This window comes from Haliotis asinina, chromosome 3 (assembly GCF_037392515.1).
Source record: "Haliotis asinina isolate JCU_RB_2024 chromosome 3, JCU_Hal_asi_v2, whole genome shotgun sequence".
NCBI classification, from domain to species: Eukaryota; Metazoa; Mollusca; class Gastropoda; order Lepetellida; family Haliotidae; genus Haliotis; species Haliotis asinina.
In genome coordinates this window covers 714,162-777,715 of record NC_090282.1, presented here as the reverse complement: position 1 = coordinate 777,715, position 63,554 = coordinate 714,162, and the positions used below count along the sequence as shown (strand labels likewise).

General features: G+C 41.3%; 1 protein-coding gene across 1 annotated transcript; it reads left to right on the top strand.

Moving 5' to 3' along the window:
- The first annotated feature begins 7,026 nt into the window (after nucleotides 1-7,026).
- LOC137279142 (lectin ADEL-like) lies at nucleotides 7,027-25,978 on the top strand. Its single transcript, XM_067811618.1, has 3 exons — nucleotides 7,027-7,081; nucleotides 7,439-7,678; nucleotides 25,720-25,978. Exons 1-3 carry the CDS (start codon nucleotides 7,027-7,029, stop codon nucleotides 25,950-25,952), a joined length of 528 nt encoding a protein of 175 aa, XP_067667719.1. The 3' UTR covers nucleotides 25,953-25,978.
- The last annotated feature ends 37,576 nt before the right edge of the window (nucleotides 25,979-63,554 follow it).

Genomic DNA, 63,554 nt, shown 5'->3' with positions numbered 1-63,554 from the left:
GAAACAATAATGACACGACGACGTAATGAATGAACATAAGAATATTATGACATCTTAGTCATATCAGGGCATCGTCAGTCAACCAAGCTAACATCGGTCGGCGAATCAGGGTGGAACAACTCAACGTGACGCGTCCCGGTATCGGAAAAGTTTTAAGTTCAAACGTTTGAATTACTACCTGCGAACTGAAAGAGACAGTTTGAAAAGTGAGAATTGGAAATGAAGCCCGATGATATGAAGTTAGTGGAACTGAGATTGTAGTATTTGCGCAAGTAGAAAGAGGGTGTGATGTGACTGGGATTGCGATGCCATGAACTGATGTTCCAACGTGCGCATGCTCTTGTCGAGGCGTTGGAACGGTATTAACGTTCACTGATAATTTTGAGTTGTTTGTTTATGTTAACCACAATTTATCACTTCAATGTTGACCCAAAGTTCATTAAGGTACCCGAGTACAAGGGAATTCCCTCCCTGTGTAAGGGTATTCCCCGACATTCCTCAGGTCCGAAAGTAGTCCGGTGCGGTGGGCGTGGCTTATTTTTTTCAGATTCATTGGGAAATGAACTCAAAAGAAATGTTCCCAGTTAACCAATCAGATTGCCAGAATTTTAATGAACACAATAAAAATTTAATTATTTATCCATGAACTGTGTACGTTTCAATGACGAGCACTAAGAAAGTTTTCACTTCGATAATTCAGCACCATGTCTCAGTGGTCCTGTCATGTTTCACTGTTCATGACTCATTCGTGGTCATGGCAAGTGAAGCCTGTTGATGCCAGGCTGTTTTGTTGTGAAGAGGAAATCTTGTTGATCAGTCCAGACCAAATCGGAAGAATCAACGCAGAACACATCTGAACAAAGAGTGCTGATGTCATCACACAGCTCACAGTCGTTAAAGGGGCACTGATGCGGAGCAATTTCCGTGGACTGGTGTAAACTTTTGTTATTGTTTTTCTCCACTGAGTACCCGGATGATATCCCAGAATTCGTGACTGGTTCGTGACCTCTGCTGCGCAGTCCGTGTGTGCAATTGATGGTTTAATTATAGACAGATCAACTGAGGTGAAGGCATTTGTACTTCATTACAAATGTATTATGAAAACAAATGAAACACTTTGAAGGTTAATCATCTGCCAATAGTAGAAATGGTAAAAAACTATTAGGACGGAAAAATACCAAAGCCAATATACGTCTCTATATTTTGTCTCATAACCCTAATTAGTTTATTGTCATATTTGTATGCTTTTGAACATTAATAAAAGAACACACGGTCTGCTTACACTCATAGTAAATTTCTAACATAACAGCAACATTTATACATTGTATAGATTGCCAATGTGGATCCTATTTCACACGCATACGCGATCTAGTGTGTGTTTTCTGTCATATCGATTCTGCTGAATGCTACGTAAGAAAATTTTCAGATTTCTTTATCAAAGGCAAAGTCATCGTTTATTGTTTACGAATTCAAATAAATCAACTGTGTGTTTTTATTATCATAAATAATAAACCATTGTAGCTACCATAGCTACCAAAATTTACGTATGCTATTTGCTATCACAGCACAACCAACACTCAAAATTACCTAAATATAAAGCTTTGCAATCTTCCGGAGTGAAACAAATGGCTTGCTACGTGCCTGTAGACATCAAATTTTCATGTAACATGATTAAATATCGAGGTTAAAAACACAGAAATAGGATCAAATTGAGTAACTATACCATCCAAGCATCCGAAAAAAACTACACTGCTGGGATATTTTGCTACGATCAGACAAGGAATACCATGGATATTTTTAAATAATGGCATATGATGGGCATCCGGCCTCCTGACTCTTATGGATGAAGAAACTCTGCTAATATTGACAGGAGCCCAGTTCCTTTGTCCGTCACGGTCGAAGGAGCGGGCGCTGACCAATTTGCAGTTTGGTCCCGTAATTAGACCGTTGGCGAGAAACATTATTCGCTCCGCATCTGTGCCCCTTTAAGGACGGCTTCCGATTGGCTGGTTCATTTGCTGATACGCTGAGGGCTCATTGTGTGTGCAGAAAGATGATCTGTTGGATGAGCATTTTAGAAGTATGGCGAGTCAAAAGTAAGATTCTTTATGGATAACAACTTCATTTATTGTACTTGATGCGTCGTTTCAGTTTGGATTCATATACCGTTGTCAAACAAAGTCATTTATACTAGAAGAAGTTGTTATCCATAAAGAATGTATGTTGAGATGTTGGGTTTTGTAAATTCATGTTCTCTGAATTTGCGTTCGATCCAATAAAAAATCATCTCAGTAGAGATGGTGAATTACTGCTTGGCTGGAGACTGTCATTCGTCCAAGTACAAAGCAGGAATTGAAACTGACAAGAGTTTGCAGTAGTTTCTATCCGATCCAGTCATCCGAGAAAAATGGATGATTGTCTGTTTGCAACCCACAGACATAAAAACATGTCATGTGTACATTTCATTGACGAATTCTATTACGATGTTATGCAAAATGGCAAACATGGTGTGCAGTTGTTTCCAGATATGGTAGAACTGTTTAGGCTTCTATTTGCAGACGATGTTATCTTGATATCCGAAACAATTACTGGTTTGCAAAATCTACTAAATATTCTTGAAAGTAATTTTGCAAACTGGAAACTATCTGTTAACTTTTATTAAAGTTATCTGACAAAACTAACATAGTCATATTTAGCAGGGGTGCCGCTGTAGCATGCAAGGAGAAATGTTATTTCCACGGAAAACCTGTTTCTGTTGTCAATCAATATAAATATCTGGGAATAATCTTTTCGAATACGATGAATTTAAAATGTTGTGTCCATGACTTGGCTCAACGTGCAAAGAAAGCTACGATTTCAATTTTATCTATCTCCCAGGAATGTGGAATGTTTACTCCAAATATATTTTCCGAACTGTTTGATGCCCAGGTACAACCCTTTTTATTATTTGGATCGGAAGTGTAGGGATTTCATCGCTACGATTACTCTTATGGCTTGCAAAACAAATTATGTGTTGGACCCGTCACTCCAAAGTGTATGGTTTACGGTGAATGCGGGAGACACCCTATATTAATTCACAAATACTATGCTTTAAATACTGGTTTAAAATTCCGATAATGCTTGAAAGTCGTCTACCAAAAATATCGTATAATATGATGGTTCATCTTGATAATGTGCATAAATCATCTTAGGCATCACGTATAAGAAATCTTCTGTTTTCTCGTGAGTTTGGTCTGGTATGGATGAGCCAGGGTGTAGGGGATGTCTTTATGTTTTTAAAAGAATTTCGTGATCGAGCAGTAAATATGTTTTATCAGGAATGGTATTTCACTCTAGAGAGTAGTTCTCGTTATGAACATTTAAAACTCTAATACAACCTGAATTGCATTTATCTAAACTAACTTTTAACTGTAATAGAAACATATTTGCCAAACACAGAACAGACTTGTTGGACTTAATGGTAAATAGAGGTAGAAAACTGTCCATCCCAAAATCTGAAAGAATTTGTCCTTTATGCAATTCTTCAGTTGAAAATGAAGTACAATTTACCATTGACTGTCCGTTTTATGAAGATTTACGTTACAACTATATCCCAGAATATTATCTATGGAAACCATCACTGACAGTCTTTACTGGTATATTAACAACTGATAATGAATCCACCCCTCGTAACCTAGCTCTCTGTGTCAAGTACGCATTTATTTATAAAGAGCACATACAATAAGCCATGTCCTAATGTATATCCCTAAAACATGTATCACAACGCTGTATGCAACTCTCTTGTATAAGGGCAGGTGGACTAAATTACAATAAACGATTGTCTGTCTGTCTGTCTGTCTGTCTGTCTACATGTGTATGCATGTTTGTGGCAGAGACAGGACTGAGGTGCACGAGTCATAAATCAGTTTATTTTGTTTATGGCGTATAGCCGGATAACGAAATGCTATATTTATGGCTTATAAGCCCATAGGTGTTAATTTCAAATTGCATGTGGTCAGTGACTGAAGCTGTGTATTGCATATTGTTTTAAAGGACCACTAAACTCAATTTTTTGGTACTCTTTGTTGGTACACTGCATATGAAAGACTTTTGGTTAGTCATAAACGAAACACCATTTATATTTGTAAAAAAAACCAAACTTTGTGGTTAATTAATACCAAGCGCTTAAAAGTTGCTAAAAATCCGTCTGCTTCTGTCTCGCCCGCAAACGAAACCGTAGACAGGTTACGTAACCCTGTAGGAAACACTTTGAAGGTTAATCATCTGCCAGTGGTAGAAATGGTAAAAAACTATTAGGACGGAAAAATACCGAAGCCAATGTACGTCTCTATATTTTGTCTCATAACCCTAATTAGTTTATTGTCATATTTGTATGATTCTGAAAATTAATAAAAGAACACACGATTTGCTTATACTCATAGTAAATTTCTAACATAACAGCAACATTTATACATTGTATAGATTGCCAATGTGGATCCTATTTCACACGCATACGCGATCTAGTGTGTGTTTTCTGTCATACAGATTCTGCTGAATGCTACAACAAATAAATTAAAACAAAATGCAAATAATGAATGTAAAACAGACTAATTTTATAGCAACAGTGTCAGGCTACTACCTTGTTCAGGAATGTATCCATCAATATCCACGTAAAAGAAATCGTATTCCATTCATCTGCAACTGGTAAATAATCCTGCTCTGTGTCGCGTGTCTTACAACTGTCTCATATGCGAAAAAGTAACACATTCTTTCGTTGGTGAAAACCTGATAAACCTCTCATTGGTCTCCCAAGATAGCACACCTGGCAACTAATTGTATGATGTCCACTATTCTAAGTAATTTAGTTAACCAATATTGAGCAATCAATCAATCAATCAACGCAAGGGTGGTTAATTCTTTGAAGGGAGGATGTTGTTTTTGCACTCACACTTTACGACAGGGTGTAGTCATCTACACACACTGCCTTTTGACAAATCCGCTAGAAGAAAAAAAGTAATTAATCAATCAGTGTGTTATCGGTTAATCCTTTGATCGATGTTTGTTTTTGTAACTCAGGTGATAAACCCTCTTGCATCACTTACATGCACATATTACATAACATACAATACATTTGCCATTACAGACCTTAATTTATAATGTTGAGTATTTACTCCAGACAGGAGAAATGCCAAATGGGAACCTTTGTTGAGTAACCGAAGTGGTGTTACTACTAATTATACCTGTTATAAATTCATGAATTGACCATCAAGAGAATGATGACAAATAACACGTGTAGGTTTACACCATCAAACGCGAGTTACAGCAAGGAAGATGTAATCTCTGTGTCGCATGCAGCCTGAAAACACTTATGGGCCGAAACTGTTTTGAGGATACCAACGGAATTTCGTTACATAAGGAATACACACAGGCATTTGCTGTGTACTTTGGTAAATAAGTGAAATAAGGGTTTTTTTTACGTCAGAAAATTTTCAGATTTCTCTACCAAAGCCAAGGTCATCGTTTTTTTGTTTACGAATTCAAATAAATCAACTCTGTGTTTTATTATCATAAATAATAAACCATTGTAGCTACCATAGCTACCAAAATTTACGTATGCTATTTGCTATCACAGCTCAACCAACACTCAAAACTACCTAAATATAAAGCTTTGCAATCTTCCGTACTGAAACAAATGGCTTGCTACGTGCCTGTAGACATCATATTTTCATGTAACATGATTAAATATCGAGGTTAAAAACACAGAAATAGGATCAAATTGGATCAGTAAGTATACCATCCAAGCATCCGAAAAGAACTACACTGCTGGGATATATGGTTACGATCAGACAAGAAATACCATGGATATTTTTAAACAAATGGCATGTGATGGGCATCCGGCCTCCTGACTGTTTAAGTGAAGAAATTTTGCTAATATGGACAGGAGCCCAGTTCCTTTGTCCGTCGAAGGAGTGGGCTCTGACCAATTTGCGGTCTGCTTTCGTAATTAGACCGTTGGCGAGAAGCATTATTCGCTCCGCATCAGTGCCCCTTTAACACTAGCGGTTCATCATAGCTCCACTATCTATATACTCACTGAGCTGTTCATCATAGCTCCACTGTCTACACTCACTGAGCTGTTCATCATAGCTCCACTATCTACTCTCACTGAGCTGTTCATCATAGCTTCACTATCTACACTCACTGAGCTGTTCATCATAGCTCCACTATCTACACTCACTGAGCTGTTCATCATAGCTCCACTATCTACACTCTCTGAACTGTTTCGGGATGACCGTAGGTATAAGCATCACCCACTGTGAAACACTATTTGGACTTCCCTGTGAAAGCGAGCGACACTCATTTTGAGTACATTTAGGCCGTCTGTCACCGTTGATGTACACGTGTCAACCTCCAGTGCACATAGACCTATATATTTGAGAGTTCTCTTTTTTAAACCAACTCAACCGATACCAAGTATGTATATATACAAATACAGATAGTTCACACATTTTGATTATAAAGACCTTACACGTCTATTCCAAATGCATTCGGTCTTGACCGGGAAAAGCCTAATACTCGTGACACGTATTTATAGTAAAATCTGAGTGACTGTAGAAAGAGAATATCAACTTGCGACAGACGAAACTACAATTTTGGCATGCAGGACACGTATAATTAACATTGGCATAAACAATGGGGGGATCTTAAAGCATCAGTGTGGCGGTAAGATGTTAATTTTGAAGAGCATTGAACAGAATATATGCAATGTATTGTATTAAAATTGAAAGAAGAAATCACATACAGATCTGTTTTCGGAAGGGTCAGCACAATTAGCGATAGTCACATATTGTCCTACCTGCACACATAAAGATGAGTGATGGGCGGCCAGATTGATTTCCGTTTGTAACACACGGACAATGCTCGCGAAATTACTGCATTTGTGACACTAAAGACGACAATAAGAAGGGATGCTAAACATTAAGTGTGGCTCGTCACCATCTGCGGCAGACAACGCTGTGACACAGTCGACAACGACATTCAACGACCATGAAGCTGTTGGCGGTACTGCTGATGTTGCTGCAGAGGAAACTCGTCGTTGCAGGCATGTTACTGCAGATAGCAGATCTCTTGCAAATGCACATTGTGTCTTTTTTGTTACCAGTACTAACGTTTTTCGAATAGCTTCTTGTATTCCGAAACGGTGAAATCCGGCGGCATCAGAGATTTATATAGCAAGCGCTTAATGTAGATCAATATGTTTTGAGTTTGCTTTGACGACTCGAAATATCAACCATGCATATCTTGATCCATACTTTTCAAGAAGTATTAAACTCCGTGCCTTTAAAGTAGTGTCATTGGTATAAGTGTTATTATTATTATTATTAGAGTCAATCTTATCATAAACAGATTCTTACAGCGATAATTATATTCAGTGTTATCTCTCCACGTCCCCAAACAGGTGAACATCTCTACAAGCAGGATCACATGACGTGTTATCACAGAGTCGTGCAGAGTTTTAATAGCGTCTATCATAAGGAAATGATTCCATATGCTGAGAGGGTTTTGAGTATGCAGGTCGCCGAAAACGGCCACTACTCTGCCACGCCCTGCATCCTCGACCACACTTACGGCTTCTATCGCAACTTCGTGTGGGTGAGCCATGGCTGTCAGGCTAACTTCCTTGTGTGCTACGTTAGAGGTGAGTCACAATGCCATCACAGACACATAGACATTAGAATTTAAGAGTCCAGATGCTGAGGGTGCAGATTCCTCCTCGCACGTTGTTGCCTGTCCTCGGTTACTGCCACTGAGGCGAAAATGAGTTTAGTCCCCAAATGGTAGCAGACAATGAAATTAACTACATATATTGTTCTCAGCACAGTTTAGTAGCTTCGGGCGTGGATGTTCAAGACAGAGGATACACTTTCACCGCCAGACTCTGTTCTTACAACATGCCCTCCTGTAGTTGTTTTGATGTCCTTCCTGCTGTAGTTGTTTTGATGTCCTTCCTGCTGTAGTTGTTTTGATGTCTTTCCTCCTGTAGTTGTTTTGATGTCCTTCCTGCTGTAGTTGTTCCTGGTGTAGGTGTTCTCATGTCCATCCTGGTATAGTTGTTTACATGTCCTTCCTCACATAATTGTTCTAATGCCCTTCCTGGTGTAGTTGTTCTCATGTCCTTCCTGCAGTACGTGTTCTCATGTCCTTCATGGTGTAGTCGTTCCCAATGCCTTCCTGGTGTACTTGTTTACATCCCCTTCCTGGTGTAGTTGTTCACATGTCCTTCCTGCTATAGTTATTCACATGTCCTTCATGCTATAGTTATTCACATGTCCTTCCTGCTATAGTTACTCACAAGTCGTTCCTGCTGTAGTTGTTCCTGGTGTAGGTGTTCTCATGTCCATCCTGGTATAGTTGTTTTCATGTCCTTCCTCATATAGTTATTCTAATGCCCTATAGTTATTCACAAGTCGTTCCTGCTATAGTTATTCACATGTCCTTCATGCTATAGTTATTTACAAGTCGTCCCTGCTATAGTTATTCATAAGTCCTTTCTGCTATAGTTATTCACAAGTCGTTCCTGCTGTAGGTATTCACATGTCCTTCATGCTATAGTTATTCACAAGTCGTGCCTGCTATAGTTATTCACAAGTCGTTCCTGCTGTAGTTATTCACATGACCTCCATGCTATAGTTATTCACATGTCCTTCATGCTGTAGTTATTCACATGTCCTTCATGCTGTAGTTATTCACATGTCCTTCATGCTATACTTATTTACAAGTTGTTTCTCCTGTACTTATTCATAAGTCCTTTCTGCTGTAGCTATTCACAAGTCATTTCTCCTACAGTTATTCACATGTCCTTCATGCTATAGTTATTCACAAGTCGTTTCTGCTATAGTTATTCACAAGTCGTTCCTGCTATAGTTATTCACAAGTCGTTCCTGTTGTAGTTATTCACATGTCCTTCATGCTATAATGATTCACATGTCCTTCATGCTATAGTTATTCACAAGTCGTGCCTGCTATAGTTATTCACAAGTCCTTCATGCTATAGTTATTCACAAGTCGTGCCTGCTATAGTTATTCACAAATCGTTCCTGCTATAGTTATTCACATGTCCTTCATGCTATAGTTATTCACAAGTCCTTCATGCTACAGTTATTCACAAGTCGTGCCTGCTATAGTTATTCACAAGTCGTTCCTGCTGCAGTTATTCACATGTCCTTCATGCTATACTTATTTACAAGTTGTTTCTCCTGTACTTATTCATAAGTCCGTTCTGCTATAGCTATTCACAAGTCATTTCTCCTACAGTTATTCACATCTCCTTCATGTTATAGTTATTCACACGTCGTTTCTGCTACAGTTATTCACAATTCGTGCCTGCTATAGTTATTCACAAGTCGTTCCTGTTCTAGTTATTCACATGTCCTTCATGCTATAATGATTCACATGTCCTTCATGCTATAGTTATTCACACGTCCTTCATGCTATAGGTATTCACATGTCGTTTCTCCTGTAGTTATTCACATGTCCTTCCTCCTATAGTTGTTCCTGGTGTAGGTGTCCTCATGTCCATCCTGGTATAGTTGTTTTCATGTCCTTCCTCATATAGTTGTTCTAATGCCCTATAGTTTTTCACAAGTCGTCCCTGCTATACTTAATCACATGTCCTTCATGCTATAGTTATTTACATGTCGTTAATGCTGTAGTTATTCACAAGTCGTTCCTCCTATACTTATTCACAAGTCGTGCCTGTTATAGTTATTCACAAGTCCTTCATGCTATAGTTATTCACAAGTCGTTTCTGCTATAGTTATTCACATGTCCTTCATGCTATAGTTATTCACAAGTCGTTAATGCTGTAGTTGTTCACAAGTCCTTCATGCTATAGTAGTTCACAAGTCGTTTCTCCTATAGTTATTCATAAGACCTTCATGTTATAGTTATTCACAAGTCGTGCCTGCTATAGTTATTCACAAGTCGTTCCTCCTGTAGTTATTCACATGTCATCCATGCTATAGTTATTTACAAGTTGTTTCTGCTATAGTTATTCATAAGTCCTTTCTGCTATAGCTATTCACAAGTCGTTCCTGCTATAGTTATTGACATGTCCTTCATGCTATAGTTATTTACAAGTCGTTAATGCTGTAGTTATTCACAAGTCTTTCCTGCTATACTTATTCACAAGTCGTTCCTGCTATAGTTATTCACATGTCCTTCATGCTATAGTTATTCACAAGTCCTTAATGCTGTAGTTATTCACGTGTCCTCCATGCCATAGTTATTCACAAGTCGTTCCTCTTATAGTTATTCACAAGTCTTTCATGCTATAGTTATTCACACGTCCTTCATGCTATAGTTATTCACATGTCGTTTCTGCTGTAGTTATTCACAAGTCGTTCCTGCTGTAGTTGTTCCTGGTGTAGGTGTTCTCATGTCCATCCTCGTATAGTTGTTTTCATGTCCTTCCTCATATAGTTGTTCTAATGCCCTATAGTTATTCACAAGTCGTTCCTGCTATAGTTATTCACATGTCCTTCATGCTTTAGTTATTTACAAGTCGTTAATGCTGTAGTTATTCACAAGTCGTTCCTGCTATACTTATTCACAAGTCGTGCCTGCTATAGTTATTCACAAGTCGTTCCTGCTGCAGTTATTCACATGTCCTTCATGCTATAGTTATTCACATGTCCTTCATGCTGTAGTTATTCACATGTCCTTCATGCTATAGTTATTCACATGTCCTTCATCCTATAGTTATTCACATGTCCTCCATGCTATAGTTATTTACAAGTTCTTTCTCCTATAGTTATTCACAAGTCGTTCCTACTGTAGTTATTCACATGTCCTTCATGCTATAGTTATTCACATGTCCTTCATGCTATAGTTATTCACATGTCCTTCATCCTATAGTTATTCACAAGTCGTTTCTCCTGTAGTTATTCGCATGTTCTTCATGCTATAGTTATTCACAAGTCGTTGATGCTGTAGTTATTCACAAGTCGTTTCTCCTGTAGTTATTCGCATGTCCTTCATGTTATAGTTATTCACAAGTCCTTCATGCTATAGTTATTCAGAAGTCGTTGATGCTGTAGTTATTCACATGTCCTTCATCCTATAGTTATTCACAAGTCCTTCATGCTATAGTTATTCACAAGTCGTTTCTGCTATAGTTATTCACAAGTCGTTCCTGCAATAGTTATTCACATGTCCTTCATGCTATAGTTATTGACAAGTCATTTCTGCTATAGTTATTCATAAGTCGTTTCTGCTATAGTTATTCACAAGTTGTTCCTGCAGTAGGTATTCACATGTCCTTCATGCTATAGTTATTCACAAGTCGTGCCTGCTATAGTTATTCACAAGTCTTTCATGCTATAGTTATTCACACGTCCTTCATGCTATAGTTATTCACATGTCGTTTCTGCTGTAGTTATTCACAAGTCGTTCCTGCTGTAGTTGTTCCTGGTGTAGGTGTTCTCATGTCCATCCTCGTATAGTTGTTTTCATGTCCTTCCTCATATAGTTGTTCTAATGCCCTATAGTTATTCACAAGTCGTTCCTGCTATAGTTATTCACATGTCCTTCATGCTTTAGTTATTTACAAGTCGTTAATGCTGTAGTTATTCACAAGTCGTTCCTGCTATACTTATTCACAAGTCGTGCCTGCTATAGTTATTCACAAGTCGTTCCTGCTGCAGTTATTCACATGTCCTTCATGCTATAGTTATTCACATGTCCTTCATGCTGTAGTTATTCACATGTCCATCATGCTATAGTTATTCACATGTCCTTCATGCTATAGTTATTCACATGTCCTTCTTCCTATACTTTTTCACAAGTCGTTTCTGCTGTAGTTATTCGCATGTTCTTCATGCTATAGTTATTCACAAGTCGTTGCTGCTGTAGTTGTTCACAAGTCGTTTCTGCTCCAGTTATTCACATGTCCTTCATGCTATAGTTATTCACAAGTCGTTTCTCCTGTAGTTATTCGCATGTTCTTCATGCTATAGTTATTCACAAGTCGTTAATGCTGTAGTTATTCACGAGTCCTTCATGCTATAGTTATTCACAAGTCGTTAATGCTGTAATTATTCACATATCCTTCATGCTATAGTTATTCACAAGTCATTCCTCCTATAGTTATTCACAAGTCCTTCATGCTATAGTTATTTACAAGTCGTTTCTGCTATAGTTGTTCACAAGTCGTTTCTGCTATAGTTATTCACAAGTCGTTCCTGCAATAGTTGTTCACATGTCCTTCATGCTATAGTTTTTCACAAGTCATTTCTACTATAGTTATTCACAAGTCGTTCCTGCAGTAGGTATTCACATGTCCTTCATGCTATAGTTATTCACAAGCCGTGCCTGCTATAGTTGTTCACAAGTCTTTCATGCTATAGCTATTCACATGTCCTTCATGCTATTGTTATTCACAAGTCGATCCTGCTATAGTTATTCACAAGTTCTTCATTCTATAGTAATTCACAAGTCGTTTCTCCTATAGTTATTCACAAGTCGTTCCTGCAATAGTTATTCACATGTCCTTCATGCTATAGTTATTCGCAAGTCGTTTCTCCTATAGTTATTCATAAGACCTTCATGTTATAGTTATTCACAAGTCGTGCCTGCTATAGTTTTTCACAAGTTGTAGTTATTCACATGTCCTCCATGCTATAGTTATTTACAAGTTCTTTCTCCTATAGTTATTCACAAGTTCTTTCTCCTATAGTTATTCACAAGTCGTTCCTACTGTAGTTTTTCACATGTCCTTCATGCTATAGTTATTCACATGTCCTTCATGCTATAGTTATTCACATGTCCTTCATGCTATAGTTATTCACATGTCCTTCATCATATAGTTATTCACAAGTCGTTTCTCCTGTAGTTATTCGCATGTTCTTCATGCTATAGTTATTCACAAGTCGTTAATGCTGTAGTTATTCACAAGTCGTTTCTGCTACAGTTATTCACATGTCCTTCATGCTATAGTTATTCACAAGTCGTTTCTGCTATAGTTATTCACAAGTCCTTCATGCTATAGTTATTCACAAGTCGTTTCTGCTATAGTTATTCACAAGTCGTTTCTCCTGTAGTTATTCGCATGTTCTTCATGCTATAGTTATTCACAAGTCGTTAATGCTGTAGTTATTCACAAGTCGTTTCTGCTACAGTTATTCACATGTCCTTCATGCTATAGTTATTCAGAAGTCGTTTCTGCTATAGTTATTCACAAGTCCTTCATGCTATAGTTATTCAGAAGTCGTTAATGCTGTAGTTATTCACATGTCCTTCATCCTATAGTTATTCACAAGTCCTTCATGCTATAGTTATTCACAAGTCGTTTCTGCTATAGCTATTCACAAGTCGTTCCTGCAATAGTTATTCACATGTCCTTCATGCTATAGTTATTGACAAGTCATTTCTGCTATAGTTATTCACAAGTTGTTCCTGCAGTAGGTATTCACATGTCCTTTATGCTATAGTTATTCACAAGTCGTTTCTGCTATAGTTATTCACAAGTCGTTCCTGCTATAGTTATTCACAAGTCGTTCCTGTTGTAGTTATTCACATGTCCTTCATGCTATAATGATTCACATGTCCTTCATGCTATAGTTATTCACAAGTCGTGCCTGCTATAGTTATTCACAAGTCCTTCATGCTATAGTTATTCACAAGTCGTGCCTGCTATAGTTATTCACAAATCGTTCCTGCTATAGTTATTCACATGTCCTTCATGCTATAGTTATTCACAAGTCCTTCATGCTACAGTTATTCACAAGTCGTGCCTGCTATAGTTATTCACAAGTCGTTCCTGCTGCAGTTATTCACATGTCCTTCATGCTATACTTATTTACAAGTTGTTTCTCCTGTACTTATTCATAAGTCCGTTCTGCTATAGCTATTCACAAGTCATTTCTCCTACAGTTATTCACATCTCCTTCATGTTATAGTTATTCACACGTCGTTTCTGCTACAGTTATTCACAATTCGTGCCTGCTATAGTTATTCACAAGTCGTTCCTGTTCTAGTTATTCACATGTCCTTCATGCTATAATGATTCACATGTCCTTCATGCTATAGTTATTCACACGTCCTTCATGCTATAGGTATTCACATGTCGTTTCTCCTGTAGTTATTCACATGTCCTTCCTCCTATAGTTGTTCCTGGTGTAGGTGTCCTCATGTCCATCCTGGTATAGTTGTTTTCATGTCCTTCCTCATATAGTTGTTCTAATGCCCTATAGTTTTTCACAAGTCGTCCCTGCTATACTTAATCACATGTCCTTCATGCTATAGTTATTTACATGTCGTTAATGCTGTAGTTATTCACAAGTCGTTCCTCCTATACTTATTCACAAGTCGTGCCTGTTATAGTTATTCACAAGTCCTTCATGCTATAGTTATTCACAAGTCGTTTCTGCTATAGTTATTCACATGTCCTTCATGCTATAGTTATTCACAAGTCGTTAATGCTGTAGTTGTTCACAAGTCCTTCATGCTATAGTAGTTCACAAGTCGTTTCTCCTATAGTTATTCATAAGACCTTCATGTTATAGTTATTCACAAGTCGTGCCTGCTATAGTTATTCACAAGTCGTTCCTCCTGTAGTTATTCACATGTCATCCATGCTATAGTTATTTACAAGTTGTTTCTGCTATAGTTATTCATAAGTCCTTTCTGCTATAGCTATTCACAAGTCGTTCCTGCTATAGTTATTGACATGTCCTTCATGCTATAGTTATTTACAAGTCGTTAATGCTGTAGTTATTCACAAGTCTTTCCTGCTATACTTATTCACAAGTCGTTCCTGCTATAGTTATTCACATGTCCTTCATGCTATAGTTATTCACAAGTCCTTAATGCTGTAGTTATTCACGTGTCCTCCATGCCATAGTTATTCACAAGTCGTTCCTCTTATAGTTATTCACAAGTCTTTCATGCTATAGTTATTCACACGTCCTTCATGCTATAGTTATTCACATGTCGTTTCTGCTGTAGTTATTCACAAGTCGTTCCTGCTGTAGTTGTTCCTGGTGTAGGTGTTCTCATGTCCATCCTCGTATAGTTGTTTTCATGTCCTTCCTCATATAGTTGTTCTAATGCCCTATAGTTATTCACAAGTCGTTCCTGCTATAGTTATTCACATGTCCTTCATGCTTTAGTTATTTACAAGTCGTTAATGCTGTAGTTATTCACAAGTCGTTCCTGCTATACTTATTCACAAGTCGTGCCTGCTATAGTTATTCACAAGTCGTTCCTGCTGCAGTTATTCACATGTCCTTCATGCTATAGTTATTCACATGTCCTTCATGCTGTAGTTATTCACATGTCCTTCATGCTATAGTTATTCACATGTCCTTCATCCTATAGTTATTCACATGTCCTCCATGCTATAGTTATTTACAAGTTCTTTCTCCTATAGTTATTCACAAGTCGTTCCTACTGTAGTTATTCACATGTCCTTCATGCTATAGTTATTCACATGTCCTTCATGCTATAGTTATTCACATGTCCTTCATCCTATAGTTATTCACAAGTCGTTTCTCCTGTAGTTATTCGCATGTTCTTCATGCTATAGTTATTCACAAGTCGTTGATGCTGTAGTTATTCACAAGTCGTTTCTCCTGTAGTTATTCGCATGTCCTTCATGCTATAGTTATTCACAAGTCCTTCATGCTATAGTTATTCAGAAGTCGTTGATGCTGTAGTTATTCACATGTCCTTCATCCTATAGTTATTCACAAGTCCTTCATGCTATAGTTATTCACAAGTCGTTTCTGCTATAGTTATTCACAAGTCGTTCCTGCAATAGTTATTCACATGTCCTTCATGCTATAGTTATTGACAAGTCATTTCTGCTATAGTTATTCATAAGTCGTTTCTGCTATAGTTATTCACAAGTTGTTCCTGCAGTAGGTATTCACATGTCCTTCATGCTATAGTTATTCACAAGTCGTGCCTGCTATAGTTATTCACAAGTCTTTCATGCTATAGTTATTCACACGTCCTTCATGCTATAGTTATTCACATGTCGTTTCTGCTGTAGTTATTCACAAGTCGTTCCTGCTGTAGTTGTTCCTGGTGTAGGTGTTCTCATGTCCATCCTCGTATAGTTGTTTTCATGTCCTTCCTCATATAGTTGTTCTAATGCCCTATAGTTATTCACAAGTCGTTCCTGCTATAGTTATTCACATGTCCTTCATGCTTTAGTTATTTACAAGTCGTTAATGCTGTAGTTATTCACAAGTCGTTCCTGCTATACTTATTCACAAGTCGTGCCTGCTATAGTTATTCACAAGTCGTTCCTGCTGCAGTTATTCACATGTCCTTCATGCTATAGTTATTCACATGTCCTTCATGCTGTAGTTATTCACATGTCCATCATGCTATAGTTATTCACATGTCCTTCATGCTATAGTTATTCACATGTCCTTCTTCCTATACTTTTTCACAAGTCGTTTCTGCTGTAGTTATTCGCATGTTCTTCATGCTATAGTTATTCACAAGTCGTTGCTGCTGTAGTTGTTCACAAGTCGTTTCTGCTCCAGTTATTCACATGTCCTTCATGCTATAGTTATTCACAAGTCGTTTCTCCTGTAGTTATTCGCATGTTCTTCATGCTATAGTTATTCACAAGTCGTTAATGCTGTAGTTATTCACGAGTCCTTCATGCTATAGTTATTCACAAGTCGTTAATGCTGTAATTATTCACATATCCTTCATGCTATAGTTATTCACAAGTCATTCCTCCTATAGTTATTCACAAGTCCTTCATGCTATAGTTATTTACAAGTCGTTTCTGCTATAGTTGTTCACAAGTCGTTTCTGCTATAGTTATTCACAAGTCGTTCCTGCAATAGTTATTCACATGTCCTTCATGCTATAGTTTTTCACAAGTCATTTCTACTATAGTTATTCACAAGTCGTTCCTGCAGTAGGTATTCACATGTCCTTCATGCTATAGTTATTCACAAGCCGTGCCTGCTATAGTTGTTCACAAGTCTTTCATGCTATAGCTATTCACATGTCCTTCATGCTATTGTTATTCACAAGTCGATCCTGCTATAGTTATTCACAAGTTCTTCATTCTATAGTAATTCACAAGTCGTTTCTCCTATAGTTATTCACAAGTCGTTCCTGCAATAGTTATTCACATGTCCTTCATGCTATAGTTATTCGCAAGTCGTTTCTCCTATAGTTATTCATAAGACCTTCATGTTATAGTTATTCACAAGTCGTGCCTGCTATAGTTTTTCACAAGTTGTAGTTATTCACATGTCCTCCATGCTATAGTTATTTACAAGTTCTTTCTCCTATAGTTATTCACAAGTTCTTTCTCCTATAGTTATTCACAAGTCGTTCCTACTGTAGTTTTTCACATGTCCTTCATGCTATAGTTATTCACATGTCCTTCATGCTATAGTTATTCACATGTCCTTCATGCTATAGTTATTCACATGTCCTTCATCATATAGTTATTCACAAGTCGTTTCTCCTGTAGTTATTCGCATGTTCTTCATGCTATAGTTATTCACAAGTCGTTAATGCTGTAGTTATTCACAAGTCGTTTCTGCTACAGTTATTCACATGTCCTTCATGCTATAGTTATTCACAAGTCGTTTCTGCTATAGTTATTCACAAGTCCTTCATGCTATAGTTATTCACAAGTCGTTTCTGCTATAGTTATTCACAAGTCGTTTCTCCTGTAGTTATTCGCATGTTCTTCATGCTATAGTTATTCACAAGTCGTTAATGCTGTAGTTATTCACAAGTCGTTTCTGCTACAGTTATTCACATGTCCTTCATGCTATAGTTATTCAGAAGTCGTTTCTGCTATAGTTATTCACAAGTCCTTCATGCTATAGTTATTCAGAAGTCGTTAATGCTGTAGTTATTCACATGTCCTTCATCCTATAGTTATTCACAAGTCCTTCATGCTATAGTTATTCACAAGTCGTTTCTGCTATAGCTATTCACAAGTCGTTCCTGCAATAGTTATTCACATGTCCTTCATGCTATAGTTATTGACAAGTCATTTCTGCTATAGTTATTCACAAGTTGTTCCTGCAGTAGGTATTCACATGTCCTTTATGCTATAGTTATTCACAAGTCGTGCCTGCTATAGTTATTCACAAGTCTTTCATGCTATAGTTGTTCACATGTCCTTCATGCTATAGTTAGTCACAAGTCGATCCTGCTATAGTTATTCACAAGTTCTTCATGCTATAGTAATTCACAAGTCGTTTCTCCTATAGTTATTCACAAGTCGTTCCTGTTATAGTTATTCACATGTCCTTCATGCTATAGTTATTCAGAAATCGTTTCTGCTATAGTTATTCATAAGACCTTCATGTTATAGTTTTTCACAAGTCGTGCCTGCTATAGTTATTCACAAGTCATTCCTGCTGTAGTTATTCACATGTCCTCCATGCTATAGTTATTTACAATTTGTTTCTGCTATAGTTATTCATAAGTCCTTTCTGCTATAGTTATTCACAAGTCATTTCTGCTACAGATATGCACATGTCCTTTCTGCTATAGTTATTTACAAGTCGTTCCTGCTATAGTTGTTCCTGGTGTAGGTGTTCTCATGTCCATTCTGGTATAGTTGTTTTCATGTCCTTCCTCATATAGTTGTTCTAATGCCCTAAAGTTAATCACAAGTCGTTCCTGCTATAGTTATTGACATGTCCTTCATGCTATAGTTGTTTACAAGTCGTTAATGCTGTAGTTTTTCACAAGTGTTTCCTGCTATACTTATTCACAAGTCGTTCCTGCTATAGTTATTCACATGTCCTTCATGCTATAGTTATTGACAAGTCATTTCTGCTATAGTTATTCATAAGTCGTTTCTGCTATAGTTATTCACAAGTTGTTCCTGCAGTAGGTATTCACATGTCCTTCATGCTATAGCTATTCACAAGTCGTGCCTGCTATAGTTATTCACAAGTCTTTCATGCTATAGTTATTCACACGTCCTTCATGCTATAGTTATTCACATGTCGTTTCTGCTGTAGTTATTCACAAGTCGTTCCTGCTGTAGTTGTTCCTGGTGTAGGTGTTCTCATGTCCATCCTCGTATAATTGTTTTCATGTCCTTCCTCATATAGTTGTTCTAATGCCCTATAGTTTTTCACAAGTCGTTCCTGCTGTGGTTGTTCCTGGTGTAGGTGTTCTCATGTCCATCCTCGTATAGTTGTTTTCATGTCCTTCCTCATATAGTTGTTCTAATGCCCTATAGTTTTTCACAAGTCGTTCCTGCTATAGTTATTCACATGTCCTTCATGCTATAGTTATTTACAAGTCGTTAATGCTGTAGTTATTCAGAAGTCGTTCCTGCTATAGTTATTCACAAGTCGTGCCTGCTATAGTTATTCACATGTCCTTCATGCTTTAGTTATTCACATGTCCTTCATGCTATAGTTATTCACATGTCATTCATGCTATAGTTATTCACATGTCCTTCATGCTTTAGTTATTCACATGTCCTTCATGCTATAGTTATTCACATGTCCTTCATGTTATAGTTATTCACATGTCCTTCATCCTATAGTTATTCGCATGTTCTTCATCCTATAGTTGTTCACAAGTCGTTTCTCCTGTAGTTATTCGCATGTTCTTCATGCTATAGTTATTCACAAGTCGTTTCTGCTATAGTTATTCACAAGTCCTTCATGCTATAGTTATTCACAAGTCGTGCCTGCTATAGTTATTCACATGTCCTTCATGCTTTAGTTATTCACATGTCCTTCATGCTATAGTTATTCACATGTCCTTCATGTTATAGTTATTCACATGTCCTTCATGCTATTGTTATTCGCATGTTCTTCATGCTATAGTTATTCACAAGTCGTTTCTGCTATAGTTATTCACAAGTCCTTCATGCTATAGTTATTCACAAGTCGTTAATGCTGTAGTTATTCACATGTCCTTCATGCTATAGTTGTTCACAAGTCATTCCTGCTATAGTTGTTCACAAATCCTTCATGCTATAGTTATTCACAAGTCGTTTCTGCTGTTGTTATTCGCAAGTCGTTCCTGCAATAGTTATTCACATGTCCTTCATGCTATATTTATTGACAAGTCGTGCCTGCTATAGTTATTCATAAGTCATTTCTGCTATAGTTATTCACAAGTCCTTCATGGTATAGTTATTCACATGTCCTTCATCCTATAGTTATTCGCATGTTCTTCATCCTATAGTTGTTCACAAGTCGTTTCTCCTGTAGTTATTCGCATGTTCTTCATGCTATAGTTATTCACAAGTCGTTTCTGCTATAGTTATTCACAAGTCCTTCATGCTATAGTTATTCACAAGTCGTGCCTGCTATAGTTATTCACATGTCCTTCATGCTTTAGTTATTCACATGTCCTTCATGCTATAGTTATTCACATGTCCTTCATGTTATAGTTATTCACATGTCCTTCATGCTATAGTTATTCACATGTTCTTCATGCTATAGTTGTTCACAAGTCGTTTCTGCTATAGTTATTCACAAGTCCTTCATGCTATAGTTATTCACAAGTCGTTAATGCTGTAGTTATTCACATGTCCTTCATGCTATAGTTGTTCACAAGTCATTCCTGCTATAGTTGTTCACAAATCCTTCATGCTATAGTTATTCACAAGTCGTTTCTGCTGTTGTTATTCGCAAGTCGTTCCTGCAATAGTTATTCACATGTCCTTCATGCTATATTTATTGACAAGTCGTGCCTGCTATAGTTATTCACAAGTCCTTCATGGTATAGTTATTCACATGTCCTTCATGCTATAGTTATTCACAAGTCGTTCCTGCTTTAGTTATTCACACATCGTTCCTGCTATAGTTACTAAAAAGTCCTTCATGCTATTGTTATTCACAAGTCTTTAGTACTGTAGTTATTCACATGTCCTTGATGGTATTGTTATTCACAAGTCGATCCTGCTATAGCTATTCACAAGTCTTTCATGCTATAGTAATTCACAAGTCGTTTCTCCTATAGTTATTCACAAGTCGTTCCTGCAATTGTTATTCACATGTCCTTCATTCTATAGTTATTTACAAGTCGTTTCTGCTATAGTTATTCATAAGACCTTCATGTTATAGTTATTCACAAGTCGTTTCTGCAATAGTTATTCACAAGTCGTTCCTCCTGTACGTATTCACATGTCCTTCATGCTATAGTTATTCACAAGTCGTTAATGCTATATTTATTCACAAGTCGTTCCTGCTATAGTTATTCACAAGTCTTTCATGCTATAGTTATTCACAAGTCGTTTCTACTATAGTTATTCACAAGTCGTTCCTGCAATAGTTATTCACATGTCCTTCATTCTATAGTTATTTACAAGTCGTTTCTGCTATAGTTATTCATAAGACCTTCATGTTATAGTTATTCACAAGTCGTTTCTCCAATAGTTATTCACAAGTCGTTCCTCCTGTACGTATTCACATATCCTTCATGCTATAGTTATTCACAAGTCGTTAATGCTATAGTTATTCACAAGTCGTTCCTCCTGTAGTTATTCACATGTCCTTCATGCTATAGTTATTCACAACTTGTGCCTGCTATAGTTGTTCACAAGTCGTTCCTGCTGTAGTTATTCACATATCCTTCATGCTATAGTTATTTACAAGTCGTTTCTGCTATAGGTATTCATAAGTCGTTTCTGCTATAGTTATTCACAAGTCGTTCCTGCTGTACGTATTCACATGTCCTTCAGGCTATAGTTATTCACAAGTCGTTAATGCTGTAGTTATTCACATCTCCTTCATGCTATAGTTATTCACAAGTCGTTCCTGCTATACTTATTCACAAGTCCTTCATGCTATAGTTGTTCATAAGTCGTTTCTGCTATAGTTATTCAGAAGTCGTTCCTGCAATAGTTATTCACATGTCCTTCATGCTATAGTTATTCAAAAGTCGTGCCTGCTATAGTTATTCACATGTCGTTCCTACTGTAGTTATTCACATGTCCTTCATGCTATAGTTATTCACAAGTCGTGCCTGCTGTAGTTACTAACATTTTGTTCCTGCTGTAGTTATTCACATGTCCTTCATGCTATAGTTTTTCACGTGTCCTTCATGCTAAAGTTATTCACAAGTCGTTTCTGCTGTAGTTACTCACATTTTGTTCCTGCTGTAGTTATTCACATGTCCCTCATGCTATAGTTATTCACAAGTCGTGCCTGCTCTAGTTATTCACAAGTCGTTCCTGCTATAGTTATTCACGTGTCCTTCATGCTATAGTTATTCACAAGTCGTTTCTCCTGTAGTTATTCACATGTTCTTCATGCTATAGTTATTCACAAGTCGTTAATGCTGTAGTTATTCACAAGACGTTTCTGCTATAGTTGTTGATAAGTCCTTTCTGCTATAGCTATTCACAAGTCGTTTCTGCTACAGTTATTCACATGTCCTTCATGCTATAGTTATTCACAAGTCGTGCCTGCTATAGTTATTCACATGTCCTTCATGCTATAGTTCTTCACAAGTCGTTCCTGCTATAGTTATTCACAAGTCGTTCCTGCTGTAGTTATTCACATGTCCTTCATGCTATAGTTATTCACATGTCCTTCATCCTATAGTTTTTCACAAGTCGTGCCTGCTATAGTTATTCACAAGTCGTTCCTGCTGTAGTTATTCACATATCCTTCATGCTATAGTTATTTACAAGTCGTTTCTGCTATAGGTATTCATAAGTCGTTTCTGCTATAGTTATTCACAAGTCGTTCCTCCTGTAGGTATTCACATGTCCTTCATGCTATAGTTATTCACAAGTCGTTAATGCTGTAGTTATTCACAAGTCGTTAATGCTGTAGTTATTCACATCTCCTTCATGCTATAGTTATTCACAAGTCGTTCCTGCTATAGTTATTCACAAGTCCTTCATGCTATAGTTATTCACAAGTCGTTTCTCCTATAGTTATTCACAAGTCGTTCCTGCAATAGTTATTCACATGTCCTTCATGCTATAGTTATTCACAAGTCGTGCCTGCTGTAGTTACTCACATTTTGTTCCTGCTGTAGTTATTCACGTGTCCTTCATGCTATAGTTATTCACAAGTCGTTTCTGCTGTAGTTACTCACATTTTGTTCCTGCTGTAGTTATTCACATGTCCTTCATGCTATAGTTATTCACATGTCCCTCATGCTATAGTTATTCACATGTCCTTTATACTATAGTTATTCACATGTCCTTCATCCTATAGTTATTCACAAGTCGTTCCTGCTATAGTTATTCACAAGTCGTTCCTGCTATAGTTTTTTACGTGTCCTTCATGCTATAGTTATTCACAAGTCGTTTCTCCTGTAGTTATTCACATGTTCTTCATGCTATAGTTTTTCACAAATCGTTAATGCTGTAGTTATTCACAAGACGTTTCTGCTATAGTTATTGATAAGTCCTTTCTGCTATAGCTATTCACAAGTCGTTTCTGCTACAGTTATTCACATGTCCTTCATGCTATAGTTATTCACAAGTCGTGCCTGCTATAGTTATTCATAAGTCGTGCCTGCTATAGTTATTCACAAGTCATTCCTGCTGCAGTTGTTCACATGTCCTTCATGCTATAGTTATTCACAAGTCGTCCCTGCTATAGTTATTCACAAGTCGTTCCTGCTGTAGTTATTCACATGTCCTTCATGCTATAGTTATTGACATGTCCTTCATGCTATAGTTATTCACAAGTCGTTTTTGCTGTTGTTATTCACAAGTCGTTCCTGCTATAGTTATTTACAAGTCGTTTCAGCTATAGTTTTTCACATATCCTTGATGCTATAGTTATTCTCAAGTCGTTTCTGCTATAGTTATTCACCAGTCGTTTCTGCTGTATTTATTCACAAGTCGTTCCTGCTGTAGTTATTCACATGCCCTTCATGCTATAGTTATTCACAAGTCCTTCATGCTATAGTTATTCACAAGTCCTTCATGCTATAGTTATTCACAAGTCGTTCCTGCAATAGTTATTTACATGTCCTTGATGCTATAGTTATTCACAAGTCGTTTCTGCTATAGTTATTCACCAGTCGTTTCTGCTGTATTTATTCACAAGTCGTTCCTGCTGTAGTTATTCACATGTCCTTCATGCTATAGTTATTCAGAAGTCTTTCATGCTATAGTTATTCACAAGTCGTTTCTGCTATAGTTATTCACAAGTCGTTCCTGCAATAGTTATTCACATGTCCTTTATGTGATGCTTCTTTAAGGTCATGGAATTTTGTCATTTAAGGGTTTGTTATGGGCTTTCCTTTAGTCAGTTTTCTAACCTATCGGGTAAATCATGTGATTTTTTATAATAAGTGAACCAGTGACGAGAATTCCTGTCGTCATTACATCATCCCACAAAGGTCTTTAGTCAGTTTAGGGTAACATTGATACCACAACTGGTAGTTCCCAGGAGAAGATGCATTCCACACAAAAGCGCACAAACCAAAACCCACAAACCATCTCGTGACATCTTCTTTGAGAGGCAAGTTGTAATGCTGAATTAAACCAAGTTCTATGAATAGTCAACTTCTTCATTGCAATGGGTGCGACGTTTCGGCGTACATGTTCTAACACCGTTATCAAGGAAGTGATGCACTTGATGTGAAACATAGAGAATATGTACATTGCTGCTTACTGAGTATATACAATTAACAAGGTTGGTGTACATTGGGTGTAAGAAAGTAATTTAAGCACAGAAGGCCGATTTACGGTGTGATTGATAGTGACTAGAGAAGAGTTTACAATAGATGAGTTTGATGTGCAATGAGACGATAATGAGTAAGCAGGTTGAAGTACACATTTGTGACTACAAAGCACAAAGGCAAACGTGGAAACCAGGCGAACAAAGAGGATGGGGGTGGTATGGGTGGATTGCCGCGGTGGTCTTTGATCAGGTGGTGATCAGGTGGATCACAAGGGATCTGGTGGATAGCTCCCGAGGGGTCATGTTTTGCTGTTGGCGGTGGTTTGCCTGTGGCTTGGAGGAGGTTCTGGATGGACTTGCCTTTCAGGAACAGGACGTCTATGCCAACTTGGTCCTGAAGGAGTCGTCTTATGTGGTGGCTCACTGCTGGGACATACGAAATTACGAGGGGTGACGATTGACGTCGGGGTGGTTTATGTCTTGGGTTGAGGGTGGATCTGATGGCATTATTGATTACCTTCTGGGGGTATCGGTTATAATCGACAAAGATATGGCGGAGATGGTTTAGCTCAATATTTAGAGCTTCTGTTGTCGAGCACATGTTCTTGACTCTTCGGGTACCTTTATCTCGTGACATATCAGGTATTTGTAACGAAACAGTGATCGAAGCTGCGCCACGGCATGGTAGCTCCCCTGTATTCTGGGACCCCGAGGTGGACTTTTTCCAATAGGCCAAATGATAACGGAACAACAAGCAATGTTTTGTAACCTTAAGGGAAATTATAAACTTCTTAACAGCAGGAATTCTTGAATGTCGGTTCGATATCACCTGCATGAAATCATAAGCGACTAAAAGCTTATGTGTCCCTGATGTCCATCCTGTTCATGGGAGCCGCATTACTGTGTCCATCTTACTCATTGTGTCTCACTGAGGCGTTCCCTTATGTCTTTCCTACTCGATGTATGTGGCAGCTCAAGTGCTCGTCGAATGTAGGTGCATACATTATAACTAAGGTCGATCTCGATCAATCGGTCTCTAGTACACAGCGCTAAGCCCGGGGTGTACAGCGCCAAATCGTACCTGAAGAATTTCGAGAATGTGCGTGTGTTGTTTCAGGCCGGAACATCCTTATGGTGTGCAAGAGTGAGGGAGAACACCACTTGTGTCGCACGCACCGAACCATCGTCTACATGGAGTTTGTCAAGGCGCTCTATGGATCAACTACTTGTATCGAGAGAGAAACATTCGGCTTCAATGGAGAAGACATATGGGTGTCAAAAGGGTGTAAAGCAGCGTTCAGAATCACGACGCCCATCGGCGACAACGCTCCACCGTTTCCTTACCTGTAAAGAACCAGGCACACATCGTTTACGTACATATCTACGACGTCAGCGCTTTGTAACGAAGGCAGTGGTACATGCTGATAACATTAAACTCGACAGAGAAAAGAAATCAGCAAAACGTATTGTTGTTTATCGAAATGGGTTATTGCTATAGGTTCGTTCGTCAAGTTACACGGGGTTTCCTAAAATAGTAACAATGTGGTCGTCGCCCCGATATACCTGAAGCATTGTAAAACAAGGCAACAGGGGCTGTAATCTGTCCTGACTTGTGTCAATCTTTATGAACCCAAAACGTGAACATATGTTTGGTTGTTTGTGTTTGATGCAGTTTGGACACGATGACATGTATGAACCTTGTCAACCAACCTGATTCCGTTAGTCGCTAATTTTCCACTTGCCTTGATACTTATAACCTAATCATGAGGATGTAATCACGAATGAATAAATCGGCATGGTATTTCATGTTAATGTATACTGGCCTATTCATCGAGAAGTGATAAATAGCAAAGAGAGAACTTTAGTTTATTGTCATTGCGAAAATTACATCATTTCATTCTCGTATCGTGTCAAATTGTAATAGCTACATTTTGAAAAGACATGAGATGAAATCAAAGTTTATCTGCAATTAGGAACCATAAGCAGTAATTTTCTATTAGCCCACGGACAAGTAAGATACCATTAATTAATGGCCCGAAATAAAAATTGGTAGTTCCCAGGAGAAGATGCATTCCACACCAAAGCGCACAAACCAAAAACCACAAACCATCTCGTGACATCTTCTTTGAGAGGTAAGTTTTAATGATGAATTAAACCAAGTTCTATGAATAGTCAACTTCTTCATTGCAATGGGTGCGACGTTTCGGCGTACATGTTCTCACACTGTAATCAAGCAAGTGGATTCAACTGGATTTTCTAACCCGTGGGCCTCTCACACGGGGACATTGCAGGGGTCTCAATGTGTTGTCCTCACATGTATCCTTCACTATGGAATTGCTTATGGGTTCAGCACGTAACGGCCAATGAAGTTACACTGCAGACATAATGGGCATTCCCTCATCAAACCTCACAATAAAATACTAATACCAACAAATTTACTCAGTGCGTTATAAGCAATAACAACCCAACCCAACGTAAAGATGCTATAAAACAACACTCGGGCCCCATTTGGCCATAGGGGGACTTCATTCATCGAGACAGAAAGGCCAGAAAACTACACTGCATGCACCAACAACAACAAAGAATGGTGCTCCAGAGTTCACTGGACACTAACGGACTACAAACACTCCTCCTAAACCCAATAAATGGCACCCAAAACCTTAGGTATATTTTATAATCCTACTTCACCAACTTGAAAATACTAATGGAAAAGCAAACCATAAAATCATAGTGACGAAGTCAGTTGTGGAGACAGGGACAGGGGTGAAGATGGGCCAGGTGTGGAGACTGGGTCAGGTCTAAGAGAGGGTCAGGTGTGACAGAGCTTCAGGTGTGATGAGGCTAGGTGTGGAGACAGGGTCAGGTGTAGTGAGGGGTCAGGGTGGTGATGTGGTCATGGGCGGAGACAGGGCCAGGTGTAAGAGGTGGTCAGATGTGGTGATTGGGTCAGGTGTGACATAGGGTCAGGTGTATAAATGAGATCAGGTGTGGAGACAGGGTCATGTGTAGTGATGAGTTCAGGGGTGGCGATGAGGTCAGGTGTGGCATAGGGTCAGGTGTAGAGATGAGATCATGTGTGGAGACAGGGCCAGGTGTAGAGATGAGATCATGTGTGGAGACAGGGTCAGATGTAGAGATGAAATCAGGTGGGGAGACAGAGCCAGGTGTAGTGATGAGTTCAGGGGTGGCGATGAGGTAAGGGTGGTGATGGGGTCATGGACGGAGACAGGGCCAGGTGTAAGAGAGGGTCAGATGTGGCGATGAGGTCAGGTGGAGTCAACAGAACCGGTTTTGGATTGCCAGCATCAAACGAGAGTCTTGGCGACCACCGCTGGGTTAAATCTCACCAAGGTGGTGTCAGATAAGTTTTGTCCGGTGTCATGCCAACCCTGTCGACATATACACGGCTATCCCATCTCCATGTCATCATCTGCTCATTATGTCAACGATCCAGAGGTCCAGATGGACAAATCGATGACACAGCTGAAGCGATCATAACGTTGTGTTGGTCGTAACAGGACGTGCACAAGTCAACAGTAATGTCCGTCCGTGAAGATAGAGGAGCTGTCACTAAACCAATATATCTGCAGCATCAGCAATAGCTAGTATCTTTGGAATGGTAGGAATCACCTGATAATTGTCTTATGTAGTGATCTATAAAGTTAAGCGCCTTTCATTACATGATTATCATCAATGAATTAACGAGATCTCCCTGAGAGCAGGTAGACGGGTTCCTGGTGTTGGCTGGGTATGGTGGGTGCTTTCCCTCTGATGCTGGTAGATGGTTCTCTAAATGATCATGTTATATCGTCTTTTTTTTCATTTTTGCAAGTTGTATTTTATTTGTATTTGGGACTGTACTCTAAGTTATGGTGATAATGCTCTTAACGCAGTTTACAGGGGAGACTTACAGCTTTCATTACTGGGTAGACCGTGATCGAAATCCCTGGTGTTGATTCATTGACAATGTTCAGATTCCAACCAGGATTCGCGGACACTCTTGTTCATTTTCAAAAGTGGAATTAGATTTGTTACCCTAAATCAGGAGTCATGTTCGCCACAATTTGATACTGAACACCAGTGATCGGCTGGCTACACAGATGTGTCGCAGTCATCACAACGGTTACTTTTAACGTTACATTTGAGATTAAGTTATCACAGTAAATGACATAAGCCAGTACTTGTCACATTAAGGACCATGAGGCAGCGCTCAAAGTCACCCAGTTGGCACCACGGTTCTTACTGAAATGGTAGTCTAGTTCACCTACTTTGTGTACCCTTCTGACAAATGTCAATACACGCTCGGCCGAAATGCTGAACGCTATGAATACACGTTATCACTTAGAAAGTTGCAATCCCGGAAGAGACTGAATCCAACCAGGCAAGTGGAATTTGTGCTTTACCGAGAAAGTGTAACCCCAAATATAACATATGTCACACATTTGACCACTTTTTACATTAAGTATTCCGTACGAATGACATTCAAAGTTGCTGGATGTGATTCTGATCACTGAACAGGGCCGTTGGAGTACGAACACAATGTAGTGACGTCTCCACTGATGTACAAGTACACAAAAATGGATGCTAACAAAACGGCATCGCATGTAAACTGTAAATGTGTACATGGTATTTTATCAGAGTCATGTGGACCAATCAAAACTCGACATTCTCACATGAGGCTAGATAATCACAACTGGCCTCAACAACGTCATTTCTGTTGATCTTCAAATGTTTGCTGATCTTCAAATGCTTACTGTCAGACCGTGGCGTGTTGGCGGACCGTGTCCAGCGGTAATAATTGGAAGTGATTCAATGGCAGTTCCGAATCGAAATATTGACGTGCTCTCACGGAATCGCGTGAACATGTCTCACCCTCTTCACCTTCTTCCACTAATTTACCGAAGATGGTGACAAATCCCATATGAAAGACAGTGTATGTTTATTTAAATACATCGGTTGCACTAGGAAAACTTGTAGGAAATCTAATAGAATGGTTTTCAGTTAGCACCACACGACCAGTAGTATAGGTAATGGGGGTTCTGGACCACTTTCAAGAAATGTCTCTCCATTTACTAAATAAGACGTTGGTTGGGCCCCTTAGCTCTTGCTACTATTACCCCTACTACAAAAAAGTTGGCGGTAATTACTGTGCCTTGGTAGGAGGTAACACTGTGCCGTACGGTACGATCAATAATTCTTCTCTTACAAACCCCCTACCCGGCCCATCCCTCAAGTAGTACAAGTTAGGTTCGTCGGCTTTCATATCCACTTTATCTATGTTGTAAGTTTTGACTGACCATATAGGATCGGTGGCTCGCTTACGGCTATCGCCCTCGTGTTCCCCCGGCTGGTATAGATACCTCACTAGATACCTCTCCTTCCCACGCAATGGAGCGGCCGACTCTGCAACTATTGATTTTAGTTTGATAGCGTCTGCCGGTTTCTTACCGGTGAGACGGGTGACTTCATGGTTGATTGCCGACACCACCTTGGGTAACCTTGTGACCCATTCAGTCGATCGTTTTCCAGGGGTGGTCATCTCCCTAGCATATTGATAGCCGAACAAGCGCTCAGCCAAAGTCCTATTAAATCTCTCAACTATGGCTTGGCTGCGATGGGCTCCGGCCGTGCCACGCCTGACCTTTGTATCGTGTTTGGCTAGCAGTTGTGACACGGCACCCATGAACTCCCGTCCGGGGTCAACTTGCAGCTCTGTTGGCCACGTCAGTGGGCTGCGTTTGTATATGCGTTCGAATCCTCTGGCTACCTGGGCCGAATCTTTCGTGGTCAAGGGTTCGGCTTCCTTGTAACGACTGGCTACGTCCACTACGGTTAAGGCATACTTGTACCTCTTGTCGTGGGGTAGGAACAGTAGGTCTGCCTGGTGAATGCTATTAGGTATGTTAATACCGAACCTCCTTCTAGGCACGTAGCGTGGTGCCGGCAAATAGATCTGCCACAGGGCTTGTTTTTCAAGCCACGCTTTGGCTTCCTCCGGGGGTACTCGCGCTAGTTTAGCTAGCTTATCTACTGCGTTAGCTCCTTTCCAGTACCCACGCGGGCTGTAGTAAATAGCCTCAAATTTTTTCATGTCCATACGCGTATGTGTTTATTCCATCAATAGCTATCCAACGTTTCGTGTCCATAGGCGACAGGGACGTCTTGTTTATAGTCAGTCCGTATATCTTATGCCCATCACTTCTAAGTGTGTTCATTTTATGCCTAAAGGTACGGGTCTTGAACAGGGCTTCCTTGAATCTGGCGTGTTTGATGTGTTGTTTCACCACATACTTCTTAACCCCCTTAGCCTTCCGGATCTCACTATTGTCGGCTTTCAGTATGGAGTACATCTTAGGTCTCAAACCTATGTACTCGGCTATGGGCGTGCCAGCACACTCGTCTTACCTAGGACCTTTTTATTTATAGTACTGTGTATGGCATGGGTCTTAGGGTAATCGCTGGTGTCGTATAAATCGAGGTGTTTTTTCATGTCCTCGTACACGTCCTCGGTTCGAATCTCCATCAGCAGGGAATCCGTGTCAGTGTACAGCACTTCACACCTGTCGCCGTACTGTTTCTTGAGCTCGTTGTAGTAAAAGTCGTACATCAGGTGTTTGGATAAATCGAGGATGCTCATCCCCACGTAAACAGGCCGGTTGAATTTTATGTGGCTTTTCTTCATGTGTATGGCAACCAGGTTGTCTGTAAATATTTTATTACGGTTGAATGCCGGACTGGCTATCAATTTCCTGAGCTTGTCTTCCTCACTAGATCTAACCAGCTTCACGGTTACGCGTTTCCTCAGGTTTTCCATAGTCTTACCAAACACCGAGTTATTCATGAGCTTGTAGAGATTTTTCTCAAAATCACTGGTGGCTTTTTTTCGTAGGTCTGTGTTCATTCTGATGTAGGGCTCCATCCATGGGCTCTGGTCGAACATGAGCACCCTGTGTATTTTGGTCAGCCTCATACCCAACGACAGGTACAGCTGTAGGTTGCGATAGTGAACGATGTACTTGGTCTTATTCATTAAGTTAGGCACGAGTTTTTCAACGTCTGTCACACGCCCACCTGACAAGTTATGTTGGTACTCAGACATCCAGTCTGTGTTAACCCTCATACGTTCGGGTGCAAGGGGATAGCTGTTGTGCGATGTGTGTAATTCCTTGGGATACTCTAAGTCAACTTCGAGGATATACCCTTTGTTCGAATCTGGTGCGACCCCCATAACATCAACGTGGGGTACCCATTCGAATCCCCCTGTAGGTAGATACTGGCTCATGGCCCAGCCGTACAGGTTATTTGCGTCGAGGTATAGAATGTGATTGGTTGGTTTGTTAGGATCGTAACCTTTCACGTATTGATTATTTGCTTTAGCGTATCGTTTGGATGCCATGGAAATCCCACCTCGCAAGCCTTTCTCAATGAATAGGTGCATGTCGTAATCTGTGAGCAATTCCAAATTAACTCCGGTCTTTTTAAGCAAGGCGTCCCACGACAGACCTGGGCTGGTGTAATACCATGCGGGGTCGAGTTTATACTGCTTTAAACATGTCTGCCGAAACGTTTCAAACACGTCGGCTAACAGCAGTACATCTGTCCTCAAGTACAGGTCGTGATAATCACCCAGGTTCTTACAACCCAGTTTATTCCATACGTTAGTCGCGTGCGAGTAATCATCTCGTGAGACGGACGCCTCATTCAGCTTGCTATAAAAGCAGTCAATAGGGGGTAGTCTGGTCTCGGTGAACTTGGCCCAACTATCCATGTACTCATAGGGGTACACACCCTTCCTCATAAGCAGGGGTCTAGTCTCGGCGTCTGTGTATCGATCGGTGATAGGGAAGGTATTGTTAGCCTTGACCAGACTGTCGAGTGATGATAGGAGGAACTGAAACGAGTCAATGAACCTAAGTCCGTTTAAGCTGAAGGAGATGTATCTCTCCATGTTGTTGGGGATGCACGTTATATTACCATCGATTTTCGCGATGGCCTGCATGATCAAGTGTGAGTCGTACCCTCTCAAGTTGTGAAAGACAACGGGGATGTTTATTGTCCTAGGGTTGATTTTAAGCTTGAGGTTGCACGCGCTGTGAGCGGCGCCTCTATACGTACCAGTTATGTGGCAGTGATCTCTCACCGAATCACCGTTAAGTGGTGAGTCGCACACGTGACAGTTAGTGCTACTAGCGTGAGCTAGCCTGTCGACTCGGGTCATACGCATGGGAGCGATTCTATACAATGCATTCCTAATAATTTTTTCTTCCTCCTGCAAACACTTTAGAAACCTTTCAGCCGCGTCAGGGCCTCTATACACTACCGGAGCTTTCGTTTCCCCGTCACAACGGACGACAATGTATCCAAACGAACAGGCTTTATGCTCTTGTGTCTTGTGGGTGAAGCTACCACTGGGGGAATCCCCACCCACAACTAAGGCTTCGAAGTCGGCGTATATAATATAAGGTACAGACATTTGGTTCTTGTGGTTACTGAATTTTAGGATATTTTCACCTTCCTTAGGCATGTCGACTCGTATGGCCGTCTGCCCCACACCTTGACAATCATCCCGGTGGGATTCTAATAAATCAGCTCGGGTGAAGCCATGTAGACATCGTTCACAGAAGTGGGTCTTTTCTCTGTGTGCCGATTGGTCATACAACAGCCTGCTAAAGTGTTTTATCCATGTGTAGTGATACTTGTCACCTCGCTGGATCATGAATATATTGATAACTTGGCGATCCTTCACCGGGCTGACCCTGTGTACTATTGTTGTGTTACCTTCGTGCCCAAAGACATTTATAGCCAGATTATTCTGTTTTTCTACTTTAGTGATCTGGGATATGGGGGTGGGTTCATCTATACCATCCCAGTTGAGCCCATCGTCTTGGGGATAGCTAGAAAGCCTATCTGAATGAGTGCCAGCTGGAAATAAGGCTGACCTGATAGCTAACCTCAGGCAATCGTTTCCTCTATTCTTAACGTTTACTATGGCATGTTTGTTCCTATAGTAGGGAGGCAAGGCTAGGTATGACCCGCCTCTGAACGGCACGTATTTAGCTATGTCTAGATAGACATTATCGATTTTATCTACAGCCCACCCGGACCCCAAGTGTGTGTAGCATTCTAGGTATTCTCGTATCTGCTGAAAACTGGTATCGATTGATGCGTCAATGGTCTCTGTATGTGTGACGACCTCTTGTTGACCTCGGAAGTAAGGCTGAACATACTCAGTGGCCCCTGTGGGGCCCCCAACCTGCTTATCGAGCGACATTTTCACTGTGATCTGAAACTTGATACTTCTTAGATTATTTAGTTCCTGGTTGACCTTATCAGATATCAGAGGCTTGATATCTGTAATGTCTATGTTTCTATAAACGTCCATGCGCCAACCTCTCAAATAGTTGCCTACAGCGCGCTCAGTGCTCACGAACTGTAGGTCAATAGCTCTATTCTGTCGTAATAATTCTAAAAGCTGTGGTTTTCTCATACGGGAATACCCGCCTAAACCCAAATCGTGTGCCTCGGCTTTCAGTTGTTTTACAGTGGGAACGGGGGCATGTGATAACAATGCGGTTAACCCGGCTCTCCCCAGGTTTGAATAACCCGTGTGTCCAAGCTGTTTTGCTTGAGCTTTTGATTGTTTTACTGTAGGAGGGGCTTCTAAACCTAGTAATCTCAACAATGCTGACTTCCGCATTCTAGAATACCCGATCACACCTCTCTGTTTTGCGACCCGCTTGAGCTCGCTTACAGTAGACATCGTGTTTACACCTAAGAGAACCAATGTCTAATTGGTTCACAGTAAGGGGAGGTAACCCTTTCACACACTGGAGTCTATCTTGAGCAGTCGCCTACGTTCTTTTATGTAGCCTTTTTTATTCTCGTAGATGAGTTGATGTCTGACTATGTTCGCTCCGTGAGCTTTACATAGACAGTAGTGTCCTTTAACCCCGATACCACACACAGAACACGTGTAGTTAGGACTTCCCATATGGAAACAACAGAACCCCTGATTCCTGCATTTCCTACCACAGGCCTCGGTCTTCCCCATAAGTATGTATTCGCATCGGTATGGAACGGGTCTCATGTTTACTTATATAGGTGTTTTAGTTTAATTGCTTCGCAACCAACGCAGTAGCTGCTATACCCAACACTATGAAGCCCAGTTCACGATTCATTTGTCCCTTGGATGGTGTGTAGTACTGAGCGAGTGTGGGTTTATTGAGCGGTTCCAATTGTTTACCAGTTAGTAGGTAGTATTCTTTCATTGCTTCATCGACATCGTTGAATGTTTGAACGGCATGGTTTTCACGCTGGAGTTGTTCATTAATAAAATCGATCCTCTGGAGACGTTTTTTAGCGTACTCGGCCTGTGCTCTTTGTAATTTCTCAGTAGCGAGATCGTGCCGCTTCCTTTCTTCCTGTATTTCAGCCGCGTGATCATCTCGTAGTTTCGAGAAGAGGAAATTACTCCCGGAAAATGCCAGGGCATTCACTAACGCCCCACCGACCATCATAGCTATCGTGGCCATCCCTATATTTATTTCATTATATTATCAGGTATTATTCCTTGTTTTACTAGGATGTCTTTTGTGGCCATCGCCATACCAAGGTTCATTATGAGCATACCCATATCCTGCAGGTTGAAATCTAGCTTGATAGTTGGTTGTTTAAGCACCATTTTAGTCAACCGAGCGTACCCTACGGCTAGACTGGCGACCACTGTGGCGTGGTATGCGTCGTTGACAAACGTTTTCCCCTCAGACATTATGTATATGATATAAAATATTAAAATTATAACATGATATGCGGGTCAATAGTGGGGCCTGCCGGCGGCGTGGGGGTACCCCCAGAGTTTCCCTCACTGTGGGAGGGTACCCCCACGTATAACCATGTTATAACCACGGCAGCAGTTACGCCTACAGCCAACAACAGTCGGGGGTTGGTCACTTTATGTTGGTTACACCACCGTTTTTTACCGGCAGCTACTCTCTTAGGATTCTTCTGTCTGGTTACTGTTTGTGAAGGGGTCACTGTGGGGGGTATCACCTCGGGAGGGGTTTCCCTCACTGGTTCCTGTGTCACTTCCGTCACCTCGGGAGCAGCATCCATCTATACTATTATTATTATTTTTTCTCTCAAATTGACAATGTTTTGCTGTGATAATCGCCACCGTCACTGGAGCCAACAACATACCATATTTGTGGTACAGCCCGCAGCTGATAGAGCTCACGGCGTGTTCGATAAAAGGGTCTTTCTCGAGGTCTTCCCACAGGTAAAGTCGGCGCTCTGGTGGAATGGGAAAGAAGTATGATACAATACCGGTGTATATCTGGGTCATAGCCGATCCTATTGTCTTTGTCATTTCTGCTCCGAGCCGGGACTCGTATCTAGCGTATAGCTTATCGATTTCTTCGGCTGGCATTTTGTTAATTTTATCCGGAGTGTAGTCTCCAAAGTAATGTTTGGCTTTGCCGCCAACAGCCAACGCCACCAGTTTCTCTCGCTTGTCATCAGTGGGGCCTGCGGGCGGCGTGGGGGAACCCTCCACAGACAATTGTTCGAGCAATTCCTCACACTCCATCTTATAATATAACAAGTAAGATTTAGTTTTAACTATATAATACCCGATGCAGGCAAAACACAGAGAAATGAAGGTTAAGTTGCACACGATAAATACTTCAAATATCATAGCTATATACTTAGCTTTGCTTAGCTTTGCTTAGCTTTGCTTAGCTTTGCTTAGCTTTAGCTTAGCTTTGCTTAGCTTTGCTTAGCATACTATATATGCTACTGGTTGGTCGGTTTTTAGAACGAGCTTAGCGTGTTTAGTTTCAGCGAGCTGTTTCTTTACCCGTTCCCGTTCTAATTTACTCATCACATCGTTCTCTCTCAAACACTCCTCGAACGAATCCCTATCCTTGCAGTGAAATAAGGCCACCCATCGCGTCTGCTCCCTGAGGTCTTTCAACACCGAGTTGAACTTCTGCGTTAGCACCCAGACGCTGTGATTTGCATGCCGGCCGGAGAAGGCCAGGTACGATAGCATGTCTCTCTTTTTTGTTATCTCGCGATTAGCGCTGCAGTCGTCCAGTATGAACAGCGTCGGTTCCCCTTTAAATTTCTCGTGAAGAGCTTTCAACCAGTCCTGCAGGCGTGTTCCAGGGTCGATTTTGTGTACGTCCGGGTCCGTCATCACCCAAGGTCGCGCGTACGTTTTATTCATGCTCAGAGTAGGGCACATGATAACGATGTTATCGAACACATCCTTGTAGTAACCCTCCAACATATCCAACACGAAAACGGTCTTCCCACAGCCAGTCTGCCCGCATATGATAGCGCAGTGTGGGTCAGTGGGTAGTTGTGGGTACCCCCCACTAGTAGATGGCTTGCACGAATCTCCCATTGTCTATATTAAGTTGCGCGTCCATAATAACGTACAGATATAATTTCAACTTACCAGCGGTTTGAGCCTTCTTAGTAATCTGGATGGTTATCCCTTCGCTACCGTTATCTATACGACGCCCGCTACCGTGCAGTTTATCATCATCCGTGGATCGCATGTCCAACCATAGGGCGTACTTGGTGGTCAGGTATTCACCGATCTGCACGGAGCCGAGGTCCAGGTCCTTTGTTATATAATCCCCCACTGGTAGCTTTTTTATCTCATCCCACTGCTGGTGTGGCCTCATACCATGACTGAACAGCTGGTTGGGCACGCCCTCGATGGTAACTTCCACCTTTTCAATCTCGGGGTTGAAAAACTTCTCGCTGTCCCTCCGGAATGGATCGTAATCCTCCACGGGGACGACCAGGATACCTTTCATCGATCGCGCCGGCACGTTCAGGTTGATATTCCACACAGTGTCGCTCTTATCTCGCACGACTGACCTATGCCTCAGTACGCGATCGTACAGGATAGCCATCTTCCCAGAGTACTGGCTTCGAACCTGCCTGGCCAGCTCCGGGCTAGTGACCATGTCGAACTCCAGAGAGATGTTGTCTATGGTATAACTGGCCTCATCACCGTTCGGTGTACGCACTACTTTGCTATAGTCGTTAAACGTGAGCTCGTATTCGAGCCTATCACCCAGCGCGGCCTGGTAAAACGGCGCGTGTCCCGTGAGCAACTCGAAGTCGAGCGGCACGCAGAATCGATTCCCGTATGCTAGAGCGATGGCCTTTTCACCGTCCGATAGCTTGTCTTGCTGGTCTGTCGTGAAGACGTATCCTATGCGCGCCCGGGTTGATTTACTGATGCCCTGGTACACATCATTGACTCGTTCTCTCTCGCTTTTCCAGAGATCCTTGTAGCAGTGAAACACGTCGCTGTCGTCGATGCTCAGCACCTCGTTACTGCTGATCTTGACGGTCGTTTTCTTGATGATAGCTCGACCCACGTTCCGCACTAGCTCGCGTTTGTCGTTGTCGGAGGTCAACGTGATATTGAACGCCAGTCGAACAGTGCCTGGTACAATGAGGTCATTCTCACCAAGGTTTGGAAATCTAACCAGCAGAGTTTGATTCTGGTCTATCTTGCTGGGATTGTTGGTGATGGTCACCGACTGTCGCACGGCTCTGGCTCCTAATGGCTCTCTCAATTTTCTGAAAGGATCTAATTTTCTGCCGTACATTGTTATATAAAAGAAATATATTTTTAATACTAATGGATGAAGATATAGATATGACGGAGATGCCGGGCGCTAGTGCCCAGGCATTCGATGAGCAGGAGACCTCATTTACTAGTTCACCATTGAACCAAGAACTCTTGGAAACAACGGTAAATGATTATTACGAAAGTTTAAGAAGAGATAAAAACTACGTTGAACCACAGGGTCGATACCATCAGAATTTTTTTATTGATACAAAGGGTGTTCTACGCCTTAAGTCTGACCCAGGGGTTGACCTCTTTAACAAGAGCAATAAAAAACCACTGGCCTTGTCAACTCTAGCCAGCCGCCATGGTGTCGAATTTATCCGTAAAAATCTAAACATGAATGATTACGGTGGTGCAATACCTAAGGCCGTTAAAGAAGATCTGCAAGCTACCAGATCCCACCTCACCACTAGAGATGAAATGACACCACAGCGTGCTACAGAAGCCTCGGACAGCATAGAAAAACTGTTGAGCACCTACTGGGACAAACCGTTACCGGGGTTTGACTTTCCGGTAAGGGAACTGCGCGGCTTAGACGAAGCCGTGAAACGCGTGCGTGGAGAACTCGTGAACAACATGGGGAAACTGAACGAAATCGACGAGCACATCGCTAGGGAAAAAACCAAACTCAACGAAACTGAAAACGATGATATGAAGCGTCGTATCAATGAACGAATACGTGATTTAGAAGACGAGAGACGTACACGATTGGAAGCCGCTTCCTCGAATCGTGAACAGCTTCGATCCCAGATCAGTCGTATTCGTGAAACAATCGATAGAATACTGAATGAGGATACAACTTTAGCCAACAGGATTCGGATATTGTTCCGGGAGCAAGGGATCACCATCGCCAGTATTCTGACTGCATTGGGTTTCATCATATCAACCCTGGTGGTGTCACTGGTGGGAGGAACCCCTGTGGGGCCTGCCGGCGGCGGAACTCCAAGTGGCGGTGGGGGTGTTAAAGACTGGATAAAAAAACTCGGTGAAGGCCTAGCTAAACTGGCTGGTAAAGCCGCCGAAGCCCTTCCCGGCATCCTGGGTAGCATCGTCTCGTGGTTGTTGAGCGCTCTGTCTAAAACTGCCATGTGGCTCAGTCAAAACCTGTGGGCAGCCATCGTCGCCGTGGCGGGTCTGGTGTATGTAGCGGCTAAGAAATCTTTAACCAAATAAGTCCCAAAGTTACCCCACCGACCACCAGGGCCGTTTTATTATCAATATGATTGGTGGCCTGAATATGGGTGTGTGTGGGGGGTACCTCCACATGAACTTTAGGCTCCGGAGGTGACGCCACTATACCCGTTTCACGTGGTGGGATGTGTGGGATATAGGGGGTGTTAATATCGGGGTTGATACCCAACTTTTGATCCGCCGTGGCTATGACTATTTTGTTGTTATAACCCACCACTTTTTTTATTCTCAGTTGCATATCACTCGGAGCCATGTACAACCCCACACCGAACACGTAATTGACTTTCGATCTGGCGTATTCTAACACGTTTTGGTAGCGTTCGATGGCCCGCGGGAGATCAACTGGAGAATTGATAGCATCCTCAACATTAGAAACGAACTGTTTCTGAGCGTCGTAAGCAGTTCCCTTACCGAGGATGTTGGAACGCGTCATAGACTGCGCACCCAACAGCGCCCACACGTACGTTCGAATCGAGTCGTTCAACCTGACTATCCCGGCACGAGTGAATCCTTTCGACGTGTCCAGCATGAACATTTTCCACCCGTCTGCGGTTGACTGCTCCACTTTCTGGACTGTGAAAGCAACACCACCTTTAAAGTTCATACGATCATCCCTCCATTCATTACTCGACAAAGCAAAGTCCTGGCGTAGTATATCTCGTTTCAGTAAATCATCACTGACTTCTTTCACTGATCGCGCGCCATCATAAGGAATACCCAACCCGTGGTTCGGCCCCGGCAAACGCCAATCCGTCTTCGGGTTTATTTCGAATTCATTGCAAATACGTTCGTAGGCCCGTCTATCGTACGGGTTGTTTGTTGCGTCCCACGCTTTGTCCTGTGGGAGGGGGGCGCTGATCTCTTTAAGGATACGTCTGACCTGGTAGTACACGTGGAACTTGAACACAGACTGACTCAGCGGTCCATGCCGAGTGTCGGCCAATGCCACACCACACCCCGTTGTAGCGCACCACACGGCAAAGTTGAATTGATTCTGCCAGAACTGCATAGGGTTGTTGAACCAAGCGTGGACTGCCTCAATGTTAGTCACCGAAAGCTTATACTTATCGAACACATCTAAAAGCTGGGCATTGAAATACAACTCAGGAGCAACCACGATCTTCATGGGGGAGAAATCTACGTCCAGTTTAGGGTAAAACACACCAGGGGAATACATTTTAAAACTATTATATAATAAATATATATGTAATATGTACATAACACTTCCAGGAATAACGAGCGGTGAGGCCGTTCAGCTGACGCACGCGATCGATAACACGTCAGGTCAACTCGAAGTCGCACTCTGCGATATCACCTACCTACCGCAATGGACTAACATTAATATCAGCAACAATAAGCTGTTCGTCAGTGGAACTCGCAGCCAGATAACTGACGGCTACTACAGCGTGTGCTCTCTAAACGACGAGGTCTTCAAACCCCTGGGAGCCGAACTCAAGATGAACGACTCAAACGGCACAGTGGTGTTAATCAACAACGGAAGAACCTCATTGAGGCTCGGCCGACCATTAGCTAGGATACTCGGTATGTCTCCTGACGAGATAAAACCAACAACAACCGTCACAGGCACGAAGTTACCCGACCTAGTACCGTACCGAGAGCTGTACATTCATCTCGGTCAGGTGAGCACAACGTACAACATTCAAGGAGGTCACCCTTCCACTATACTGAGAGCAGTGCTGGTGAAAACTGAGAAATTCAACGACGGTAGAACCGAGTCGTTTTCACCACGGCAGTATAAGAGATTAACCCAGGGCAACATACCTGAGCTGACAATATTGGTGTTAGATATAAATCATAATCCTGTAAATATAGGATACCTCAGCTTAACACTTCATGTAACATGACCAGCGCACAAGGGCCCGGAGTGAAAAAATGCGTCAATATCGGGATCTCCGACCTCGGAGACACACGCGGTTTCGACGCTCCCGGAGTAGATGGTAAATCGTACGCCTTGCAACTGAAAAACAACATTTACAAACGCGTTGAAATCCCCTCCGGTGGAACCCTAAGTGATATGATAGATACCACAAGAGCAACAGTCAACACTAAGTACACCCTTGTCAACACCGGTGATAATAATTGGGTAATATACCCATCGTTCGGGGGTAAACTGTTCGACTTAGACGATGTTGAGAGCACTACCGTCGTAAAAAACAAACCATATATACTCGTCTTCACCGAAGATGACAAGTGGGTGTTGTTACCCGATAAAGACGACTGGTTTCTCAATATTAGACTCGTCTCCCCTTACGTGTTCACGGATAACAAAGACAACCACCTAAACAAAGTCGTGAACAATGGAATCCTGCTCGTGGCTTACGTCCCAACTCAGAGACGTAGCATAGTCGTCAGCCCCATCAACAATATAGCAGCCCACATGCTATCGAGTAAACCGGCCATACAAAACGTGAAATTGCAGTTGGTGTCTGAATTCGAAGGCGTGGCCAAGGTACTAGAGAGTCTACCGGCAAACGGAACACTGTTCATCAAAGTCTACCTAGGGGAACCATCGGGGAATGATGTCGAGATCGTGAAGGGGATCAAACTCGGGTGGGGCAAACAACATCAGTTTCAAGTTTGCAATGTTTACGTGCGGACGGGTGTCGACTCCAAGACCAGTCTGCAGGGGGTCAACGTGATCGTGGAAAATAAGATATCACTAACCAATATCTTCCTGCCTGACAACATACACTTCATAGGTATGAAGTTAACCCATGAATTATTATCAGAAAACCAGTTGGAAATTATATCGTAATAGTATAATAATGACCAGTCATCATCCCAACACTACACTTAACGACCTGGGAGATACGGTGGGATTCGATCAGCCTGGTGAGGAAGATGAATTATACATCCTGCACTTCAAAGACAACGTGTACAGACTGGTGTCATTACCAGATTTAAAAGAGCCCAAATGGCTGATCAACTTAACACTCGCCTCACCTTATATCACAACAAAAGAGGGGTGGAGGTTTATCTCTAAGATTAGGAATAACGGTATCTGGCCCGGGGATTTCATTACGGGGAATGAAGCAACAGCCTCGGTATATTTTTATGAAGGAAAAATTGGATTAATTTCTGGAATAGAAAGTAAATTAACATTTAACAGTATGTATTTACACGAAAGGCAGCTTGAGATATTCTCCCCCTACACAATCATCATAGAAGTCCTCTTTACGTATTTTGACCAGGAAAACTCCTCGAAAGGACGTCAATTTTTACCCGGGGTGGTAGTACACTGGTATACCGAACACTTAGATCAATATTGCCGTATTGTTATACAACGGGATACCCCCACGGGTTCTATAAAACGTTTAATAAGCCTCCCTGGGGTTTTTATTACAACAGAAAGGTCTATTGGCCTCTCACCTATTATCATTGATAATAATCTATTAATTATAGGCTTCAAATACATTGATAGACTATTAACTGAAACCCAATTAAAATATTTTTCAAAATATATATTATAGGATGGGTCTGTACCCAGTCGTAGAGGAAGTAGCGAAGACGCTGGAAACCGTAGATGGGTTCCGCTTGAGGCAGTTATGTGATGTGAAACGGCAACTAGAACAAGACCGTGACACGCGGAAAGCACTATGTAAAAAGTACAATAGAGCTTTCAATATCGTGGACGGGGCTGACACTACCCTTATGGCAACCAGCATGGGACTAGGGGCGGCAGGTGTTGGGTTGTTAGCTACCATCGTGGCTGCACCTATAGTGCTAGGTATTGAAATAACGGCTGGGGTGACAGGGTTGGTAGGGTTGGCGCTTAAGTTAGTATCACGCAGACTTAATCGTAAGGCATTGAAACACGACGAGATCAGGGTTCTGGCCGAAGCAAAGCTGAACACAGTGAGTGAGCGAATTTCCACGGCACTCTCTGACAGTAAGATCTCAGAAGAGGAGTTTCGTTCAATCCTATCTGAACTCAAAAAATATAACGGAATGAAACAAGATATTCGGTCCAAGTCTCGTAAGTCTGCTATCAGCGAGGACGAGAAAAAAAAGTACATAGAACAGGGGATACAAAAAGCCCAGCAAGCCTTTATTATGAACACCAAAGAGATCGTAGGCGGTTCACGTTAAACTGTTTCATCGATATAAACATAACATAGGGGAACACGAGGGCGATAGCCGTAAGCGAGCCACCGATCCTATATGGTCAGTCAAAACTTACAACATAGATAAAGTGGATATGAAAGCCGACGAACCTAACTTGTACTACTTGAGGGATGGGCCGGGTAGGGGGTTTGTAAGAGAAGAATTATTGATCGTACCGTACGGCACAGTGTTACCTCCTACCAAGGCACAGTAATTACCGCCAACTTTTTTGTAGTAGGGGTAATAGTAGCAAGAGCTAAGGGGCCCAACCAACGTCTTATTTAGTAAATGGAGAGACATTTCTTGAAAGTGGTCCAGAACCCCCATTACCTATACTACTCGACCAGAGAAATGTGCACCAAGATGCAGCTCATGACGGAGCATGAAGGAAGGTTGTGTGTCAGTAACACGGACAATGCAAACAATAAAGATTTGAATCAGTTAAGGCCGTGTATACTGCACCATATCAAATACGATTCAACAACACCCAGTCTGCTCTACAATTTAAGTATGCTTTCACAAATCTCAAATTTGACAAAACACCGTAATATTGGAGAAGTGGAGACGCCTTAAGTATATGTACGTTGAACAAATCTGAATACCTACGATTTGCTTGTTTGATTGACATGCCCTTCAGACATACCCATCAGACATACCGTACACTGATTTTTTAGATGCTCCTGTCAACAGTGAGTATTCAGTGTTAAACATGTATAAGTCATAAAGAAAATCTTCTGTTTCAGTAACCTTAGAGGTTATCGCCGCCTGACCTAGATAATCACCAACGGCACATGCACCATGTGGCCTGACATTGTCGCCGCCTGACCTAAATAATTACATTGCTATAAAACTAATTTCAATGCTATAAAACTAATTTGATAAGGAAATGTAAGGCTTCCTCGACCGACAACAAGTCCATGACCTATGAGACAAGGCTTCATGGCCAACGATGCCAGGCCACATAGTGCATGTGCCGTTGGTGATTATCTAGGTCAGGCAGCGACATGCCAGGCCACATCGTGCATGTGCCGTTGGTGATTATCTAGGTCAGGCAGCGACGTGCCAGGCCACATAGTGCATGTGCCGTTGGTGATTATCTAGGTCAGGCAGCGACGTGCCAGGCCACATCGTGCATGTGCCGTTGGTGATTATCTAGGTCAGGCAGCGACGTGCCAGGCCACATCGTGCATGTGCCGTTGGTGATTATCTAGGTCAGGCAGCGACGTGCCAGGCCACATAGTGCATGTGCCGTTGGTGATTATCTAGGTCAGGCAGCGACATGCCAGGCCACATCGTGCATGTGCCGTTGGTGATTATCTAGGTCAGGCAGCGACGTGCCAGGCCACATCGTGCATGTGCCGTTGGTGATTATCTAGGTCAGGCAGCGACGTGCCAGGCCACATAGTGCATGTGCCGTTGGTGATTATCTAGGTCAGGCAGCGACGTGCCAGGCCACATCGTGCATGTGCCGTTGGTGATTATCTAGGTCAGGCAGCGACGTGCCAGGCCACATCGTGCATGTGCCGTTGGTGATTATCTAGGTCAGGCAGCGACGTGCCAGGCCACATCGTGCATGTGCCGTTGGTGATTATCTAGGTCAGGCAGCGACGTGCCAGGCCACATCGTGCATGTGCCGTTGGTGATTATCTAGGTCAGGCAGCGACGTGCCAGGCCACATCGTGCATGTGCCGTTGGTGATTATCTAGGTCAGGCAGCGACGTGCCAGGCCACATCGTGCATGTGCCGTTGGTGATTATCTAGGTCAGGCAGCGACGTGCCAGGCCACATCGTGCATGTGCTGTTGGTGATTATCTAGGTCAGGCAGCGACGTGCCAGGCCACATCGTGCATGTGTCGTTGGTGATTATCTAGGTCAGGCAGCGACGTGCCAGGCCACATAGTGCATGTGCCGTTGGTGATTATCTAGGTCAGGCCACATCGTGCATGTGCCGTTGGTGATTATCTAGGTCAGGCAGCGACGTGCCAGGCCACATCGTGCATGTGCCGTTGGTGATTATCTAGGTCAGGCAGCGACGTGCCAGGCCACATCGTGCATGTGCCGTTGGTGATTCTCTAGGTCAGGCAGCGACGTGCCAGGCCACATCGTGCATGTGCCGTTGGTGATTATCTAGCTCAGGCAACGACATGCCAGGCCACATCGTGCATGTGCCGTTAGTGATTATCTAGGTCAGGCAGCGACATGCCAGGCCACATAGTGCATGTGCCGTTGGTGATTATCTAGGTCAGGCAGCAACATGCCAGGCCACATAGTGCATGTGCCGTTGGTGATTATCTAGGTCAGGCAGCGACGTGCCAGGCCACATCGTGCATGTGCCGTTGGTGATTATCTAGGTCAGGCAGCGACGTGCCAGGCCACATCGTGCATGTGCCGTTGGTGATTATCTAGGTCAGGCAGCGACGTGCCAGGCCACATCGTGCATGTGCCGTTGGTGATTATCTAGGTCAGGCAGCGACGTGCCAGGCCACATCGTGCATGTGCCGTTGGTGATTATCTAGGTCAGGCAGCGACATGCCAGGCCACATCGTGCATGTGCCGTTGGTGATTATCTAGGTCAGGCAGCGACATGCCAGGCCACATAGTGCATGTGCCGTTGGTGATTATCTAGGTCAGGCAGCGACATGCCAGGCCACATAGTGCATGTGCCGTTGGTGATTATCTAGGTCAGGCAGCGACGTGCCAGGCCACATCGTGCATGTGCCGTTGGTGATTATCTAGGTCAGGCAGCGACGTGCCAGGCCACATCGTGCATGTGCCGTTGGTGATTATCTAGCTCAGGCAGCGACGTGCCAGGCCACATAGTGCATGTGCCGTTGGTGATTATCTAGGTCAGGCAGCGACGTGCCAGGCCACATCGTGCATGTGCCGTTGGTGATTATCTAGCTCAGGCAGCGACGTGCCAGGCCACATCGTGCATGTGCCGTTGGTGATTATCTAGGTCAGGCAGCGACGTGCCAGGCCACATAGTGCATGTGCCGTTGGTGATTATCTAGGTCAGGCAGCGACATGCCAGGCCACATCGTGCATGTGCCGTTGGTGATTATCTAGCTCAGGCAGCGACATGCCAGGCCACATCGTGCATGTGCCGTTGGTTATTTTCTAGGTCAGGCAGCGACATGCCAGGCCACATCGTGCATGTGCCGTTGGTGTTTATCTAGGTCAGGCGGCGACAATGCCAGACCACAAGAGTGGGCAAGAGTGCTCGACAACGGTGCTAGGATGTACACCGAAAGTCGCATCTACTGCGATATAGAGACGTTGGCTATTCATTAAAACTTCTCTTCATCATACCAGCTTCTAAATTCCACTTACGGAAGTCACGACAACACGAGTTAACGTCATGCGACCACAGTTCCTAACGCTACGAAACGAGTCAATGTTTTGCAGTGTTTGCTTTTCTGAATAAACTACACCTCTTCAACATTTTTGCCAGTTAATTGTTCACTGTTAGTTAGTTTATCCATGAAGTAAGTTAAACTTAAGGTGATTTTTTAGAAACTTTGAGAATAATTTAGTTGCGCAAAATGTCTTTGACAATGACGTAAATAGCAAGCTACATGTTCAGTCTTAATAGAAACAGTACCACAAAAGGTATACAACATCTTTACTGGTCATGTTGACAGCACGACCATAAAGTTCAAGGTTAAGGGAACATCTTTTGTCCCACTTTTTCCAGATACTGAGAATAAGGCAAGGCTCGGCGACCTGAAAACGACGTCCTTTGAGTATGCATAAAGTAACCTAAAAGAACATTAGAATGTAATATTGTCTCATTCAGATCCAAATCCAATGTCTAATCTAGCTTCTACAGATTGATCATCCCGCTTTTGTTCATCCAACATAAGCTGGTACCTCGAAAAAAAGAAAACTCCAAACGATGTTTACTAAATTTCATGGAAGGGACGAAAATATATTTCATTGACCAGGAAGAACCAGGACGAAATGCTCGAGCTGCTTGGATCACCACAAGAAAGAAGTTGTGTGGGACACTCATCTAAGCTCTCGTAAAAGACCTTTCTATGCAGGTCGTCGTGTTGTTTCGTTTAATAAACCTGTGTTCATTCAGGTTTAATTTTAAGGAAATGTGAACAAAGTCACAATGCATTACTCTTCCCCACACAATTATTTTGATTAAACATACAGTGTATCCCATGTACGTGTTGTTGCTGGTCCAATACTGAGTACCTGTGTCCAAATCCTCAAAGTATGTTGCAGTTTGTGTATTGTTCACATCCACCCACAGACGGTATATCCTGATCGGTAAAGCCTGTGATCATCCACGTGAAATAACACCGACAGTGACACGAAAAGAAACCTCAGTGATTCCAGTATGTAAGTCCTCGTCATGTTCACTGTATTCTGATCCAGAAAGTTGGAGAATCTTTAGTAGACCATTTGGCACTTATGGCAACGTTTCACCACGTTAATCAAGTTACAGACAGAGATTTGAATTACCCCGAAACAGATACCAGCCTTCAACCATGACGACCCTCACCATATCCGACAGCGAAGGGGTATTTACGAGAATGGTACACCGATGTCTTCGTGTTGTGTATGGCTCAACTCAAGAACATCAATCTTTACCTTTCTATTGAATCAGACAACACTTGCGATGGGAAACACGTGTGCAGACACGGGTTCTCTTCACTGTCTTTTCCGTCTTCACCTAGCTGGCGGTCAGACCTACACAGTTCCGTGATACTTCTGATCGTGTGTTCGGGAACCTGATCTCGTGGGGAGGGGATGCTACAATAGACCTATTGTTGTAAGATCTAGGCCTATTGATGTAAGACCTAGGCCTATTGTTGTAAGATCTAGGCCTATTGCTGTAACATCTAGGCCTATTGCTGTAAGATCTAGGCCTATTGCTGTAAGATCTAGGCCTACTGCTGTAAGATGTTGGTCTATTGCTGTAAGATCTAGGCCTATTGCTGTAAGATCTAGGCATATTGCTGTAAGATCTAGGCCTATTGTTGTAAGATATAGGCCTATTGCTGTAACATCTAGGCCTGCTGTAAGATCTAGGCCTATTGCTGTAAGATCTAGGCCTACTGCTGTAAGATCTAGGTCTATTGCTGTAAGATCTAGGCCTACTGCTGTAAGATCTAGGCCTATTGCTGTAAGATCTAGGCCTACTGCTGTAAGATCTCGGTCTACTGCTGTAAGACCTCGGCCTATTGCTGTAACATCTAGGCCTACTGCTGTAAGATCTAGGCATATTGCTGTAAGATCTAGGCCTATTGCTGTAAGATCTAGGCCTATTGCTGTAAGACCTAGGCCTATTGCTGTAAGATCTAGACCTACTGCTGTAAGATCTAGGCCTATTGCTGAAAGATCTAGGCCTATTGCCGTAAGACCTAGGCCTATTGCCGTAAGGTTTAGGCCTATTGCTGTAAGATCTAGGCCTATTGTTGAAAGATCTAGGCCTATTGCTGTAAGATCTAGGCCTATTGTTGAAAGACCTAGGCCTATTGCTGTAAGATCTACGCCAATTGCTGTAAGATCTAGGCCTATTGCTGTAAGATCTAGGCCTATTGTTGAAAGATCTAGGCCTACTGCTGTAAGATCTAGGCTTATTATTGCAGTGAACTGCTTGGGTGTCTCTAGAAGATTCAGCTTTACGAAGTAAAGTCATAATACAGCCGCTCTCTTTGTTCTGTCATTCTCAAATCCATGAATTGACTTCCTATTGCATGTGTTTTTGCCTTTAAGTACATCTGCCTAGTCTAAAGGTATTTATGCAATCTTGCGCTAGCGAATCTCAGTGATCTCAGAATACAATCTAGCCTGCACATTCGACCTTACAACTGGCTCTTGTCAACAGCCACAAAGAATAGCTTGGTTACATTTCACAAGCGATCACTCCAACATGCAGCTCCGTGTCACGGGAATTGTGAAATTTCTGATTCTCCGACGACTTCCAAACCCTCCTTAAAGAACAACTAAACTCAGTTTTTACCATTGCATATGAAAGATTTCTGGTTAGTCATAAACGGAACACCATTCTTTTTTTAAAAAAAAAACACTTGTGGTTTATTAATACCAAGCGCTTAAAAGTTGCTAAAAAGCCGTATGCTTCTCACTCGCCTGCAAACGAAACCACAGACAGGTTACCTAACTCTGTCGCCAGAGCCCTGCAGTGACGTCATAGAAGGATTTTCAGTTAGTTGTATACAATACACGCTATACAATAATCTTGTCCAGCCTATCTTATCCTATGGGTCAGCCATATGGGGTACAAGATGCAGTACAGATGCAGATACAGATGTATAGATGCAGTACAAATAAGGCCTATACATTCTTCCTAGGCGTCGGCAGTAAGACCCCAAATTTAGCTGTCCGAGGAGAAATGGGTTGGACGACATCTTTCTCTAAACAAAAAATTGAAATTATACGTTTTTGGCTCTGCTGCACTGAACAGTCAAGAATACCGAGTGCCATATGTAGATGGCCCAAAGCTTTTTCGAAATCCTGGAATAAAGAATTGTAGTTACTATTCTTAACAATGTAGACCTCCCTGTGGTGGACTTGTATTATATATCTAAAACGGAAGCTTATTATGTCTCAAAGTGGGTAAGATCTTTAGATTGTCAGAATTGGAATAAGGAACTTTGGAACGACCGAGGGAAACCTAATGGGAATATAAAACTCCGTACTTACAGAAAGTTTAAGAAATTATTAACAGTCGAACCATATGTCACTGAAATTCTGCCCAGATCTCACCGTAGTATCCTTCGTAAACTACGCTGTGGCACCCTACCTCTGGAAATAGAGGTGGGTAGATTTACACGCCCCCAAACACCCCTAGAGGATAGAATTTGTAAATTTTGTGATAGCAATACGACTGAGGACGAAGTCCACTTTTGATTAGCTGTCCGTTATATTCGGACTTACCATACGACTTGTGGGAAAATGTACTAAAATTTAATCCTCTTTTTTGTCTCTTGTCGCCTACCGACCAGGCCGCACTGATACTTAGTAATGCTAAGCTAATTAAACCTCTAGCTGCACTGGTACCTAAAATGTTTAATAGACGTAAACGCATTTTGTAGTCCTGTAACTAAATATCTTTATTCACCGGTGAACATGGAACTAACTTCAAACTCAAACTTTATTCAAATATACTGAAAGGCCACAGGCCTATAGTACAAGCAATCAACTTCAAAACTTTAGATAAAAATCATTGTAAGTACAGCATACAGATACAACATGCCATAGCATATCTTATTCAGCACATCACATGTTATGTAATTAGTTATGACAAATGGGTACCTACATGTAACTAATATTATGTTCTAACATATATCCAGCTCTGAATTTCATTGCATAATACACAAACATTGCCAGGTTTTGAAGTATAATTTTGTTTCTATTACTCAATAGCGCAACAAATTTGTGTTGGTTTGCATGCACACTGTAGTATTTGTTGATATAAAGATTTCTCAATCGAGTATACACCGGGCATATTAAAAGAAAATGATATTCATCCTCAATGGCACACTGATCACAAAGCTTACAAATCCTATTCTCTCTATCAATCGCTCTAAATCTTCCACTCTCAATATATGTTTAAAGTTCTGGTTCGCCCCCTTATTGAGATTATGGTTTGTTTTCATCGAGTTGGAAAATCTAAAAAAAACTACTTTTTACTAGTAGTTAAATGTGTATTTGAATCATGGCCAAAAGGATTTTGCATGGCACAACTTGTAACATAACGACTTCTTCCACGGAAGCAAGGTGGGGGTAGACGTGACATATTAATTAACATTGCAAGTAATATTATATTGCCCTCCACCTCGCTTCCAAGAGTGAAATTGTTATGTTATAACAAGGATACTCTACAACAGGGATAGGTCACTCGCTTGCTTTCTTTACTATTTGTACTAATTAACGTGTGCCTCGTCATGCTTCAACGCACACGGTGATTTGGCTTGTTCCCAGTGCAACTTCAGTTGTGTTTAACCAGAGAGACTATACAGAGTATATACGTTGTAGGTTATCCCTGGTTTAACAGAACTTCAGTCAGTTCATTGTATCAGTCGGAATTTTACAATGAATGTTGTATCCAGGCTACTTCAGGACCAAATCCGCCATATTGGATTCATGACGTCATCAACACCTGGACACCTGGTGTGTGTATTTTTAGAAAATGAGTCACTCCTCTCTGTTGTATAGGGAGATCTATTGTGTGAACACCTGGTGTGTCTATATTCAGACCATGAGTCACTCCTCTCTATTGTATATGGAGATCTATTGTATCAACACCCGGTGTGTTTATTTTTAGACCTTCAGTCATTGTCTCAGGTCTGCATTGTGATCTTTAGTGCCATCGCTTGGTGTGCCTGTATTTAGAACATGATATACCTCCACACATCGGTGCAAACAACATCTAAGGAAGAACAACTTACCTCATGACATCTATAAGAAATTCCTCAACACAGATATGTCCATGAACAGATCCACACATATATTCATTGCATCCAGCAGCACAGTTTCACTTAGAATAGTTCCATGAAATATCCAGGTATGTCCATGAATGGATAGATCCAATATTGAGAATATATCCAGCATGTCTAGATGTTTGGAGGGGTTGGGACAAGAAACCCTTTCATGTGAAGAAACAGACTAGGTATGACTGCACTCCAACAATGAATGAATCATTTACCCACCCGTAAGTCCGATCGACAGCCATGTAAAGCTATGTTTACGATCCCCTCTCCTGCCCAAGAAAACATGAAAACAATAACTTCACATACATGTTCCAGAGTGTCCGTGTTAATCTTTCTTTTAATGTGCGACAGCCTCCGCGTGAGGTGCATTCGCCCATAACATTGAATTTCAAGTACCTGTGCTCAATGAACCGTGAAGCATGACGGCCCTCGTGCCCAACGTGAAACCAGGTCATAGATCGCGTCCCCCTGCCGCCATGTTGAAACCCAATGACACTTTTCATATTATGAAAATGAAAATTTTGAAAATCATAGTTATTATCGTTATGAATGCAGAATACTGTTTATTAGAATCCCTGTAGAATCGCTATGCATATAGAATATTAGAATCCTTGTAGAATGAGCCACATGTGTTATATCAATCCAACACAATGATGTGAATACACTTCGGTGCGTCATACAAATGTACATGATATACACTATTTATGCGAGAATTATGCTCTTTACTAATACTTTTACATTCGTTCTGTGTACTATGTTCAACGTTTGCATTCAAAACAATGACAACAACATGCTTACAATATCTGGATGAATGTATATCACTATTGTGTCCCAGACTGCCATAATGAATGTTAAGATTTCTTGTTATTCCAGTTACATTAAAATAGTTGTTGAAAACAATAAATAAGTATTTTTAACCATGTCTGAATCCTTATAAACATGACTCATAATAAAACCAACACATCACTTAATGTATATAATATAATTATTTAATAATACACAAAAATAGACGAAGAATAATACTGATAACTAGGTCTAAATCATGACAAAACCATCACAAATAGTATTCATAGTATGTCTATATAGTCTGTGATGACTTAAAAAACACTTCATATACAGTTCACAAACAGTTAACGTCTACACATCTTGTACCATGTGTGGTGATATTAAACATACCTAAGTAAATGTAGATGAGATTAAAACCATCATCAGTTCACACATACCTCAGGGGTGTCTGGTGATATTAAAATGAGTGCACTTGTATAATCCACAAAAATCAAGTCGCAGTAAAACATGGCCACCTATACAATCCGGCACAAAAAAAAATCATACACTCATTAGTAAACACTAGGGAAATACAAAATACTCGCAGCTTAAATAAACACATACAGATGTACATGATATACACTATTCATGCGAAAATTATTCTCTCACGAATACAGTCGTCCTTGGTGCTATATAACAACGTCATTAAAGGCATGCAGACCATGAAAACAATAAATACTAAATCTAAATACTGTTAGACAATGCATAGATCGACTTACCAGTCCAGAGTTAAAAAATCCACAATACATCCATCACATTTGTACATTATAATCCATGAAGTCACAGAGTAACACATCGCACAACACACGCCTCTGCCCTCTCAGGGTAGGTAGACAAAGAACAGTCAAACAAAGACATTTTCGCGCGGTTTTAGGGGCACACCTGTCTCAGCCTAAAACCGGTTCTGTGTCAAAACGGTTCTGTCAAACCTGTGCGCAAACGCCCCTTTCAAAACGGACACACAACCAAAACGGCTACCTATCCCAAACAGTTGCCCACATGTCTAAACGATACGATATTTTAAGTGAATGAATATAATACTTACAGATCATGACAGAGCAAAAATGAACTGAAACAGTAATGACGTTAAGTTTTAACTTTTGACTGGTTATAGGATGAGGTTGTATGAGGAGGTTGAGAACATAGGGTTCACATTGGTATTTAGAAGTGAGTGAGTTTATTGCAGTTTTTGTCTGAAGCAGACAATTCAACAGTATGAGCATCGAACTGGAAACTGCCAGCCAAGCCAATAATCCCATGAATCGCCTCTTGTGACAACTTGGATTCATTCATTCATTCTAACCTTCAAATATAATATTGTATTAGAGCAGTACGTTAAGAAACACGCCAGATATATAGATTTCATGGTTTATTAGCTCCGTTTTCAAATGAGTAAAACTATGGGATAGGAGCACACCCAATAGTCTACTGTACATGTCAGTGTCCTTCATCATGCCCCTGTCCTTCACTCTCTGTCTCAGATAGGGTGTCTGTATCATCATCATCCTCAGTCAACCCTTCCACCCAAGCCTTGTATTTGTACAATTTGGAAAACACATCATCATACATATTATTGCTATCTTTTACTTCTGTTAATATTCCTTGTGTCTTTGGACCCCACTGCATATGATACATATAAGTAATAAAGCGAGCATACGTCTCCTTAAACGCGATCCAGGTTATTTTTTTTAGTCTGGTTTGGATCACGTCCTCACTAAAACCTCTCTTCATGTACAGCTGACGTTTCTCATCCAGTACATCTCTATTCAGCTCACGCGTACGTGAATACATTTGCCGGATACCTTGCTCTTCGAGATCAGCCATCTTTTCCTGTTGTTGACATTGCTTAATGATTCATCATCATCATAATCATCCTGTTCCATTTCAGGACATTGCTTGTCGTGTAAATGTCGTTGTAAGTTATTGTTACTGCTAAACACTTGACCACAATAGTCACATTCTGACAGAGGACGTGGTCTCTTCACATCATCCTCCCATTTCCTTTTAAGTTGGGGTATTCCAGGAGGGCCGGCTTGGGACTTTTCGGGACACCAGTTTCGTCTGTGTTTTTGCAAATCAGAAGGATCTTGAAACATGAGTCCGCAGTCATCACAAGATGGCATGACTGAGAGCGGTTCTTCACATGTCTGCTCATGATGAACGTCGAAGTCTGACTGAATCGTCCTAGCTTGGAGGTTTCCTTTTAAACTGAACGCATTAGGACAAAGTCGCAAATGGGGAGGTGTTTGGGGTTTTAGATCAACCAGCAAGTGTCCATAAGGCTTCTGGGTAGCCCTTTGAAACTGGTCCATGAAATGGCCGGTGTTACCCGGATACATTTGCCTCGCCAAAGTCATGATGGGTTGTGCATCAATAGGATTATTGAACAGAAGCAGATAATGACAATTTCTTCGTTGTGTGGGATCCTTACTGTAATACAAGTTTTGGTTCAAGGCAATGACTGAGAGGTTACGATGATGACTTCCTTCCGTAAACAGATCGGTAATGCATGGATCTTTACTCGCTGTGGACATTAAATCGTCAAGCACAACGACATTCACCACATGAGGGTTCAGAAACTCATCCCTTTCCAGGTCAGTAGGAATGCCTTGATGAAACTCAACGTAGGGATAAACACGACTTTGAATGATATTATACAAGGGCTGCCAACGTTTGTAGAGCCATAAAATACGTTCAGGGTAAGGTTTAATGTTCAATCTTTCTAGAAGCTGCTTCACCAAGTAGGTTTTTCCACAGGAGGTTGGCCAAGAAACAATCATGGTAAAGGGGTGTAAGAGTCTAAATTCTTCCTGGGTATTACTTTCCGATGAATGTGGTTGTACTGGTGGTGGTAATTGTGGTGGTGGTGGTGGTGGTAATTGTGGTGGTGGTGGTGGTGGCGATGGATTTTCAAAATCATTAATGTGCTTATGTTTCCTGTGTCTCAGCATAGCATCTTTCCTTGAAAACCGTCTCTGACAATCTGGACATGTTACCTCCATGGTGGTCCGAGTCTAAATGGGTGGCAACCCTCTCTAGCAGCTACTTTTATCTAAAAATCTATTTTCATTTTCTTTCTGGACACTGCTTCCGTGGTAGTTTCCCCTGGCTGGATGAACCTTTGCCTTTCTCTCTTCAACTTTGCTTTCGCCTGTTCTACCACTTGTTGAGTCGGGGTGACGAAATTAATCTTAGGTTGTTGTTCTGAGGTTGTTTCTTTTGGTTTCTCTTTCTTCCACTCTGGATCGTACAGTTCCAAAAAGCGATCCACAGACATCATGGCAGATCTGGAGTGATAAGGATCTCCTTTCCCTTCAGCCTGTAGCATGTAAAATCGGGTCCATTTTTCGGCATCGGGTACGAAGAGTTTGTATCGTGGATTATTCATGATGAACACCAAAACGGGAACAACTTGAGGTGATGTGTCACTGTCACTGGTCCACGACTAAATGAAGCAAGATTGTCCTCGTCGTGATTTATATCCATGGCTTGGTATGGTATCACTGTTAGTCATAGCTCTAAGCCAATGCTCTATTGAATAACCAGGCATTTTGAATGGCCTCATCTCTAAGTGCATTGACAAACTGTGGCTTCAAAACAAATGCTACGATAGGCATGTTACTGGAGAAAAGACTCTTCCAAAAGCTGTGTGTCGTCCATAGAGGGTGAACTAATCTTCGTAACACGGCTAGATAGTTATTTCTATCATTTTTCCTTAGGAAACGACGTCTTTCATATCGAGTCACGGGTAATCTTCCTTTTAATAACCTATTGATAATACCATTGACGGCAAGAATCTGTTCTCTGTTCATGTCTAAGATGTCATGTCGAATTTCCTCAACGTCTTGAAATATTAATATGTCTCTTAAAAATGCGTAATGTTTCAACACGTACCTGGCCATCATTCTAGTCTGATCTCAATGAGTAAACCTCTATTTATACACAGACAACAAATATACTCTCATATTCATTTATTCTCAGACAGTATTTTACATTACAAAGCCACATGACTACCCCAACGGACCATCTCTGTCCGAGGGACTCCCACCAGGGTCAAATAGGGACAGTCTGGAGACCACTTTTCATGTTCGACCTACGGATCATCATCGCCTTCCCAGTTCTTGAGAATGACACCACACTGAACACACTTGCAAGCGTCTCCTCTGAGCAAGTACACAAATCCTGCCTGGGCCATGTGACTAGGACACTGTTTCATCTGCACTGGCCAAGACTGAAAAGAATTCAGCCGTTCTTGGAACTGAGGTTTGAGAGGGATACTGTCCATACATAGGTACCCATCATCATATTCGGTCTTGCCTGTCTCAAGTCCCAGCAATGTTAGGGCCTGTATCTCCCCGCATTCCTCTAGGGCTTTGCAAAACAGGTTATAAGCTTGAGGCCCTCGTCTAGGTAACATGTTGAGTAACTCTCTGGCCTGGTCAAACGATGTCTGTGGTTTCTCCATAATCTCCGCTCTCATGAAGATCGTCAGGACGTTAAACTGCACAAGTTTGTCGACCACCTCTTCTATACGCTGTATAGCCTGAACAAGGCCAGAATAATTCTTCCTTAGGATCGCCCGGTGAACCGTTTCCATATTCTGTCTTCAAAGTAAACAGTTACCAGAACCAGTAGAGTCAAGAACATAGACTGGAGAGCTTACATTCGGCAAGTGAAGTCGGAATGATCTGAAGGACTGTTTGGGGGGCCTTATATTGCTGGTAGAGTCTAAAAATAAGTTGTGGGGAATTCCATGTGACTCATACTCTAAATATAGACACACCAGGTGTTCACACAATAGATCTCCCTATACAATAGAGAGGAGTGACTCATTTTCTAAAAATACACACACCAGGTGTCCAGGTGTTGATGACGTCATGAATCCAATATGGAGGATTTGGTCCTGAAGTAGCCTGGTTACAACAAATGAATGAATTATAGTAAGAATTAAGAGCAAGAATTATGTGAATGAATCAACGAAATAAAGAAAAAGAATAAAAGCAAGAAGTACATATGTGAATGAATGAAAGGATAAATGATACACTGCGGCCTTCAATCCCAAAACATGTTAAAGAACGCAAAAGTATCGCGAGAAAACGTGTTAACATCAGCTGTCCTTTTAAAAATATCTACTTTGAAACATTTTTGTTTACATTAATAATTAATTCAGATATCTCTACCAGACCTAGACACCAAACTCACAGCCCAAAGCATCGTCGATCTCGTAAGTAAATGCTTCGACACTTCATATTTCAACTGGAATGACCAGCTCTACCAACAGATCCATGGATTGCCAATGGGATCCCCTCTATCACCACTACTGACTGAAATATACATGATTGCCTTTGAAGAAACTGCCCTGAAAACTCCACCATTCACCCCAAAGCATTGGTTCCGCAAAGTAGATGATGTCCTAGCTCTCCTGGACGACAACCAAGATCCAGAGGCCCTGCTGCAACACTTGAATTCCCAACACCCAAGAATTCAGTTTACAATGGAAGAAGAGACACACCAACAGCTTCCCTTCCTGGACATTCTTCTCCACCGACGCCAACAATCCATTGCCACCAGTGTTTACCGTAAACCAACACATACGGATCAGTATATTCATCACCAGTCCAACCATCATCCCCAGATCAAGAAAGGCATAGTAGCTACCCTGGCACGAAGAGCAAAAGCGGTCTGCAGCCCAGACAGCCTCCACAGCGAATTAAAACACCTGAAATCAACCTTCCAAGACCTTAACGAGTTCCCACCCCATCTAGTCAGCAACACCATCACCAAGACCCTGAAAGAAACTCCCAAGTTAACTAAACCAGAACCTTCCCCCATCAGAATTAACATACCATACCATGGCCAGATAAGTCATCGCATCAGCCGTCTCATCAAGAAAACAACAGGCGTCTCATCAAGAAAACAACAGGAATAGACGTCACCTTCCGTAGCGACACCAACCTGAAAACGCTACTATCAGCTAATGGACGTGGGCCAACAACACCTAAATGCAACAACCCAGCAGGATGCATCTACCAGATCCAATGCAGTTGTAAAGAGACATATATTGGTGAAGCTGGTCGGCCACTGGCTATCAGGTTAAAAGAACACAAAACATCAGTTCAAAATTTGGATCAGAAGTCTGCTGTATGTGAACACATCATGCACAACCCCAATCACAAGATTGTTTGGGACAACACCAGGACATTAGTTAGGAACGCCAGTGACTTAAAAAACGGAAGCTCCTAGAAGCCATTGCAATCAAGCGGAACAATCCCTCAATCAACAGAGACGGAGGTGTTTACTTACCCAATGCATGGAACCACCTTATCCTCAGTGACTAATCTTTATCCAAACATCTTTACCTGTAACTCGTTAACCTAATCAACACAAGCCTGCACACCAATCAGTTGAAGCCTGTACATAATTAGAAGCCTGTACATCTATCAATTGAAGCCTGTACATCAATTAATAGAAACCTGTATATCTTGTTACCTATTGTTATCAGTCTACTGTTATGTGTATATATACTGCAACGCTTTAGTTTTACCCTCACTTCACCTGAAGAAGAGACTAGAATCTGTCTCGAAACGTTGTGACCTTGTAGAATAAAGAAGTTGAACCATAAAGCACTTTTAGTTTTATATTATTGCATGTGGGGAATGTAAAGGGCATTAACAAAATGTTAACTGACACTGTCACACAGCCCTAAAAAGTGTAAAACTCTCACAAAGCGTTCTAAAACACCTTTCCATTTTTTTTCAAATAATAAGATCAACAAGAAAGAAAGACGTTATTGAACTATAACCCTCAAGCATCAATGACGAATCAGGTCAGATCGGCAGTATGTCATATTTTTCACACACCTCAAATACACCCTAACATTCTTTTTTAGATTATGAAACTATCACTATTACTTGCAAACCCATTTCACCTGATAGTATATTCCCCTCATATGAATTAAAGGTGTATGTGAAAGATGTTTTTGAGAAAGTAACTAGGTATACTCAAACAACGGCGTATAGCATTTCAATGGCGAAATGTCATATTTTTCACACACCTCAATTACACCCTCACAATTTTTAAGACCTAAAGCTGTCACTATTACTTGCAGATACCTTTCAACTAGCTTCCAAAAATTAAACGAATGTGTGAAAGAAGTTTTTATCGGTACAATTTAGTCTATCTTCGCGGTGAATCGAGAATAGAAGCCAGTGAGCTATAATTTACCGACTTGAAACTTTATTACAAATTTACTGTCCTAATACGGACACTAATACCAATTATTTGACTTAAACTGAAGTGACAAAATAGTTAACCTATCTTCTACATGTTGGAATTCAATTGTTACAACACTCAGCGAACTTAATCAGCTGTTGAAAATAAACTGGGCTCAATCTAAAATACTACGCTGCCACCATATTGGCTACACTGGTTACGTAACGACCCGAGACATACGTTCAGCGGCTTTTCGAGGAGTTTCTTCTCCCGCTCTATATAGGCCCCCTGGTTATAAGCAATGTCATGCAAAATCCTAATGTCCATCAATAAAATACATATTTTACCACCAGTAGAGAGTAATTTTGATTTTGTAAGTCAGTGAAAACAAACTTAAATAGCATTCATTCTCAGACAAGGCGCCGCTATTTTTGAAAATCGTGAAGTCACGGACTAAAGTCCATTTGAATTAATGAGATTATGGTTTGTTTTCATCAAGGTGAAATCAAAACTACTTTCTACTAGTAGTTAAACATGTATTGGAATCATGACCGAAAGGAGTTTGCATGACACAACTTGTACCGTAACAAAAGCGAGGTGGAGGTCGAAGTGAAAATATTGCGCGATAAATTTCTATACTTGCTAAATTTACTTGGTTTGTAACGTTCACTCACCAGTATGTAGACACTTGTCAATAATACGTCTTTATATTTGGTCTCATAATCTTAATTACTTTATAAACATACTTGTATGCCTTTTGAAACTTAATAAAAAGAAGCGATCTGTGAATGTATAACAGGAATGTAATATCTAGACATTTTATAGTTTGCCTATATGAATCATAAGTCTCACGCACGCGCTAGTGTATGTCGTCTGCATCATCACACTTCACGACGAAAACAATGATTCAATTGAAAGCTACGACAACTTTCTAAAAACAAAATGCAAATATTAAAATTAAAACAAATTAAAGTTATAGGAGCAATGTCAGGCTCTTACCTTGTTCGAGGAATGTATCCATCAATATCCACAAAAACGAGTGATATATAATTCATCTGCAGATTTCCAAAGTGATGTGTACGAAATGTATCGTTTCAGGTTTTTTCACATTGCTGTATAGTTTCATTGGTCACCTAAGATAGCACATCTGGCAAGTAATTGCATAATGTGCGTCATTCTTTTAAAAAAGTAATTTAGTTAGCCAATAATGAGCAATCAATCAATGTATTGACGGTCAATCCTTTGAAAGAGGGGTGTTGTTTTTACATAGACATACACGACAGAGTGTATTCAGTATAGATTAGTAAATGTGCATGTATAAACACTACCTTTTGACAAATCCCCATTGAAATCCGTATAAAAGTAATTAATCAATCAACGTGTTGTCGGTTAATCCTTTGATCGATCCAGACACAATAAATGCCAAATGGGGACCTTTGTCGGGTAATCTAAGTGGCGTTACCACTAATTATACCTGTTATAAATTCATTAACTGAGCATCAAGTGAATGATGACAAATAACTTGTAGGTTTATACCACCTAACACAGATTACAACCTAGCGACACCAAGTGATTTTGACAAAATCGTCTGTGAAAACAACTGTTGTAACTCGGAACATAGGCAAAGCAGGAGGCAAAACTAAATGATAGTAGATTGTGAGAACATAGAGCTGTCGCCATTGCAGGTTTGCACAAACCTGTAAACGAAATCGTTTACCCCTTGAAATGTAGATGAATTCTGCACAGACCCTCAAATCTATACCTACTATTACGTCACGGAGACGCACCGCTCTGATTGGTTGAAATTTCGTTTGCGGCTGAGAATTGTGCACTGTTGTCTAGAAGGTCGATTTAAACAGGGAGCCTATATGTTGTAAAGTATCCCTGACTTAAGCCAATTAAAGATCGAAATGAGCAGTTTTAAAGACGGGGTTTCATTTAGTGATTTATGCATTTGCACCCCCTGGAGTATATGTGATCTTTAAAACCTCATGTATTCATCCTAGAGTCTTCTAAACCACAATGTACATTATGCTTTGATTTCATACACAAACTTTGAGCATACACAAACGCGTGAATAAAGAGCATTATAAATTTCAAATATCGCTATTTATTATTCAGTTAAACTCTTCGCCGTTTTAGAACAGACCGTCCCTATGCGAGACATGCTATATTTGGGATTTCACTTTCTTAGTAAAGTATAAATTGTAGTACCTTTTTGAGTTGAGTCCCATTTGGTGTGCACCCAAAGTCAGCCGCCTAACACGCTCAGCCACCGCGACTTCCACAAAAAAGAAAGTCTTGACAACTGGTAGTCTAGACTGCGGGCTTTGTTAGATTACACTTTCTTAGTAAAGCTGCCTGACTCTGAAGGAATGGGTTCGAGTCCCGGATTTGACCACTTCCCAAATGCAACATATGTCATATTTGGGATTTCACTTTCTCAGTAACTTTACTGAGAAAGTGAAATCACAAATATGACATATGTTGCATTTGACCACGTTCTAAATGGCATTGTGTAATCACCTCCCAAACTGAGGTTTCAAAACAATAGCGCCAATCACAACTTGCCCTAATTGTAAAGCAGTAGCTTCATCATGATAACCCGATTTGTTACCCCATCGTCTAGCTTGAAATGTGAAAGTTTACGACGCCAACGGAATCCCCTGAAGACGCTGCAAATACCTCATGAGACATGGGATGATCCTTCCCCGGACTTTCATTGTGGCCACTGTAGTCCGAAAGTGCTAGACCCGCTTCAAGATGCAAGGTGGCCACCCTCGCTACTGAGCTTGTAGGGGGGGATTATTTGTTTATCAAGTGCGCTGTTCATCTGGACTGATGGCCGGTACTTTGTCATCAAACATTGGTCTTACTAGGCTCTAACATCAGAAGTGATTTGCCTTTGATTATGCATCAACGAGCGCATGCATGAAAGTGTTGAATAATTTGCACGTGCAAATCAACCCCCCAAAACATGACAGAAAAGTCATTCTTACTTTATCGTTGTTCATCCTCAATACTTGATGATGCTGTGATGGCAGACATTAAAAGTCAGTCTTACTGCAGGAAGATTACTGGTGCTTGGATCACAACTGATTTGTGCCACTATTATGCAGTACTGCATGATATGAAATATACAGATACATTTATACTTGATATGTGTTGGGATGCGAGTCCTATTCTATCAATACTATATCGTTCCTGACACAATCGATCATCATTTTGTTCGTTTAGTTCAACTGTCAAAATGCCTTGTAACACAACGTATCGTGAAGGGAATATCGCTCTTGGGTGTGACTATGTGACGTGATTCCTATAAAAAGACCTCTCCATCAGTGCAACACTGCTGTATCTTTCCATAATTTATTCAATATTGTCGAACACCGAGGGTATCACTTTGGCCGGTTGTGTTCCACGGGTCCTGAGTATTTCGTCACACCACGCCGGTCCAAAACAGCACAATAACGTAAA

Bases quoted from the DNA above. Each gene is read 5' to 3' on its own strand.
- LOC137279142 (XM_067811618.1), top strand. From the start codon at position 7,027: ATGAAGCTGTTGGCGGTACTGCTGATGTTGCTGCAGAGGAAACTCGTC. The intron at 7,082-7,438 runs GCATGTTACTGC...GTCCCCAAACAG, and splicing joins GAGGAAACTCGTCGTTGCAG to GTGAACATCTCTACAAGCAG. The intron at 7,679-25,719 runs GTGAGTCACAAT...GTGTTGTTTCAG, and splicing joins CCTTGTGTGCTACGTTAGAG to GCCGGAACATCCTTATGGTG.